The 72,089-nt window shown below is 39.5% G+C and overlaps 1 protein-coding gene and 2 pseudogenes across 1 annotated transcript; all 3 read left to right on the top strand.

The window, feature by feature from the left end:
• The first annotated feature begins 6,728 nt into the window (after window positions 1-6,728).
• Window positions 6,729-38,902, top strand: LOC122654521 (ruvB-like protein 1). The gene is made up of 12 exons (XM_043848644.1): window positions 6,729-6,942; window positions 7,684-7,872; window positions 8,142-8,273; window positions 8,392-8,541; window positions 8,915-9,070; window positions 11,981-12,115; window positions 12,227-12,292; window positions 12,367-12,473; window positions 27,088-27,187; window positions 27,296-27,387; window positions 38,187-38,256; window positions 38,358-38,902. The coding sequence occupies exons 1-12, from the start codon at window positions 6,862-6,864 to the stop codon at window positions 38,445-38,447; spliced, it is 1,368 nt and encodes a 455-aa protein (XP_043704579.1). The 5' UTR covers window positions 6,729-6,861; the 3' UTR covers window positions 38,448-38,902.
• Window positions 38,903-39,555: 653 nt separating this feature from the next.
• Window positions 39,556-43,559, top strand: LOC122655151 (annotated as a pseudogene).
• A 981-nt stretch (window positions 43,560-44,540) lies between these two features.
• LOC122654522 lies at window positions 44,541-54,075 on the top strand (annotated as a pseudogene).
• Window positions 54,076-72,089: the final 18,014 nt, after the last annotated feature.

Here is a 72,089-nt window from a genome sequence, read left to right on the forward strand (position 1 = left end):
ACTGTATGCACTAGTGCTTTCCTATTTGTGACGACAGTTGGTCTTGTCTATCCTCACTCTATATATTATCAATATTGTCCCATTAAATATACGATGGAGAAACCCTAAAGCTTCGGAAATGAGAAGAGAGTAGATGCCCCATTAAATATACGATGAAGAAACTCTAAAGTTTCAGAAATGAAAAGAGGGTGGACAATACCTCTGTTAGTTAAAATGTGTTTAAAACTTAAATAAAATGGTTGAACCGTTTTTGTTCGTTTAAAACACGTTCAGTTGACTTGTTCCCAAAGCGACGGAAAAAAATGAGTTTGGCTATAATAAATGTTTAGAATATATTTAAAATCCGTGCACGTTTTTTCAAGTGAAAAAAATGATTTAAAAAATTTATATACAATAATTTATATGAGGAGCAAACAACCCATGAAGCCATAAGCCATTGCAGTGTATTACAGGCAGGCAACCCAGCTTTGGCATATTGTTTTGAAACATACAACAGTAGCTCTCTTTTATAGTATTTTTTCCTTTATTACTTAGAATTCTCTCCCCAGTGTGGGACTAAACACAAAGGCTAACAACTTCGTTAAGCATTTTATTGTTGCTTCTCAAGAATGGGATGTTTGAACAGTCAACTCACATTGCCACACCGACTGTGGCTTGTTAGAACATTCAAGGGTTTTTTCAAACCCGAATCCGTCCCCATACAGATCCCTAGAACACGATTGAATCAAAATAAATAGGGAAAGCAAAGTGTACCTGGCACCCACATATGTTGATGAAGAACACATAAGAACACCTCCATTCATAGCAGCATCGATCTGTCAAAGAATGAACGTAATCCGCGATGGGGATCTTCTGCCGTCTTCTAAACTCTTCCATAGCTCCCTTTCTTATGGAGAAAAGAGAAAAGAGAATAGTCACTGCAGGGACCCCTCATCAGTTGTATTTATAATACTCCCCAAAATCCTAACCCACTTCCACAATGGGCCAGGCCGGGCCGATCCATCTCAATAAAATAGTAGCAGCCACGTTAGCCCTTGTATTTCTTGATCCCCATCAATGATCGACCCGATAATTAATTAAGCCCACACTCGTCGTAATTTGGGGAAATCCTAACAATCTCCCACTTGGGCTAGATTAATTATAAAGTTATCATTATCATATGTGGCCATGGGATCTCAATACAACAATAATGCTACTAAACCTTGATCCAGTTAGCAAATATATCAATGTCGAGCAACAGCAAAAAATACACCTCAACATAAAATATACCTTAACATACGGCATATCACTTTCTGTCAGCTACAAACAAAGATCTACCTACTAACATGAACCGCCTTGAGATAATTTGTACAAGAAATGTTGTCCACGTCTGTGATCACATAAATATCGTCATCATTCCTTGTGGGTTCTTGAACATATCATGAGCATCGTACGACTCATGGATTACCTTTGAACATCGTCATGATTCGTTGGTAATCGAACGACTTGGTTTATCATCAATCGAACATCCTTAGCTAGAAATAGCCAAACGACTTGGCTCGTTGCCAATCGAACATCTTTGGACCAAAAGGCCCATCAACATATCAATCATATGTATGCATGCAGATGCTATTCATCACAATGAATAGAAGCATCACAATCGAAACGAAACATATATTAAGTCTTCCCACTCAACAAACATATCAACGAGATAGGAAGAACTCTCAATCCACAAACAGAACAATCATGTAAAGAAGCACTCCCACTGATCAAGAGAATCGAGCAAACTAAATCGATCAAGTTTGAAAGTCAAAATGTTCAAACCACATATCTCGGTACAAAGTAATAAAAAATCGTCAAACTATTCGAACCGATTACTTCTTTCATTCTCAAGATTTTTTCTTCTTTCTTTCTTTCTTGTTCACAATTAGGTATTAATTCCTTCAAGGGTATACTCATAATTTATTAGGTACATCAACTTCCTCAACATATTCTTTATGATTTTTAATTTACTCATCCATTCCTTTATTATTCCTTGTTTTATTTCAGTGTTTGGCTTTATGTTTTCATATTATTGATGCATTTTCAATTCATGCCACCGAAGTAGCTTCCGTCAAATGGCTCAAGGCCTGTTATACCCTATAGGTTTCAAATTGTTAATCTTTCATCACTATAATTCTTATTGATGGATTATTCGTTCATGGTTCATTATGCTCGTTGGTTAACCATCAGCTACCATAGTTATTCACTTATTATTTCATCTATCAGAATAAGTTATTATCCGTCATTCATCAACAGCATAATTTCCATCAGCATATATAGAAACAACACATTATAATATTAAAGGTTTCTATATCGCACAAATCAACATGTTCTTTAACCATCGCATGTCCATTCATCATTCAAACATGTATCAACATATTATCACAAAATCAGTGGTTCTAAACATTTATCATCAACACATCAGACACATAGTTATATGCAATCAAGATGATAAATATCAAACAACAATACTTCTTTACAACAACATTGCATTCTTGTCCTTTCGGGTCAAATGTACATGTCTTTATCGTACCGATACACGTCTTTATCCTGCCGTAAATATCGCGAGATAGCAACAACTTTCAAAAATTTCCCTCCACCTTTGGGTGATAGAGAAACCCCTAGGTTATGTACCTCAATAACAATTTATCGCACTACATTACCGCGAGATGTCGATGACTTTTGAAAATTTTCCTTCGCCTTTGAGCGGTAAGAAAACTCCTAGGCCACGCATCCCAAATTTTTGAGTACACTATTTTTGGATGAACGCAGTGCCTTTCCGTGAAGAGATCAATAATTTTCAGAAATCCTAGCACCTTTAGGCAACTAGAACCCTTAGACCACTATCCTTCCAATCCATATGCATATCAGCTTGTCAAACTTTGGTAACATCGCCTTTGGGCTAATGTCACTTATTCTGCTGCCTTGACAGAACCATAAAAGGATTCAATGGGCCATTTTGGTGGATCACCATTTCACCTTTTCATAATTCCTCAACCAAATATGCAACAATATATGTGGAAATAAATACATTGATCGACCATAATGTGTTGTGACATGCATATTTATCGTCAAAGCGGCAATGGTCAACCCAATATAGTCCAAATATGCTCAAAATAGCATAATCGTCCAAAATAGATCCTTAGGATTATTAAACGTCCCAAAACCAGGTACCAGTGGATAGGTCTTGTAATTACGAACGAAACAAGACCAACCAGAGCCCAATCGGATGCTCCACTAGCTCATATGTCACTTGAAGGTGACACAATCGTCATTAACAGGTCCCATAAAATTCGACAAAATATTTAAACGGGACACCCAAAATGTCGATCTTGAAAATACAAGCAAAATGGGGCATCGCAGAACAGAATCTAATCAAAACGACGTTCCAAAACAGGAAAAACAGCTTCTGGAACAATTAAAAAAGTTCTAAAACAGTCGATTCTGTTCCCAAAACAACTGAAAAATATAAAAACCGTCAAAACCACAATATCTGTTCATACAAATTATGCCGAATTGCATATCAAATCGAAGAGCACGAAAAAATAGACACACCAGAAAAAACCGTGTCTCAAAATTCATCCAAACGAACCCACACGGTCCATTTAAAGTTTTCTGATTATTTTCCCCTTTTTTTTGTTTTAAATCCAAATCGAACCAGCCCATATAAAACCGAACCAAAGAAACCAAACCGGTCAAAACCCGATTCGCCTGAACCGGATCGTCGGTTCACCCATCCAGGTCAAAATTCTTGGTCAAAAAATGGGTCACTAATCAGGTCTCGGGTCGGGTCAACCTTGACCGGGTTTCAGACATCTTTGACCCGGGTCGGGTTAGCTTTGACCGAGTCAAAGTTGACCCGTAAGGAACAGGGTTGACGTCATGCTGACGTCAGCATCGCTATGGAGATTTTTTTTTTAAACCGGTCGTCGGCGTGTGGATCTCACTCGTGCCTTCGGGCGGCGATGATCCACCCACCGCCGTGATCGTCTCGGCGATCACTTCACACCCATACAAAAATATTCGACTTTCGCTAGTGAAAAATTTTGACAGCGGCAAAAACGTGCGATTTCGCTAAAATCTGGCCAAAATCCCTATTTCCATCGTCAAAACTCGATCCAGGTTCTTAATCAATCGATCCTAGGTCCGTATGGTCGGCTCTGATGCCACTTGTTAGAACATTCAAGGGTTTTGTCAAACCCGAATCCGTCCCCATACAGATCCCTAGAATACGATTGAATCAAAATAAACAGGGAAAGCAAAGTGTACCTGGCACCCACGTATGTTGATGAAGAACACATAAGAACGCCTCCATTCATAGCAGCATCGATCTGTCAAAGAATGAACGCAATCCGCGATGGGGATCTTCTGCCTTCTCATAAACTCTTCCACAACTCCCTTTCTTGCGGAGAAAAGAGAAAAGAGAATGAACGCAATCAGTTGTATTTATAATACTCCCCAAAATCCTTACCCACTTCCACAATGGGCCAGGCCAGGCCGGTCCATCTCAATAAAATAGTAGCAGCCACTTCAGCCCTTGTATTTCTTGATCCCCATCAATGATCGACCCGATAATTAATTAAGCCCACACTCGTCGCAATTTGGGGAAATCCTAACAAAAGTCACCAAACCCAAAGGCTAGCAACTGCCTTGGGTTGCTTCTCAAGAATGGGATTGCCCAAGGTGTTGATGATGATTGAGAACAGTGAAATTCTAGATTTAACTCTCCACGTATACCATTTTTCATTGTTTAATTTGATATATTGCCCCCCCTTTTTTTGTTGTCCCGTATTGTTTAAATTTAAACGTTAAAAACAAGTACTGCCCCTTTTTTGTTTTTTCCCTATCCTTTTAAGTATTTTACTGTATTTTTGATCGTCCTGTTCCGTTTTGAACCATTTAAAACATGCCCGTATCCAACACCATTTTTTTGCCGCTCCCGTTTTAACTAACTATGGACAAGACCAACGACCGTCATAGATAGAAGAACACTCATGCATACAATCTTCTTCTACCATGGATTCAGGTATGCTTAAACACTGATCTCCATATAGATATACATGCTCATATGATCTCCATGTTGTTATATTGAATATATGTTTTCTATCACATATAGGAAATAGTCTATATTGGATATATGTTTTCTATCACATATAGGAAATAGTCTATATTGAACATGTTTTTCACATTTAAATTCCAAGTGTATATCTCCTCCCATGTGTTGGCACCCATGGATCTTTATCCTCTCAAGTCTGGTGCACCAGACGGTGCATCTATACACTTGGGAGGATAAAAATCAAAAGCACTTTATTATAGGTGCACCGTCCGATGCACCATGTGGATGCACTGGGCGGTGCATTGGACTTGAGATGATAAAACTTCGACACCCACCTATCTACAATGTTTTTGTATTTTTCACTATTTGGTCAATTTCATTTGGGTTGAAAACTTGTATTTGAACAGGCATGGGTGTACCGTATACTTGTTCAAAAAATTAGAGTCCCATGTAATCTACCATGGGTTAGTATTTGTGCACAATTTATAATACCTTCTACCATGGTTTAAAGAATTGGATCAAAATTGAATGTGTCAATTTAGAGTCGAAATTAAAACCAGCCGTTAAAAATCAAATATAATTTGAGTTGAAAAAATATGTTCGATTTCAATTTTGGAAATTGAACTTTTATTTAATTTGATTTTAAGCTATAGAAAGTCGATTTGAAAAAAACCGAACCAAATGAAATATAATATTAAAAGGCCAAGCACACAAGTTCTAAGATTTTAGTTTTCACTATGTTACTTCCACATTTGTTTTTACCATTGACTCTCTTCATTTGTTTTTATGTAATTTTGTACTTATGCTCATTTCCTTTTTCGTGCCTTACTTATTCAAGTTTAGCATGAGTCATTTCCCAAGTTTTGTATGAATTAAAGTAATGAAATAAACGTGTCAAAGTTCAACCCATACTCATTTGGACTGACCGAAACTACCGACTCAGCTCATATCGAATAGAACCAAACCTTTATTGATTTGGTTTGGTTTGGGGTTTTATGGAACCAATAAAAAACGAAAATTAAAGTGGGATCGAAATAAAAAACAGAACTAAACTCGATAAAAAACGAGACTGAATTTATAGTAATCCGATTAAAAAAGAAAAGAATTTTCATATTGATTTCGTTATGTATACATGTAAACCGAAGTTGGATTAGAACGAACTAATAGTAATCCGATTACAAACCAATAACAAAAAACTGCTAAGAAACCAACCGAAACCTCCTTAACGATTTGGTTTTGTTCGGTTTCGTATTGGCATAGTAACTGATTGGAAGATTTAGTCCAATAGACAGTGGACCAAAATGACCGATTGACAACCATAGTGAACTGAACAAAAGTGAACTACCAAGATCATATGCGAACCGAATGGAACCGAATAAGAACCTAACAGGACCAAACCGAATCGGTTCGGTTCAAATTTGAGGTTATGAATATATATATTTTTGATTTCATACATATTATTTCATTGGATCGAACCGAAATCGAATCAAAACCAAAACTGAAAATCCAGACCACCATCTCTGGTGATTAGTGAAACGTCACGCTTCGGCTCAGAGCCTCAGCCCTCTTTTCCATAAGCCCGTGCCATTCGCCGCCTCTATACGCTCTCGCTTTCGCTTGCTCTGGTATGGTCTCTCTGCAGTCTGCACAGAGGGAACCCTGTGTGAAACCCAAAACTTCCCGCTTCCTCTGTTCGTCGACGAAGTAAAAGCGCGAGGAAGGAGGCCAGGAGGTTGAGTGTGGATCTCTACCTGTGAGAGAAAGAGAAACAGAAAGGGGGCGTGATGAAGATAGAAGAAGTGCAGTCCGCCACTAAGAAGCAGCGAATAGCTACTCATACACATATCAAAGGCCTTGGTCTCGAGGTAATTCTGTCTCTTCCTTCCATGCACCACTTACACGCACGGGAAAGAGATTTTTTTTTCTCTTTTTAAGTCTTGGGTAGTTGTGTCTCTGAACTCAGTAGGGTTCGTTGAAGTTCGCTGTTTTCTTTTGCGTGCAAAGGCAGTGGGGTTCTGGTATTAGGTTTTAGTTTATGTGGTGTTCGCTTTTTGGTTTCATCGATTATTCGATTTTATGTGTCCGACTATTTGTTTTTTTTCCCTTCTCTCGACCTACCTGCATTTTGGTTTGTTCTCTGCTAATGGCGTAAACCAAAACCAGATTGTTTGTTTTTTTTAGGGTTTAAGCTAATTTCTAACGTGTCAGATAATTTCAGAGTTCCGTTTCAATGTTGTTTGTTCTGTTTCTTTGCTACTCTTTTTCATATGGTGTTTTGCGAATGAGGGGAAGCGAGGGTAAGAACACTTTTATGGAACGTGCCTCCCATAATCAGAACTTGGAATATTTTCCGCTGGCTGCAGTTTTGGTCGGAAGGAAGTGAGTTTCAGTTTCTAAGCTCTTTCTGGTTTTTACTCGGATTTTGCGATTTTCACTTGGTTGGTCTTTTGAGTTTTATGCACTGCCTTCAGAGTTTGACTCTGAAACAACAATCCTTTGCTTACTGGTCTTCTTATTCGCATAATTCTCTATGCTTAGAATTATATTATTTATTAGTTTATTTACTGGTAAGGTCTTTTGGTTTTGCGACTACATATCTATTCCAGGGCAATGGAAGGGCGATACCTATGGCCGCTGGGTTTGTGGGTCAGGTGGGGGCTAGGGAAGCTGCAGGTCTTGTCGTTGACATGATACGGCAAAAAAAGATGGCTGGCCGGGCACTCTTGCTCGCTGGGCCTCCTGGCACTGGGAAGACTGCATTAGCCCTTGGAATATCGCAGGAACTCGGAAGCAAGGTATCTTCATTCTCGTAATTGTTCCCCCCTCCTCCCAAGGTCTTTTGTTTCTTAGTCAAAGTTGTTCCTTTTCCCCCTTATGTCTAAGCCTTGGGCTTAACATTGGCATCTGTAGCTGGAAATTTAGTAGCTTGCATCTTCATTGTATGTTGAAGGGGAAACACTACACAGAGATTATTCAGCAGCAGCTAGAACCAAACTCTAGTTGGTTTATGAGGTCTTTTTGCAATGGCTATATAAAGGTTATTTGGTTTCTATCTAAAATGTAGGTACCATTTTGTCCAATGGTTGGATCAGAAGTGTATTCATCGGAAGTCAAGAAAACTGAGGTTCTAATGGAAAACTTTAGAAGGGCTATAGGTCTTCGTATTAAGGAGAATAAGGAGGTCTACGAAGGAGAGGCAAGTTATTTTATTTATTTCTCTTCATTTTATATGTCCAATTTTTCAATGTGGATATTTTTGCTATTTTCATCTTGTGTTTTTGTGCAATTTTGATTTGTGGGATACCTTGTTTTAGGTTACTGAACTCTCTCCAGAAGAAAGTGAGAGCACAACAGGTGGCTATGGTAAAAGCATTAGTCATGTAATCATTGGGCTGAAAACTGTCAAAGGAACAAAGCAACTGAAGTTGGACCCAACTATTTATGATGCTTTGATTAAGGAAAAGGTGAGGCCTTTTCCATTTCTTTTTGTGGGTAAATTAGACATGAACTTTCTACTGCAATGTTTTAACCAATTTAGCTGTTGGATCTTACCAAAAGTATCTCTCTCAACTTGATTTCTTTCTCAGTCTACCATTGTGGTGATATATCAATGGGTTTAGTTGCTGATTATTTTTACTGCTTGTGGTTGTTCTCTGATCTTAAATTTTCAAAGAATTCTTTTTTTGAGCTTCCATTATCAAATGCATGGGATACTAAGTACTATCATATGGTCTAGTTTACATTTGAGCATTTGATATATCCAGATTTGCCGCTTTTAACACTGATATGCTTACATATGTTCATTTCCAACTTATATATCTGTAATATAAACTGCAGGTTGCTGTTGGTGATGTTATATATATTGAGGCAAATAGTGGAGCAGTTAAAAGGGTTGGTAGGAGTGATGCTTTTGCTACTGAATTTGATCTTGAGGCTGAAGAGTATGTTCCACTCCCGAAGGGAGAGGTTCACAAGAAGAAGGAGATAGTCCAGGTCTGATTTATTTCCATTACATGCTAGAACCTCAGTTTCTATTTGATGATTGATAATTGTAATGGTAAATGTGGTTTTAATTTTACAAAACATCCAACTTTTTTTGGTTTTTTGAAAGCTTTCACATGCTGAAATTTGAAGCATTTCAGTGAATTGTTACACAAAATTATGAAATTTGAATAACTGTGGAGGAGCTTCAAGGAAATTTCAAAGCCTGAGGATTTAATTTTGGTCTTTTTGTCAGGATTGAAGCTGATTAGGAGACTATAATATGAAGTCAACTTGTGGAAGGAAATGATGCATTTGATTAACTAACTGAATGCACCATATGTAGATAATTAATGCACATTTGATAATGTAGTCCTAGGTGGCAAGGTGACGAGCTAGGAGCCAAGCAACAGGATCTGCCATGAACAGGCAGTCCGATTGGGCAGAAAAGGGGATTTTAATCCAAATTAGGGTTAGGTTTAGGGTTAGGTTAGGATTTGAATGGTTGGTTTTGATAGGCAGATGTAGGGGAAGCTATCAGTGAAGGTCCAGTGATAGATTAATGAATGGAAGTGTGATAATTCAAGTTACAACAATTTACGGTTTCGGGTTTTTGAAAAGATGAGAGTGATGGGATCTAGTGTTTAGAGATGGATTTAGGGCATGGGGTTAAAGTTGAGTTCTGCAGGGGCTGGGAGAGTTACTCGGCCAGGGTATGATGGGTTAATGATGGCTGGATGTGGCTGGGCAGGATTTTAGGGTTTTGGGTTTAATGAGGGTTAAGAAAAATTAGGGTTTTTAATGGTGGGATGGGGCAGAGGTTAAGATTGAGTGGAAGCGTCCTTGTAATGGTGCTGTGGTTAGAATTTGGAAGAATTCTAATGGAGGATTAAGGCTGTGAGAGAATAAGGTGTAGGAAAATTAGAAAAATAAAAGGGGAAGGTTAGGGTGGGGCTGTAGAAGGTCTAGGAGCAGAAAATGGGGGATGGGAGAATATTTCATACTTGTAATGGCAGAATGTCATCGGCAGCAGCTTGTTGATGAAGGAACTTGAATAAAAATCGAATCTTGGACAAAAAACTTGAAGGAGAACTTGAAGAGAACCACTCGGGCTTCACACCGCAGAGTGTTGATTGGATTAGACTCCAATTCCACCAACGAACCATCCGGGCTTCACACCGTAGGGTGTCGATTGGATCACACACCAATCCCACCTTGCTTTGATCACACACAAAACATATATTCAGGAGAAGAGAAGTTGCAGCAGCTTGCAAGAGAGTAATTTCATAAACAGTGAGGTTAAGAGGAGCCCCACGGTTTGCTTTTATTTATAATGGCCAAAGGCCTAAATTCCTATGCAGCCTAGGAATAATAAATCCCAAACTGAGTCTAAATACAAAACACTCCCTCTAAAATTCGTGTAGAGGTGTGGACCCTAAAATATGACTTAAGTTAAAAAGATTCTATCCCAAGAGAATATTTTAAAATCATTTAAATTGGATCAGTGGTTCAACCGGTTCAATTTAAAACACTAAAACATGAAAATAAACTAAGTATAGGGCTAATCCCGTATGCAACCTATGTACCCATATTTTAGGCCCATTAAAGTGGCCTATTATATAGAAAACCCATGGGGATCAAAGGCCCAACATGTCCATAACCCAACCCTAGACTTATTTCTAGGGAAAGAAGCCCTATTTGGTGATAAACCTGCATCATTTGATGTATTATTCTGTACTTGCATTTGTTTCTTTACCAGCCTAATTTTTTTGGGGGGTTGATAGAAAAGCAACCTAGGTCTCAAAATTTATATGGTTTCGTTAAATTGATGAATCTTATGTGCCTATTCATGCTTAGAATAAAACTATTTGTATTCGCCACAAATTCTAAGAGAGAACTATAATTTCCTTCCATAATAATTACATGATTCCTAGATTTTAGTGATTCAATTTAAGTTTGATTAGGACCAAAATAAACCTAAATTTCAAAATTTAATTCCCATCTGGAATGGGCCAACACAAATCGAAAGCTTCAAGTGTATTAGAATAATCCTTACAGTAGAATAGTGGGAAAAGATGCTCTGCTGTCTTTCGTTACTTACAATGGAGCATGTTCTAGAGGCACTGAGGAAGTTCTCCCCCTCTCATTTGAAATTGATCTAATCAACTAGCGCCACTGTGAGGAGGAAGAGGAGGGAGGAATGTGTAGGTTCGCCAACTTCCTCGTTTTGTTGCTCAGATTGTTATTCTGTATAGAATAGGGAGAGGGAGCAATCATACAAGCAAGGTGAAGGTAGGATTCTCTCCAAGACTGGGCAGCAACAGGCCAAGGTCCTACAGGCTGAGAGAGCTGGAATCTTTGGTACTGGAAGGTTACATTGATTGATATACGTCATTTCCAAACAATTTCATCAAAGTCCACCTCTTTTTTTCCCCTCTTATTTTGGGTGGAGGTTTGGAAGGAGGTACTTGAAAACGGGCCTTCATGGTGAAATTCCATTACCCACTTTCGTTATATCTTGATATCCATTTATCTCCACCATTATTAGGGTAGTTTTACCGTTATGTTCAAGAATGCCAACAGCTCAACAGCAGAAAAAAAGGCCCAGTTGTTGAGTGGCTGCCGAAATGGACTGCCAGACAACACTTCCATAAGACCCTGTCTTTTAGTCTGCCACTGACATGTCCTATACTCTTGTTGCTGGTTGTCCTGAAAATATTATGAAAGATATGCTTAACAGGTTGTTTACAGCACCAAATGCATCTTTAAGCAGTGGAGTGCATAGTTGTCAAGGAGGCAAATTTAATTTCATATTTATGATTGCATTTTAATCGGTGCATGCACTGTTATAGAGAGGTATTTGCCTTTCTGATTTTTTTGTTCTCCCCCCTGCCCCTGGGAGTCTTCTCTCACATGTTCCAGGATGTAACACTGCATGATCTGGATGCTGCAAATGCCCGACCACAAGGTGGCCAAGATATATTATCATTAATGGGCCAGATGATGAAACCAAGGAAGACTGAAATCACTGATAAGCTACGGCAAGAGATAAACAAGGTTCTGTTCTACAACTTCACAGCAGATAATGTCCTTTTTATTGCATTTATCTCAAGATCTAAGAAATTTTCAATTGTGCAAGACTTAAACTGTAAGCTTTGTTAATAACAGGTTGTTAATCGCTATATTGACGAGGGAGTTGCAGAGCTTGTCCCTGGAGTGCTTTTTATTGATGAGGTTCCTTTTTGTTTCAGACCTTCATTCTGCTCTGGGTTTTGGTTTGCTCTGGTGAGTCTAATATTATTCTGCAGGTTCATATGCTGGACATGGAATGCTTCTCTTACCTGAACCGTGCTTTGGAGAGCTCACTATCCCCCATTGTAATATTTGCCACTAACAGAGGAATATGTAATGTAAGGTATGCATTTCCAAGTCTTCTCAAAAATAAAACCTTGAACCAATCTGTACAGTAAGGGACTCAAGTCTGTTTTGAATAGCTATGTGGAAAATACATATGCTAAAAGGTAACAAGTATGGCATCGAATAGTGTTGACTAGTGAAAGAGGATCCGTGTAGCTGACCCCATTTAGTTGGGATAAGGCTGGGTTGAGTTGAGTATGGAAAACACATAATCTGAATACCATAATATGTGGACAGATATATCTTAGTTATCTTAATCATCATCTTCATCATTGTTGCAGTCTAGTTCTTCCCGATGGTTTCATTTGACCGATCTTCATATTCCTCAACTTAGTATGTGCTTTTGTATCCTTTCCTATTTTGACCATTTCTTTTGAGGCTTCCACACACCTCTTTAAATCCTTTGTCTGGTATTAGTATACTCCTTTGATGCAGTTAAACCACCTAAATGGGCTTAGTTTATTTGAAATAAGCTTTGGGTTGGGTTATGTATGTCTTGGGCCTTTGATCCAATGTGTTTTTATTGTAATGGGCCACTTTTGTGGGCCTATAATATGGGTAGAGGCTAGGCATACGAGATTAGTTAAGTAAGTGTCTCTATTTCTTTATTTTAATTATTATTAAGTGTTTTAGTTAGGCTGGATCAGGATTTTATAAGCACAGTCCTGTTTTGAGTCGGTTTCCTAGTCAGTTTAGGTTACCTTATTAGTTAAGGATTGTGTTGGGTCTTTCCTTTTCAGTGTTAGTGTGTTTTTAAGTTTTCTATACAAGTGGAAGGGGGTCCAGCACTGTAGATGATTCTTGATTAATGAAAAACTTTGTCTTTGCTGCTCTCTTCCTGCGTGAAGAAGGAATCCTTGTGTTTGATCAATGGTGGTTAGTGTTTGATCCATCTAACCACCTTGTGGTGTGAGGCCCAGGTGTTTCTTAATGCAAAAGTCGACTTCGAACCAGGGAGAAACCAGTGAGAGATCGATTGCAGCCAGGATCAACACGATAAGGATCTATTAATGGTGTGCAATAGCAGCAAACCTTGAAGATGATTGGGAATTGAATTTGGTCATCAAAGGGTTTCTTCACAATAGTTCATTGCAGTCACAGAAACATCACAGCAGTGTATGTTGAACAGGAAAAAAGGATAAAAAGAAAGGAGAAGAAGATAAAGTAGAGAAGATAGAAGAAGAAGGGGGGGGGGGGTAGGGGATGGCCTTCTCAGCCTGGGTCTCTCACCCACAACTATCCCAGCTGTTGAACAGGGGTTTTACTCCCATAATCGAGTGCAAGAATGCCTCAAAACTTCATTCAGTAATTCATTGTCTATCTATTACAATAAGGGGCTGCCTATCTAATGAAGTAGGCTAGCTTACAAAAATAGAAACTTAAATAAATAGTAACTAATTAAATCATTAACAAAATCATCCTTCTCTTGCTATCTGCAGTGGGGCCCACAGAATCTCAAATATTTGTTTGGATTTCCTTCTCCATTCAAGGATTATGGACCCACGACACTGTTCACGTGAACAGTAGTTAGGGTACTGTTCATGTGAACAGTAAATTTTTTTTTTGAAGTCTGTTTTGTCTTGTTCTTCATGCTTCTCTCTGGGCTGGGGCTGCCTTAGGTGATGCTCCATCGAACCAACAAAAGCTTGCCACATCATCAGACCAGGCTGCTTCTCACAACAGTCACATCCCCCAACCTTGCTGGGCTGGTTTTGGGGCTTGTTCCTGCGGTTACATATGGATTTGTGATCTACATCATTTCTTCTTCAATCTTATTCTTCTTCCTCAATCTTCTTCTCCATTAACCAAGTAAGTGTTCTTCTGATCAAGGTACTAAAACTCGGGTCTCGGTACCGACTCGGCCCTTGGAAATATCGAGTCAAGTCGAGATCTCGCCGAGTTGGTGCATTTTTTTTTCCGACTCGAAGCCTCAACTCGGTGGGTGTTAGATCTAGTTTGGGTCTGAAACCTGGTATTCAGCTTATTTTAGACCATTTAAACACAATGACACTATCAGATTTTGCAAAAACAAAGTCCAAATCTGAGTTTCAATTCGGACCATAGGTTGGTAGGCGATGACGTACTAAAATACCCTACTCTACACATAATTTAGTAATAGAAAGCAAGCAAAACATTCAATTAATAGCTAAACAATTTAAATAAGAATTAGAAATGTTAAAGTGATACATCAAACTGTTTAACAGTGTTACAAATATCATCACATAAAATGACTTTGAATGAAGTATTCAGTCCTGCTAGTGTTATATAGTCTTCCAATGACATAGTGTTGCTGTAATGTTGCATATAGTACTCCACAACAAGCATATAAGAGTTCTGTCGAGTTAGGTAAGTAAATAGATAGTAGATGGGTCAACCCGAGATCTCGACCCGAGATCCAAGATCTCGCCGAGATATGTCGAGTTCGATAAGTAAATACATAGTAGAAGGGTCATTTCCATGGGTCAACCCGAGATCTCGGTGAGATATTGCACTTTTATGTACTGTATGCCATCTCATCTTGGTTTATCAGAAAATCGAAAAACTCGCCGAGTTGAGACGAGTTTTAGAACTATGCTTCTGATTTTCTACAACTCTAGTTCTGATATGGATTTACCAAAAAAAAAAATTCTGATATGGAATTCATAAAGTGTTTTTTTTACATGAATTACGATTGAGGGAAACTGACCATCAGATCCTCCTCAACTTTTGAGGAATTGTTCTTCATTCTCACAGAAGCTTTTGACCAGAAACCCTAGCTGATCAGACCTGCTGATCTGGATTTATTAAAGAATTACAATTTTGCCCCTACTTTCCCAGATTTAATACCATCTATTTTAATTGCTACTCGAATCACTGTTGCTGGTAATTTAATATTGCTGATTATTATGTCATATTTCCATATTCGATTGGCCATAATATTTCTGTTATCTGAATTTCAATCTGATTTGTAAAATTACTGATATAGCCCTCTCCTAGTGCAACTAGGTTTGACCCATATTTTCAGATCCATCCATTGGATCAAACTCAAACTCAAGCTTTCAGCAACTAGTTTTAACCCTAAGAAAAAACTCAATAACCTTGTGAGTGGTCAAAACAGGAAGAATAACATAGCAAAGGTGTCACTCCTCATCACTCTCCTTGCCATTGACTTCACCTGGCCCACGCTTTGCCTCCAAATTTTGTCTCAAGATTCAATTGGTCTACTAGGACATAAGATATAAAAGAATCCTTGTCAATATAAGCTACCCAACCGGTTGGGACATTGATCACTAATATGTCCTTACCCCATGTAAAACACTGAATGACATCCTTTGGCATCACAAGAGGTTTGTCAAAATCACGGGGAGGTGGAGAATATGGTTGATTAGGTCGTGAAGATGCCCTAGATGAACCACTAGCTTGTGGTTACTTGAACTACTTTTCCTGAGGATAAGACTGCTGTTGATTAGAACTATCAAGTATCACCCCTAGTAAAAGTATTTGGGAAAGTCTTTTGAGTTTAAGGTCTCTTCATACTTTCGTCAACCTGATATGCCACATGTACTACGTCCTCCATGGTAGGAAGTCGACCGGATGCTAATGCAACACTGATCTGAGGGTGCTATCCATTATGGAACTGTGCCACCAATACCTCCTCATTCCACTCAAAATCAGATCGAGTGGCTAAATAATAAAATCTAGCCACATACTCCTCGTATGTCATGCTTTCTTGTCTCAACTGTGCAAATTTGAGGTGCATCCGCTGCTTGTAGTGGGTAGGCAAAAATCTCCAGTTCATGTCTTCACTCATCTCAACCTAAGTAGTGACTACCCAGCCCTGAGTCCGATTTTGTTGCTGGTGCGTGATCCAACAGACTCGAGTTGTGCCCTTCAGCTTGGCCTCTGCAAATGGAATCTTTCTAACCTCTATCACCTCTTACCATCTGAAAAATATTTCCGAACTCTGAACCCAGTCAAGTTACTGTTTTGAGTTGTTATCCCCATATAAATCAAGGACATCCAAATTTGCTCCTCTTTCAGCTCCATAAAGAGTATCATCATGTCGACCAACTTCCTATGGTGACGGTGGTGATGGTTAATCTGGCGGCGGTGGTGGCGGTAGTGTAACATGAGACAGCTCAGTGGGATAGAGTTGGAAGAATTCCCACACTGTATGAGACTCTTTCCTTTATCTGAGGCCACTGGTCGGTCTGTGGAAGCTTGCATAGATGCCATCATAGTCTGGATGGAACTAACAACTGCGGTGAGGGTATTGACATGTTCAGTGAAGGTGCCAATTTTTGTATGGGTTTCACCCTTATAGGAGTTGAATTGTTGAGGAACCTCATACTGTAGTCCTAGATAGGTAGGAGACCTATTAGGAGCTAGATAACAGGATCAATAGCAAAAGGGGTTGCTGGTTCGAATGGACAGCATAGGTATCAAGGCAGCAAGGCGACCATGGCGTTTGAGGGCCTTCCTAAGCGCCTTGGCGATAGGGCGGCCGTAAGGCGTCGCCTTGGCAAACAAGACGTTTTAGTGTTCTTTTTTTATATAACCATTTTATTAGGCATAAATAGTATATTAATTTTTATATAATTCTACTTATATACTAAATAAATATGAAAGAATTGAAGTATATAATCAAGGAATTGCAAAATAGCATAATCATAGAATTACAAAATCAGTGAATCACATAATTACAAAATCAATGAATCATATAATTACTCACTCACATGATGTTAGAATTATAAACTCACATAATCACAAAATAAATAGTTACATAACCACAGATTGCATAACTTACAATAACAGATGCATTTCATAAATTATACTAAGGAATGCACAATTTACATTGAATCACAGAAATTACAGCAACAGCCACTCCGGCAGCAGCCAAAGCCACCGGCCATCACTAGTAGAAGCCAGCCATAGAAGAATAAGGTATAGGAGAATAAGAAAAATAAAAAAAAATAGAAGATGGTCAGACACGGAACAAAGAAGAGGAAGAAGCTAGAAGAATAAAAGGAAAAAATGCAGCTGCCAAAGCCACCAGCCAGTGGCCTGAAGAAGTGAAGAAGTGCTGCTGGCCGGAAGAAGAGAAAACTGAAACCGAAAAAAAAGGACACTTGCTGCTGGCCGGAAGATGATGCCGGAATGCCGGAGTAAAGGAAGACAGCAGTGCCAGAAGATGTAAAAGGTCACCGCTGCAATAGGAAGAAACACAGAGAAGGTTAGAAGAAGGGTTTAGACTTTAGAAGAAGGAAAAAAAAAGGCACAACACTTCCCGTGGAAGCTGGAGATGTCGCCGGTGGGGGTGGAGGCTAGAGATGGTTAGAGAAAGGGTTTAGACTTTAGAAGATAGAGGTTTAGAAGTAAAAAGAAAAAATAAAGCACAATACTTACCTTCAAGGCTGGAGATGTCGCCGGATGCCGGTGGGGGTTGAGGCTGGAGATGGAGATGTTGGTGGAGCGTGGAGAGTGGAGAGTGGAGAGTGGAGAGTGAAGAGGTTAGAAGGGGTTCAGATTTTTGAAGGAAAAAAGAAAAAAAAAGAAGCACAATACTTACAAGGCTGGAGATGTCATTGCCTCGCCGGACGCCGGTCAAGGATGGGGACTGAGAGGGACTGAGGAGTGAGGTCTGAGGGAGTCGCGACAGTCGCCCTCACCGCTGCTTCTTTGTCTCCTTTTCTCTTTCGCAGGTTTTCTTTCTTCTCTTTTGGTTATGGGTGAGACGGTGAGGAGTGAGGACTTTCGTTTTTTTTTTTTCGTTTTTGTTTGGCTTAGGTGATTCCATGTAACACAATATACAGAAATAATGTATACAAGCCTATGAAAATATAAGAAATAGAATAAAACTCTACATATTTTAATTTTGTTTTGTTTTTAAATGATTTGGTGTATCGCAGTATAAGAAAATCATATACACAAAACCAATAAAAATATAAAAAATAGAATAAAATGCAAAAAATATAATAAAATAATGAAGTAACGCCTTTCCACGCCTTGACTCTTCAAAACCGCCAGGACGCAAGGCGACGCCTTAATAACTATGATGGATAGCACTAGGTTTTAGGTTAATTCTAGGGTTTAGGATGGGAATTTGAGAATGGGTCTTATAAAGGGTTAATATGCAGGTCTAGGGGGTTATTATGGGATAAAAATAATTGGATTTGGTTAAGTTTGAAAATCTGCAGAATTAGGGTTTCGGGTTTTAGGTTTAAGGATCTAGGCTGAAAACTAGGGTTTAGATGGTCAGATGGGACTCAAATTGGGATCGAGTGTAGGAGGGAGAGGGAGGGATGTTTGCTGGAAGTTTGGCACAGATCTGATGGTTGGAAGGTGAATGCTTGGGGATCAAGCTAAAATTCGAAGGAATAGTTGCAGGTTTAATGGAGGGGATGGAAGGCTGGCTGTAGTGATCTGATTGATTCGATGGGAAAGGATGGATTAGGTTAGAGGATGAAGAGGGGAAGGATATGCAGGAAACTAAAATTACTTACTGGTTTGATCTCCTTCAAAGGCAGCAGCAACAGCAGCTTGAAGAAGCTCGATTGAAGAAGAAGAAGAACCTCCCGGTACTGGACAGACGCAAGGAGTCGTGAGAGTCCACTCACCCTAGCACCTTGAGATCCACAAGGCAACACTCACACAAGGGAGCAATAGCAGCAAGAAAGGCAGCAAGCATAAAGCTGAGTTTTTATTAATCAAAATTCGTATTCAATGCTGGCCTCCCTTACAAACTTATATAGAAGACTCAAAAATAGACTTAGACACTAAAAAGGAAAGGCCTAATCCTATCCCTAACCTGTTAGGTAACTTAAACTGACTAGGAAACTAGAATACTAAAGGAAATAGACTCAAAACATGGCTGGACTTATAGAGTCCTAATCCAGCCCAACTTACATCACATGAGTACATGACTACTTAAGTTGTCACATGACCACTTAACCAAGTCACATGATCACTTAAATTGAACCAATTGGATGCAACCAATTTGAACCGGTTCAATTAAAAAACATAAAAATAAACTAAGTATTGGGCTAATCCCGTATGCAACCTATATACCCCTAGTTTAGGCTCATTAAAGTGGCCTATTACATAGAAAACCCTTGGGATCAAAGGCCTAACATATATATATCCCAACCCTAGACTTATTCTTAATAAAAAAATAAGCCCATTTGGGTGATGAATTTGCATCACCTCACTATTGGCCACCATGGTTAGGATATGGATATAATCTCCAAATTGATGGCGATCTCAGGGTTCAAAACCCTATTCGGAATCACTATCGGCCAACAATAGCAATGGACTAATCAAATCAATAGTCTAGTGGCAAATCGGTTAATAATGGAAGTTATAAGAGAATGGAAGAATTGTAATTGAAAGGAATCTTAAAGTTATTCTAAAGAAAGGATGGGTAATAAGAATTAAAGACTAGGGAGCAACTTGGAACAAAATAAAAATAAAGTGCAAAGCAGAATTAGACTAGAAGAGGGGTAATTGAGAAAACTAAAGTATACAAGGAGATCAAAGAGCAACCGAGAGGTTATTGAGAAAACTAAAGTACACAAGGAGATCAAAGAGCAACAGGGAGGTTATCTTCAACCTCATGTCGGGCAGAATGGCAGAGAATAGATTTGGGTTGCAGACGAGATTTCTCCTACACCACTGATCTATTCCTCATAAGATTTCACGCGAAGGATACTACTCCAAAACCCTCCCGAATGCAAGCCCTAATAGTTCCAATGATTTGCAACCGAGGGAGAAATCACTCTCTGAAATCAGGCCTGGCACTAAGAACCAGGTCAGTTCGTAGTTTTTGGTTAGGGTCCCATTATAGGGGATTGTTTGGGGGGGGGGGGTAGGGATCTAGGGTTTAAGTTGCCCTATGAAGGAGATTTAACCCCTAGAATTCGGGGTCGATCTGAGTTACGACATTAGAATTCCAGTGAACTCTTTTTAGGTTTTTAGTCCGGTAATGAGAAGAAACAGCAATATGGGGTAGGATAAGAAACAGGGAAAAGGTAAGTAAAAAAGGAAAGGAAAGAGGAGGAGCAAGGAACAAGGAGATGAAGGGATATGGAACTGCAGGGGAAGAAGTTGGATAACATACCTCGAGGAAGGAAGAGAGATTGGTGGGGAGGAAGATGGGCTCTTTCGGCTCTAATACCAAATTGGTGGGGAGCCCCAGAAGAGCCAGAGGGATACCTAAGATGATACTCAGATTTTCAGGGAACAAATCAGCACTGCACGACCACTGTCGCACACTCGCACCATTGTGCACTCAAACCCAAATTTCTCATTCTGTTCTATTGAAGGGACGGTGGTTACAAGTGTATAAAGAGAAAAACAAACAAGATTCTTAACTGGAATGTAAAACTGAACTAATGAAACTAACTTGCATCCAAACTCTCTCTCTATGATGCAGGAGAATCTTGGACTGGGCTGACCCAATTGGTGCACTACCTGGGACCGACCCAAACCCAGTTGAACCGGGTCCAATTTGAATTCTTGGATCTAGTAGGATTTTAGGAATTTATCTTATTTGGGAAAATAATGTGTTTTAGTTTATTTTATTCTCTTTATTTTAGAAGTTACAGTTAATTACGTAGGATTAGAGGGTGAGTTTTATTTTTTGGAGGCTTTTATTTTCTTTATATATATGATGTAATCCCCCATCTTTCAGTATTAGAAAAGAATGAATTGATTTTATGAGTTGTGTGTGTGCACTCTTCTCACCCCCCTCCTCCTAATTCTTCTTCTTCACGGTTTCTTCTCTTCTCCCCACCTGCAATTCTGATTTCTTTCTATCTTTGCCTCTTCTCCTATTCTGTCCCCCATTATCTAATGTAGTCCTAGGTAGGTAGGAGACCTACTAGGAGCCAAACAACAGGATTAAATAACAAAAGGGGTTGCTGGTTCGAATGGACAGCACTAGAATTTAGGTCAATTCCTAGGGTTTGGGTTGGATATTGGGAAAGGGATTTATAGGGTATTAATGGCCAGGTCTAGGGGGTCAATATGGTATAAAAAGGTTAGGGTTTGGATGAGTTTTGAAATTCTGCAATTTAGGGCAGAATTGGATTTAGGGTTTTGGGTTTGGGTTTTAATGGCGTGGAGGAATGGAGGGAATAGAGTTGGAGTTATGAGCTGGATTTTGGATCGAGTGTAGGGAGAGGTGTGGGGGATATAGGCTAGAAGTTTGGTTTGGAATTGATGGACAAATTCAAAATTATGGAGGTTTCCTAGTAGAAGTAGGAGAGGGGTAAAACTGTAATTTTAGACAATCGGCTTGGTGGATGGGGCTGAAATTTGAATCGAGTCTCTCTTAGGGTTTGAGGAAGACTTGATCAAATTTTTAGCAGGTTCTAATGGTTAGATTTGGCTGGGCAGAATTCTCACGAAAATCACCTTGTATGTGACCTTCTAGAAGGAAGAAGAATAGTTGTAGAATTTCTTACTTGTTGCAGGTCTTCAATGGCAACAGCTTTGAAGAACTAGAAGAAGTACCTCCCGATCTACAAGATGCAAGGAGTCGATCGGAGTCCACCAATCCCTCACCTTGATATTACTCACAAGGCAACCTTGATATTACTCACAAGGCACACTCACGATGGAGCAAAGGCAGCAACAAAGGCAACAAGCATAAAGCTGAGTTTTTATTAATCAAATTCGTGTTCAATACATGGCCCCCTTAGAACCTTATATAAAAGACTCAAAATTAGACTTAGACACTAAAAAGGAATGGCCTAACCCAATCCTTAACCTATTAGCTAACTTAAACTGACTAGGAAACTGAAATAGACTCAAAATAGAGTCCTAATGACTTAAAAACAACTTAAACTACTTAAAATAAAAGAAGATTCCCTACTAGCCAATAGGATATAAGAACCCCTTAGGTAATAGGATCACTTAACTTAAATTAGACCAATTGAACCAATTGGATGCAACCAATTTAAATCGGTTCAATTAAAAACACAAAAATAAGACTAAGCATTGGGCTAATCCCGTATACAACCTATATACCCCTAGTTTAGGCTCATTAAAGTGGCCTATTACATAGAAAACCCTTGGGATCAAAGGCTCAACATGTATGTAACCCAACCCTAGACTTATTCCCAATGAAACAAGCCCTATTTGATGATGAATCTGCATCAACTCTCCCCAACTTGAAAAAATTCGTCCTCGAATTTTATAGTGATGAGGGGGAATCAACATGTGATCAGCAGCTTTGACCATCCCCAAACAGAATTTTGGTGAAGCAAGAACATTAGGAAGATAGTCTTCAAGGCGTGGAGCTTTCTCTTCGAAGAACCATGGTGGCATAACAAACTATATGTGCTCTACCTCTGAATTAGCACCAACTATGAATGCCCTATCCATAGAGTCTTTAGTGTTAGCAACCTTCTCATCTAATACTTGAGATACAAGCTTCACCTCTTCAAGAATAACATCTTGAATATCATTGATCTCTTGTGGAATATTCTCAGCCATGATCTCAACTACTGGTGCAGCTTGGTCTACTTGAATTTCTTTAGCTATAGGTTCTTGAATCTCTTCAACACAAACTGCGTTAGTAAAATCTTCTGTTGGTACATCCGCCATTGGTGAAGCTTCATACACAGTTGATGCCACTTGCGTTTGAGTGGACATGTTCGGCAGTCCCTGTGGTTGTACAGTCGATGTGGTCACCTTTGGTTGTAACCCTTTTAGAGTAAACAAATGGTATAGACGCTGTCGATCAGGTAGGACACACGAGTTGTTTTCAGGTTCAATCCAACCTTGTCGCTCGTCCAACCAATTGCAACCTACTACAATAAAGCTCCTTGGAGATGGTACCGGCTTACACCAAGCACCATCATGGTATGAAGAACATCCAAATTCAACACAGACTTTACTTGTAGGCTCGATGCAAATCTCTCCTGATTGGGACAACATATCCACCATGGATTGTGAAATAATATTATTACGTCTCCTCTCATCAATAACTAAGATGGTTGTGCTCCCATTGGGTGGACGAACTTGGGTCTTGAAAACGAAGGGAGATGGGTCTTTCGAGACTTGGTTGGAGCTTCTCTCCACCATAGCTCTGATACCAATTTAATGTAGTCCTAGGTAGGTAGGAGACCTACTAGGAGCCAAGCAATAGGATTAAATAACAAAAGGGGTTGCTGGTTCGAATGGATAGCACTAGAATTTAGGTCAATTCCTAGGGTTTGGGTTGGATATTGGGAAAGGGATTTATAGGGTATTAATGGCCAGGTCTAGGGGGTCAATATGGTATAAAAAGGTTAGGGTTTGGATGAGTTTTGAAATTCTGCAATTTAGGGCAGAATTGGATTTAGGGTTTTGGGTTTGGGTTTTAATGGCGTGGAGGAATGGAGGGAATAGAGTGGGAGTTATGAGCTGGATTTTTGATCGAGTGTAGGGAGAGGTGTGGGGGATATAGGCTAGAAGTTTGGTTTGGAATTGATGGACAGATTCAAAATTATGGAGGTTTCCTAGTAGAAGTATGAGAGGGGTAAAACTGTAATTTCAGACAATCGGCTTGGTGGATGGGGCTGAAATTTGAATAGAGTTTCTCTTAGGGTTTGAGGAAGACTTGATCAAATTTTTAGCAGGTTCTAATGGTTAGATTTGGCTGGGCAGAATTCTCACGAAAATCACCTTGTATGTGACCTTCTAGAAGGAAGAAGAATAGTTGTAGAATTTCTTACTTGTTGCAGGTCTTCAATGGCAACAGATTTGAAGAACTAGAAGAAGTACCTCCCGATCTACAAGATGCAAGGAGTCGATCGGAGTCCACCAATCCCTCACCTTGATATTACTCACAAGGCAACCTTGATATTACTCACAAGGCAACCTTGATATTACTCACAAGGCATACTCACGATGGAGCAATGGCAGCAACAAAGGCAGCAAGCATAAAGCTGAGTTTTTATTAATCAAATTCGTGTTCAATATATGAACCCCTTAGAACCTTATATAAAAGACTCAAAATTAGACTTAAACACTAAAAAGGAATGGCCTAACCCAATCCTTAACCTATTAGCTAACTTAAACTGACTAGGAAACTGAAATAGACTCAAAATAGAGTCCTAATGACTTAAAAACAACTTAAACTACTTAAAATAAAAGAAGATTCCCTACTAGCCAATAGGATATAAGAACCTCTTAGCCAATAGGATCACTTCACTTAAATTAGACCAATTGAACCAATTGGATGCAACCAATTTAAACCGGTTCAATTAAAAACACAAAATAAGACTAAGTATTGGGCTAATCCCGTATGCAACTTATATACCCATAGTTTAGGCTCATGAAAGTGGCCTATTACATAGAAAACCCTTGGAATCAAAGGCCCAACATGTATGTAACCCAACCCTAGACTTATTCCTAATGAAACAAGCCCTATTTGATGGTGAATCTGCATCATTATCTGGTATCAGTGACGAAGGATCCCATCTTCTTCCTTCCCTTGTGATCTCTTTTCCCCATTCTATTCTTCTTCCTTCCTTTTCTTCCCTATTCTCACTTTCCTGTTACAGGTCTACGGTACAACGGAAAAATAAAAAATCAATCCTGCTGTTACCACAGCACCCTTCCCCTCACTTCCGACTCCCACAGCAACCTGCGTTTTTACCATCCCACCGCCTCCATTGATTTCCACCCGAAAAAAAAAGAGTCTCGACTCTGTTGAAACAGAAATCGAACCAAAACCCTAACCCCATCTCATTCCTTCCCCACAACAACTTCCGCTGAATCCCCAACCCATCCTCTTGTTTCCCAGTTTCCCAACCCTTGTTTCACAGAACCACCCTCACCGACTTCCCTTTCCCTTGAGAGGATTCAGCCACAACGACCCAAAAAAAAAAAAAAAAAAAATAAATAGACGGGAAGAGAGAGAGAGACGAGAGAGCAGAAATTTCAGAAAAGAGGGATCGAGCAGCAGTATCTGGTTCGAGACTCTCACCTGACGACATCACCGCCATCTTCGAAGTGGTAGTTCCTGATCAATGTCGAAGTTGAACTCTCACCACTGGCTGTGCTGATGTTCTACATTTTCTCCGATATTTCTGCCATCCTTCTTCCATTATCTGCTGGTTGACTGTTGGTAGAAGATACAGTTATGTATTCTGCGGCTATGCCCTTTTTTCCCCCGCCCTTTTCTCGTCTCCCTTTCCATTGTAACTTTTATTTTCTGTTTTCTTTCAATAGTGACCGTGCCCCACTATATCTCACTTAAAACTCTTATTCTCATCTTCTTCCAAGTATACCCCTCCCTCTCACGGTTCTTTATGTTTCCTATTTTTTTTTTTGTTGTTCCCCATAATAATCCCATCTTTCTCTCATTTCCTTTTCTCCTTTAATTTTATTAGTTTCCAAGTCTACCACTCCCCACCCATCATTACACCACACTTCTTTTTCTCTTTACCTCCACTACCCAAATGAATCCTGAAGACTTGGACAGAATACTTCAACAAGGTGACAAAGCCTTAAGAGCCCTTCAAGCAGCCCATGATTTGATTTTGAAATTAAAGCCCCATGATCAGATTTCGACCCAGGCAGTTGAAGATCACAATGAAATCAACGATCCGATCGATGAATTGAAATTCCATGATCAGATTTCAACCCAAGAAGTTGAAGATCACAATGAAATCAACGGTCCGATCGAAGAATTGAAATTCCATGATCAAATTCCATTCCAGGTAATGTCGTTGGCCGATGAACATCAAGCAATCGTTATGGATCAGACTTCAATCCAGGCGATGTCGTTGGTTGATGAACGTCAAGAAATCGTGGCAGTTGATTGCGTAGTTGATCCATTTGCTTAAGTGCTTTCCCAGGGTTACTTCAATCAAGAATTGCAGCTCGTGGATTTTATACAAGTTGAATATGGACTGATAGTTGACGTTGATCATGCGATTTTGATTCTCTCCTTATACAAAACTCGTCCACGAGTTTTTCTGAACTCCGTGAGAATTGATCCAGGAGAATCTTGGACCTGGCCGATCCAATTGGTTCACTACCTGGGACCCACCCAAACCTAGTTGAACCGGGTCCAATTCGAATTCTTGGATCTAGTAGGATTTTAGGAATTTATCTTATTTGGGAAAATAATGTGTTTTAGTTTATTTAATTCTCTTATTTTAGAAGTTATAGTTAGTTACGTAGGATTAGAGAGTGAGTTTTATTTTTTGGAGTCATTTATTTTCTTTATATATGATGTAATCTCCCAACTCTCAGTATTAGAAAAGAATGAATTGAGTTTATGAGTTGTGCGTGTGCACTCTTCTCAGCCCCCCCACCTCCTAATTCTTCTTCTTCTCACGGTTTCTTCTCTGCCCCCCACCTGCAATTCTGATTTCTTTCTATCTTTTCCTCTTCTCCTATTCTGTCCTCCATTACTCTATTTCCTATTCCTACATAACCCATTTAAAACTTAACACCCGGGTTGGCTTGGTTCAGTTTGGGTTTGGGTTTTCATTGCCGGTCAAGCTGGTCCAACCAGTTGAGTGATACTGCATCATTTCCTTCCATCTGGATTGGGTCCATTTTGAGTTAGATATGTGCTTGCATGGTTTAACCGTTCATCAAATTTTTGGTCAATAACTCTATGTGCTTTGCAGAGGAACAGATATCAGTAGCCCTCATGGTATACCCGTTGATTTGTTAGATCGTCTGGTGATTATTCGGACAGAAACATATGGACCTGCTGAAGTGATACAGGTTCACATTATATTCTTCATCTGTATTTGTATAATCTCTTTGCAACTTTTGAGCCATTCACCATCATATTCTTGTTTTTTAATTTTCTGTTGAATGGTACTTGTCCAGATTTTGGCTATCCGTGCACAAGTTGAGGAACTGGTAGTTGATGAAGAAAGTCTGGCTTACCTTGGAGAGATTGGGCAGCAAGCATCTTTAAGGTCTGAGTTCCTTGTATAATGATTACACTTTGTCCTCATGAATTTCTGGCTTGCTAAAGTAAATGGATTTATGGTTTTCTGCTAATTTTGGTTTTATTGCTTTGGCAGTTGCTGCCCTTACGCTGTCCTTCTTAGTCTAACCTATATGCATGCAATGAGGCAATTTGATGCCATATTAGACATTGAATATGTACAAAAATGATGTGCGTTAAAAGTGGGACTTTTAATCGTATGATGTTTTTCATATTAGGCATGTAATGTAACTGGGGTTGGTCTCGTCTGTGCTAAGAAGTAGTTGAGTTGATTACAAAATTAAAGTCTTCATATATGCTCTAATTGTACCACAACTATGGGCTTATAAACCAGGCCCAATACAAAGATGCCCATTAAAATAAAAGTCAGCTTATGTAATAACCATCCTGGCACTTATTTAGGTCTAACAAACTCCCTTTTAGTTCTAGGCTTCCAAATTGAGTTCAAATCAATGGGAGCCATTGGAAAGCCACTGTATCAGTTGCACATCTGGTTGTGGAAAAGAAACTAATGAAAAAATTCCTAATGTCCAATTCTGCTTTCAATACAGTGAACTAATTTTTTATAATAAATTCTAACTGAATAAGACTCTTCTGATAAACTGTTGTACGCATGAAATGAACTAAAGTAACAGAAGTTTACAGAAACCTGCACACAAACACATGAAGATTGCTGGCTGCTAGTGTTTGTCAGGATTGTGGGTCTGTGTTATTCTAGCAGGTTTGATGCAGCTAAGTCACCTAAATGGCTTATTTTATTAGAAATAAGCTTTGGGTTGGGTTATGTATGTGTTGGGCCTTTGATCCCACATGTTTTCATTGTAATGGGCCACTTTAATGGGCCTAAAATATGGTAGAAGGTAGGCATACGGGATTAGGCTTCATTTGTTTAGTTAGTCTTTATTTTAAGTTGTTTAGTAGGCTTTGAATTCCTTCACCTTTTGTGAGTAGGTTTCCTTCTGTTATTATGTTTCTTATATATGTTGCTTAGCAAGAGGATTTTACTTTCTTATGCATATTGGGAATATGATTTAATTTTTATAAATAGCTTGTAATGAGCCAAGGCTTCATATGATTTAAGATGATTGAAGTTTTCTTCAATGGAAACTGTGTGATTCAGTTGGGGGTGAGATATCCTTGGAGACAGTGAGATTCTGTACCTTGTTGGATAGTGGGATTCTGGTCCAGTTGGTGGGAAGCCATTGTTATCTTATTTCTCTCCTATACTCTTAATTTTTTTGTTTTTTTTTCTGTTAACAAGGTACTCAGGTACTGGCTGAATCCAATCTATCTTCTATCGATTCTGCTGTGCTGTGTTTGATGTCTGAGTTGAGTTATATTAATCCTCTGCAGTCTATTAATAGTCTTCTCAAATTGTTCTTTCTGTTTAATCCCATTGAGCCCTGATAATCTATAAAACCTATGGTATTGATGCAGGGAAGGAGTATCTAACATACTCCAGCTGGAGGCCTAGCTCTCGGCTAGGTGTTTTCCAGCATTGTCTTAGTCCTGCCCATCTGTAGGCTCATTAATTAGTTATGTAAGTCGTATTTTAAGTAGTTAAGTTTTCCTAGTTGAACTATGTTCCCTTTTAAGTGATGTTTGTAATTAGCAATGGGGATATGTCATAGTTAGAGTAGGATCTGATTTCCTAGTCAGATTAGGAATAGACTTATTTCTTTTTATACTTTGTGAGCCGAGGGTAGAGTCGAGGGCTCCTCATGATTTATTGAATTTGAGTTTGAAGTTTTGCAATACTGCTGTGAGAATCAGTCAGCCATGGCGTGAAGCTAGGACAGTGCGAATTTGATCCTATGGGTGGGAAACCTGTGCTATTTCTTTATCTTTCTGATGCAGGTGCACTGCCTTGGACTGACCCAAACCCATTTGGGTATCCATGTGAAGATGAACCGGGTCCAACTGGGTCTTTGGGTTCAGTAGGGTATTTAATTTATTTATTTAACAGGGTTTTTATTAGTGAGTTTATCATGTAATTTTCTGTTTTAGTTTTAATAGGTTATTTAGTGGTAGAGTCTATCTAGGATTTTTAAAGTTATGAGTCCCTTAGAGTTTAGGTTAATTTCAGTTTCAGAGTTTAATTAGGAGTCTTTATTTTATCTTTAAATACTCTTGTAATCACGTTTTATTTTTAGATTTGTATGAAAAAGTTGTGTTTTGTTACCAGATTGGTACAAATCATGGTCGTGTGACCATCTCTTCCCCCCTCCTTTGTGCGATCTCTCTTTCTCTCTCTTTCCCTGTTTATTTCCTGCAACTTTATCACTTTGTTCCTATTAATGGTAAACCAGAACTGACAGAGGAGTCCATCGATTTGAAACCCACATTGGTTTGATTTCAAACCTAGGATGTGAGAAGCTTTTCCCTGGGCATAGATCATAGGTTTCCCTGCCACATTCGACTTCCCTATCATGAGCACTAACCAGAAATCAGGTCTGGTCTGAACCTTTCCGCCTGGAATTACTTATCGAGTTTGGGTTGTCTTTCTTTCTCTCCGATTGGACTGTTGAAGGTTAGCATTGAAGGGATCATCATCACCAACATCTTCCTTTAGTTTCTGGTCCATCAAAGCCTTCCCGAGAGAGCTCTCCCGCCATCACTCCTCTTTCCCTTGCTGTTATTCTTCCAGAGGTAGGAGACGACCTCTCCAGCCCCTTTCCCACGATTACTTTGAGTCCTTTTTTTATTTTCTTAGTTTCCTTTAATAACCTTACCCTTTATTCCTTATTCCCTCATATCTTTTTATTTTGTTTTGTTACTTCCAATCTGTCCCCATATAAGCAAATATAATTACCTTTATGTCCTAACCCTCAACTACTTTCCTAAGCTACCCTTGAAAATTCTGGTTAATTACAATTATGCCATTGCCTCTTATATTTGAGTTATATATTATTCGAGTGGGCCCATAAGCGATCCGATTCAGCTTTTTGAACTCCGGATCTGCATTACTTTCTTCTTACTCTGTTTTAGTCCAACCAGGTACTGTTTTATCTTCTATCGATTAGTATTTCTGTTCTGGGATTCATACTATGATTTGCTTTAGTTTTCATCCTCAGATTTGAGTACTAATACTGGTGATCAATCCCTAATATAACTAACCTCATTCACCACTGGTTTCATTACTTGCGAGCTACGGCATCCCTGTTTTAACCCCATTCTCTGTCAGTTTTATTTTCTCACCTGAGTTGGTTTAGGGATCAGATTAAGTTGACACTTGGTGACAATCAAGGGTTTACTATCATTGAACTTCGACCAGAGTTCCATCCTGCTCTGAGCACTTGGTTTGAAGTAATTGAAAATCTCCCTTTTCTGTAACTGTTCTATTTCAGGTCTGAAGAATTCAAATTACTATCTTTCGAACCATTCCGATTTTTATTTTGGGCATTATTTAAGCATACTAAGACTGAGACTCGGTTGGAGTTTTACCCTGATCTGATCTTTTGATTTGATTTAATTTAAGAATCTCTATCTACTGGAATTTCTTCTAAGATTTCATAATTCTTAAATTAATTTTAATCTGATTGTTGGATCACTCAGATCTTTTGAAGGACATCCCTACTTGTTTGCGATTGAATCCTAAAGTTTGACATTCATCTGAGAAAATTGACTTTTGGGTTGACTTTCTGATTTGGGTTTGCTTGGGATCTTGTCCGGGAGGTGTTTAGTCTGAACCTAGGGTATATCCTATCTACCCCTCATCAGGTAGCACTGTTTTGGTTTATTTTTGTCAGATTTGTCTGATCACGTGAGACAGATTATTTATTAGATTCAGGTGAAACTTGGGGGCATTCAAGGTCTTCCTCCTACAAGCCTTTGACCAGGATTTCTTCCTGATCTGCCCTTTTGTTTTGAAGTTATAAAAAATCTTCTGTTTTCAGCCTAGGACCAATTTCAGAATTGACTTTTCCAAATTACTTAAATCAAACCTTTAGAATTAATTTATATTTTGGGAGTTGATTAAAACCTCCTAGAGTGAAACTCAACTTGATGTTCACACTGATCGGAGGTCCTGATTTCGTTTAATTTGGAACTTGGGGTTCATTCTACCTACCCCCCATCAAGGTCACAACATTTATTGATCGTGTATTCTCAATGTAGACCAATCATGGGATTAAAGCACAGACAAAAGAATGATACAGTTCAAAAGAACAAGAAGGCCAGCAGCAAACCCTGCCATCCAATTGGACCAAGAATCGACTAATATGTTTAATTTTGAGTGTTCAATGAGTTATATGGGCCATGGGCTTAATATTTTTGGGTTTACTATTGTAATGGGCCATTGGCCAATTCTATAAGAATCCCAAATATTAGGGATTTAAGGCCTATTCGGGATTAGTGCTAGTTTCTATTTGAATAGGTTGTATTCTTTATTTTAGTAGTGTTTGTAGAAAGGTTGAATAGATATATGCTATTATACTACCATCTAACTGTAGTTTCTATTTTGAAGAGAGACTTAGGTTGTAAGGGAGTCCTATCATGGATAGGGGTTTCCTAGTAATTTTTATGGAGTTATAAATAAAGGAGAAGGGCCTGGACCCTCCAACGATTTTTGACAAAAACTATTGCTCTTTGTTGTGATGTTCTGTGAGATGTAGTTTGCTGTTGTGAGATGTAATGGAAACCTTGGTAGGATGCTAAGATAGTTTGGGGGGGAAGCCAAGTAGACTGGTGAGATGCATGGAAAGAAAACTCGGTCTAAACCTGTCGAAACCGGTTTCGCAGGTTTCCGAGAGACGAGATGGAGGGGTATTTTAAAAACTACATGTTTCGACTTGGTATCGACAGTTTCGACCATGTTTCGGTCGAAACATGGTTGAACCACCTTGAACCAGGCCTATATAATACCTCATCTCGACCGAGAAAGGCATCTCTTGACTTGGTTTCGACAGAAACCCCTCCAACCAAGGTTTCCCCATGAATGGGAAAAAGTACCAGGTTTCGATTTGGTTTCTGTTGGTTTCGACCAAATCTTGGTTTCAGTCAGGTTGAAACCTGGTCGAAACCCGAGTTCTTGATCCTTGGTGAGATGATGGGAGAGGAGAACAAGCAAATACAGGTATTAACAAAGAATGCCAAAAGCAGGGTAGCAATGATGTGGTTAGTAAAGATCACATGATTAGAGATATGATTAGTGGAGATCAGATGGCACATATGAGCCCTAAATAGAGGTCACAGATAAAACTGCAGCATATGTCGTTGCGAACGACTAGTAAAAGAGCAGTATAGGTTACTACGAAACAGGTAACAACTTAAGGTTGATACGGACTACTGATAAAATGCAACATAGGTTGTTACGAACCATAAGTAGCAGCATAAGGTTGTTGGGAACCACAAAACCACAAGTAGGAATCTTGTTGCTGAATACCACAAATAACTATCTTCATAAGATAAAATTGTTGTTGAGGACACGAGCAGGTGTTAATAATCTTTAAATAAGTAGATGCCACTATGCTAATGAGCAGATAACACAAGTAGATAATAGTCTGCAGATAATAATATTCTCCAATCTCCTCCTCATGTGTAGCAATACACGTGGACAAATAATGCTGAGGATACAATAAAGAATAATCCACCATCATATGGAACCAATAACCAACACGAAGGATGAGCATCACTTAAATCCCATACCAGAAAAACTGCAGTAGCAAATGAAATCCCAGATAGACCAGATTTAAACAAATCTGAGCAGATTTTCTTCAATAATTAATAGCAACAAACATCACTACAAGAAAGTACCAATCTTCAATAAATTGCAACCCCAAAGTCCCAAACTGATGTGATCTAGGGCCCACCAAAGCAATTAAATTGCAAATATACAAGACCAATGGCGATTCAAGAGGAGTGGCAGAACCGTAATTAACCAGAGTGTTCAAGGTGCTACTAGGTAGATCAATGGAGAAAAAGGACACATGGTGTATTAGGATTAGAATTATTGTTTGGGGACAGACTTGGAAATAACACAAAATAAGGATGAAGGCTAAATTAGGCATAAAGACAAGGGTATTTATGGAAAGTGGGAAATCAGATTTAATGAATTAAAGGGAATAATGGTATCTTTATAAACAAATATAAAGACACCATCATATAAAGACTCACGACATATAATATACAGATAAAGACATGGGTGGAGGGGTAATATACGGGATGAGAAAATAAATAAAGCAAAATATCGTGACTGTCGGTCACCTCTTGACAGTCACACAACCAGTAGGAAACATTGACTTATGAAAAGCTTGCAACCGAGAAACCAGGGAAAGAAAGGGCGGGGGGGGGGGGGGCGTTAACCACGGTGGAGTCTTGTCGAGGTGAAAAGTTAACTAGCAAATTGACACTAGCAAATCGAGAAGAAGAAGACACCAGCAACCGAGAAACAAGGGAGAGGGGGGGTTAGTAACCACGAGCTTCAGCAAAGGTCTTCCAATCTTCTCCGATAACAGCAGGGTAGCAATCTTCATCAAAACAAGAATGACAGCAATATATACCATCTTCACAATCGATATCATCAGAAATCTTCCGGTGGTGCAGATCGGCACCATGTTCAAATTGACAGTAGCAGTAAATTGACAATAGGAAATAAAGCCATCAGCAATGGGAACTAGCGACCATCAGCAAATGATAGCAGCAAATTACTCTATCAACAAGTTGACAGTAGCGGCAAATTGAAAAATCGACAAAAGCCATCAGCAAATGCCCAGCAAACGCCATCAACAACAACAATAAAACATCAAACGGCCAGCAAAGGGAATGAATCGATTCATCAGTAGCATCTGGGTAGGGAAAAATCTTCAGGTATGATCTACATACAAATAAATTATTGTCAGTATACAAATCCTAGTTCTTCTATCAACTAGAGTTTCACAAAGAGGAACGGACAGCATAGTTGGTTGTACACCAAAAACCAGAAAACCCTAGCACGACTCTCAAAACAAATATCATGTAGATAGCATATACTTGGTTACAGCTCTGATAGTGACTGATACCATGTAGCAAAATCAGAATCTGAAACCAGTACTCACAATATGCCATGACAGGATTATGTAATTCCTACCGCGGTCTTCCTCCTTTATTTATAAACCAGCGCATAGAATCTTTGTAGGAAACCTACTAAGACCACATCTATTACAAGGAAACAATTTTCATCATTAAAAAAAAAAAACAAGAAGAAGAAGAAGAGGGAAACAATAAATAATAAAACTACTCCTAGTACTAAGACTCAACATAGACAAATTTAAATTCTACAACTCAACATGACTCACGATAGGGACATTCTCCCTGTCTTGGGGAATCTTTAACAATATCCTTTATCTTCTATCTTATCTTTTCTTCTTCTTCTCTTTTCCCCATCGATTCCTATCATTGATAGCAGTATTCTGCCATAGTTTGAACCTTGTGGAAGCACCCTTCTTTGCCTTGTTTTTAGTGATCGTTTTAATTACTAATTTACACCACACTTGCTATTATGGCTGCACTATTTTCTAATTCCTTTCTCTAGTTTCTATTTTGGTTCTAGTTGCTAACCTGTGAGTTATTTACTGCTGTTCTCTAGTTTCTAATTTTGTTTTAGTAGTTTCTATTTTCTATATTCACTTTCCATGTTGGTTCTCTAGTTACTAAATCCTGTCACTCACTTTCTATTGTGGTTTCTGTTGCTATTCTACCTTCTAGTTGCTGTTGCAGTGATGTTTCGAAATCTGATTTTTAGTAATCTTCTAATATGCTCAAATTCGACCATTGGTTCTGGTTCAAATTTAAAATTTTTTTCCTTCCCTGTTAGCCTACTCGACCAGAATATTGGCCACATCAGACTTGTTTTTTCTCTTTTTAATTAAAATTCAGTCTCTGATTTTGGTTAATATGCTCCGTATGATTCTAGTAATGCTTGAGGTTTTCTATCACTAATCCCTTGGTGATTAGAATACCCCATTAAAGAAGGGGGGGAAATTAACATGTTATTTGGTATGGATTGAAGGCGCTATGATGCGGATTCATGGCTGAATTGGATTGACCCTTCTTGCAATCTAGACCGAGATGAACCGGTCCATTTGGGTTTTTTGGATTCAGTAGGATATCTTAGTTTATTTATTTATTTAACTTTTTAATAGTTGGATTTATCTTGTAATTTTCTGTTTTAGTTTTAATAGACTAATTAGTGGTAGAGTCTATTTAGGAGTTTATGAGTCCGAGTTAGAGTCAAGTTTAATTTCAGTTTTAGGTTACAATTAAGAGTCTTTTATTTTTTCTTTAGATACTAGCTTGTAACCCATGCAAGATTCAGATTTGAATGGTCAAAAATTGGGTTGTGGTTATGTTGCCAAAGCGGTACATAACAGTATTACAGGTCATGTGACCCCTCTTCTCTCTCTCTTGTTTCAGGTACAATTTCTTCCATTGAACTACTCCTTTTCTTGACCCGTATTCTCCTTTCTATCTTCGTGTTGGTCTCTTGTTCTTCAAGCTTTTCCTTTTAATGCTAATGCCCTGTTCTGGGGCTAATTCTGGGTAGAGTAAGAGAGACATCGATCCCTCTCAGTTCTTCCCCTATCTGTGGAACTTGAGCCCTAATCTGGTTGGTTGATAAACTATAAAATCCTTTCAGATTAGGTTTCTCCTTCCACCATTCTCAGTTTCAGACGTGAACTAGCCAATATTTGTTAGTCAGTTTGGGCCCTTGTCGTCTGGGATCAAGAGATTCATGAGTTGCTATCCCCCGCTTAAAGTCCTAGGTTGAATCGTGATCGCTTGGAGGGCTCCATCTATTTGTTGTAGAACTTGTTTATCGCTAAGTTCTGAATCAGTTCCAAGGTTGAAGATGTAGTGTTTTTTATTTGCAATTAACCCATGTGCCATAATTACATCAATACCCCTTCTTATGGTTGTCCCTATTAATCCTTTCTTATATTAATTTCCAGCATTATCCTTCCTTCTTCAACTTAATTACCCATTTGTCTTCAACCTTTTCTCTTCCAAAAGAGTCTTGAATTAAATAGTGAAATTACAGAACTGCCACTGAACCTTTAATTTGAGTTCTATTAATCTGTTGGGATCATAGCGAACCCCCAAATAGGGTTTCCAAACCCCGGGATCGAATCACGCTATATGCCTAGGAGAATGCAGAAGTCAGTCGTGGTACAAATAATCAGCATTGGATCTCATACCTTACTCCAAATGGTGTTGATGAAGCGTAGTTGACTTGCTGTATAAGTGTTATCCATGATAAATAGCAAGTCAAATTGTTGCATATAGAATTAGCACCCAAACAAAACTTGTATAATTCAATCTTTGAACTGAACAATAATCATAAATATGTGAGTAGTTCCCATGGAAATTATTTAGCTTTAGGGTAACTAAAAACTAGAGGAAAGATTGTCCTCACTGAACTATCTGGATTTCAAGCCGATTACAACAACAACTCAGCCTTATCCCAACTTAATGGGGTCACCTACACTGATCCTTTCACACACACCAATAAATAAATAAATGAATAAATAAATAAATGGGATAAGAAAAGGGAGTGATGGAAATGAAAAATGAAAGAGGAAAAAGAATAGCCCAGGAAATCAGGAAAGTCTTAGTTACATGGTGTCGATAACATGGATCCTTTCCCTCCAATAGGCTCTATCTGAGGTCATACTTGGCACAAGTCCCAGACTATGCATGTCATTCTTCACAACCTCACTTATGGTCATTTTAGGCCTGCCTCTACCTCTTTTAGCTCCTTCAATCGGCATCAAATCACTCCTCATTGGGGCATCCCTAGGCCTCCTTTGGGCATGGCCAAACCACCTCAGACAACATTCTCGGAGCTTGTCGCTGATCGGGGCAACTACCACATCAGCGAAAAACTCCAAGAATGTCGCTGATGTGGGAGTTCCGACTGAGTAATAATAAAAAATCTGTAGTTGCTCCTTAGGAACTACTTAACTTTGAGTAAACTACATGCTAAAAGAAAGATTGATGTACCTTGGTGTTGAAAGGGTTCTTCATTCTTGATTCCTGAATTCTGATCTCTTAGTTTGGGCCATTAGAGAAAGGCAGCAACCGACTAAATCAAATTATTGAGGATCCCATGTTGGTATGCATCTTACTGAATTATTGCATTTGGATCTCTTGTTTCCAGTGCTATTCATTCTTAAACATAATATAGAGGCATATCTGGAAAAGAAATCCTATGGCTGATAATGAGCCTGAATGTTGGAGAGAGCTTTCCCATGGTCATTATGTAGATGTGCAGTTCGTGCTTGCCAGTGCACCACTGCACTTCTATAGCAGTCTATAATTGCCTTCTTGGCTGAACTCCCTTATGTTTTGGAGATAATTCAGTTTGTTTACAACATTTAATTATTATTATTTCATAAAAAAACCATTTAAGTATTATTCTTTGAAAACTTCAGATATTTATAAATCCTATTATTGAACCCACTCCACTATGAGAAAACTCTTTGGCTGCAGATCCTGAAAGATTTGGGAACAAGCATGTTGGCACTTGTGCTTTCTGATATTACTATATGGTTATTCATGTGTACTGCATTACTGCATATTGTTATTGATGCATGGGTGTGGGCGTGCATTATGTGCTCAACATGCATTGAAACATCTATATAAAACACATTCTTAGTATGTACCTCCCCCCCCCCCCCCCCTCCACACACAAAAAAAAAAAAAAAATCTTAGTATTTACAAAGATATTGCTATTAATAACATGCAAACAACACATGGATGGCTTCTTATAGTTCAATATTTTTTCTTCAGGCATGCAATGCAGCTCTTGTCACCTGCTAGCATTGTAGCTAAAATGAATGGTCGAGATAACATATACAAGGTATGAACAAAATTTTGGACTAGGATCAAACTAGACCATATTTATTGAACATTCAAATTTTTTTATGATCTGATTTTCTATTTTGTTGGTGAAATTTATAGGCAGATATTGAGGAAGCGAAGGCTTTGTATTTGGATGCAAAATCTTCGGCTAGGCTTCTACAAGAGCAGCAGGAAAGATACATCTCATAGTCACTTGCACTCTTTGGTCCATCTACCTACTTTGTTCGACTGAAATAGAAGTGCATATTTAAACAACAATTGGAGAAGAGCGAGGGAAATTCCATCCTAATGACCATCACAGATGTGATATGATCGAGTATTGAACTCATGTCATGTCTACTCGGTGGGTATTGTTGGCATCGTTTTCTGTTGCTTTTGGAAGGCCATACAAGTATGGCTTGTGGGGTTTACTTTGTGATGGTTCTGCCGCGTTCTGGGGGTATCTTTTCTATTGCGTGTTTCATGTTTGCCCATCAGTGTTGGGTGATAGCCTTGTGAGTCGGGGAATTGTATCGATGTAATGGAATATCATCTGAAGTATTCGGTTTTGAAGCTTGGATGATTTTAGTGGTAGGGAAACAAATACATGTACTTCCTAAGCAACTTTATTTTTCTGTTGAATGAATTCCGACATTTGTTCATTTAAAGAATTTCATCAACTCTGAGAGTGTAAGTTTTAACATACGGAGTCTCCCTTCATCCACGGAGAAGAGAGAACCTCTTGATCCATGGGATCTGACACTTCGATTACATTCCATGGGATCTTACCTTTGATTTAGACCTTCGTTAAGTAGAGAGTGGGAGCTAATGGCTACGATCACTATTCCAAGAGTCCAATTAATGACTTAAATCACCGTGGAGTGATGTTTTTACACTAGCACTTAATCGGAATTGACGTCCTTGTCTTGATTAGAAAAAGCTCTTATAGGAACCAACCAAATAGATATTTGGGCACGTGAGGTTATAGCCTAGTGTTCTTTTCTACATTTTTTTGGGGCCTCTCTTTCTCTCGCTCACGGCTCGCTAGCCTCTTAAACATGGAGTTGTAGTTTGTCTTCATTACACCCTAGAAGTAGCAGTAGCACAAAATTATCTCTGCTGCAGGCGTGGGACTGTAGAAGGTTCAATTCAAAAATTTGCTTTAGAAACAGGTACGTAAGAAGTTAACTCATCCCAAAAACGTCCTTTAACGATTCGTATGTGTAATGAGATCTTTTCTCACAGCAGTAGCAATTGTGGCCGTACTAGCCATTCTGAGCAACATCGTGAGAGGTTGTGGTTTGCTTGAAATTGAAAATTCTTGAAACCGAAGGCCAAAAACAACAGTGTTCAATTGACACAGGAGCCCATCAAAGGCCCTCAGACAAAGGGCACTGTGGTCGGTGCAGTTGCTCTAATCATTGGAACTAGTATTGGCTCCGGGATACTAGCTCTTTCGAAGAAAACTTCCTCTGCAGTACCTCTCTCTCTATACAAGTATCTTTTTCCTACTCTCTGTCTTTCACTATGATGCATTCTTTATAGACGTTTCTTTATTCAAAATTGCAGGGATTCATTCCAAGTGTAGTGTATATGATACTCTGTTGGGGGTTTGTTCTTATTGAAGCCTTTTTGCTAGCTGAGGTAAATGTGGGTCCGTTGAGGAAGAAGAGGAAGAACCTGAAAGAAGGAGAAGAAGAACTAGAAGGAATTTCCATTAGAACCATGGCTCGGGAGACACTTGGAAAATGGGGTGGGGTGCTAGTCGCTGCTAATTATGTTTTCTTAGCTTATGCCTCCATGGTGGCCTATACTTCCAAGTCGGTTGAGATCCTCTCCCATTTGACAAACTTCCCGTCCTCTGTCTCATGCATCTTATTCACTTCATTCTTCACCATTTTCATCTCTATTGGTGGGACTCGTACCACTGACTAGGTCAACCAATGGCTTACTGCCTCCATGTCAGGTGAGAATAGTATACAGAAAGAGTTTTCCTACTCCATGAAGATTCTCCTTCACCCTTTTAGTCTAAGAAAAAATTTAATTTGTTTGACTCAGTATGAACATTACTTCGGTGATAGGAGTGATGTGCAGGTTTACTAGTAGCAATTGAGGTGCAGTCTCTTCTGTCTAGAGGATGGTCTGGCTTAGAGATGGCAGGAAACTGGGGAAAAGCTCCGGCAACAATCCCTGTGATTATATTTTCTTTGGTCTATCATGATGTAGCACTTGGTACCTTAATTTGCAAGTCATTCAAATTTAGGGGTTTATTTTTAGTGATGGTTCCATGCTTAGTGATAAGGCTCTCTTCTTGCAGTTATTTGCATGTATTTGGGTGGTGATCTCAGATGTGTAAGAGGGTTGATTATTCTTGGTAGCATTGTGCCTTTGTTGGTTTTGTTTGTTTGGAATGCAGTTGTGCTTGGCCTTCCAACTCAAGCAGACGACATTGTTGATCCTGTAGATTTGCTCATGAGGTAGTCAAATATCTAATTCAAGTTGATCAATTTGCTAGTCAGATATCTAACTCGAGTAGACAACGTTATTGGTAATCCTCACTCTGTTTCAGTGTGAGTTGGACTGGAGTTTCTGTTATGGTAGAAGCCTTCTCTCTTCTTGTAGTTGGAATATCATTGATTGGTACTCTCTTAAGCTTCTCTCAGTTTTTCATGGAGCAACTTTGTAACTTTCCGTGACATTATTCATCAAACCAAACACAAGTAACTTTCTCATCACTGTCTAAATTTGTCTAGCATTGCACCAGCTTGTTTGAATGATAATAATAATGGTTATTTCAGTGTAGAAATCTAATGGAAATCGTGAACAAAGTATTTTGAGGGATGAGAGTGTGTTCTTTGGCCTGCAGAAGTGGTGGCATGCAAATAAGCTTAGATTAATGGCAACGACAATGGCTGTCGCTCCACCTCTATTTGTATCTGTCACTATTCCAGATGCATTCTCCACAGCCACAGACATTGCGGTAAGTAAAGAGAGAATTTAAAGCACAAGCCATATATTGAGCTACCTACATATGTCACTGAAACTAATGTATGTATTCCATTCCCACCCATCCTCCCAAACATAAAGAAAGGGATAAAGGGAGATAACGAGTATGCATCTTTCTAGTTTCTATTTTTTAGTTGATTCGGTAAAGGGTTTGTAATTAGGTCATATATTTTAATCCATTGACACATTTGATTTACAACAGCAAAAAAGGAGGGGTGTGTGTGTGTGTTGTTGTTGTATGTGCGTCTTCAACCTTGTCTCTTAATTAGATTATGAAGATGACCTTCACAGAAGAAAACCACTGTGTAATATCCTTTGTGGTGATTAATATGTTAAATGATTCAATTATTCTGTAAGGAAGTTTTACATGTGACTGATCTTGTTGCATATTGGCATAATAGGTACCAGCATTTGGTAGTATTTTAGATGTGAAAACTTGGGAAGATGGAAGGTGCGGTGTGTCTTACAATAGGGGTTACTGAAGTTTTTGGAACTCATGTATCTTCTCCATGTAATTAAGATGTCATTCCTTTTGAAGCACTATATAAGTTGTGTGGAAATACTTGAACAAGATCTTGCAGAGCTTCTCACATTTGTTTACTATTTTTTCACATTTAGAGATATGTAAGGCAACACAAACATACAAAACAGGTAGTTCTCATAAGAAAAAAATTACAAAAATATTTCTTGAATGAAACTGAACTTCTTTAGCTTGTAAATACTAAACAAAGGTAGTTCTTTGTTTTTTCTGATCAATCTTCATGTGGATGTGATTGGGAAGGTTACTGCATGACAATGTTGTATGGAGTAATCATAGCAGTAATGGCAAGGGCGATGCTGATGATCATGATGACAGCAATAAGATGGAAAACCATGTCCAAAAGGTATTATTTTAACCATTGCCACATTAGTCTCTAGTCATGTGTCAAGTTTAAGTCCAAATAAATATCACCACACAAAGAAATAAACTTCAAAAGAAAGTTGAAAACGTTTGTAGCTTTGAACTATTGAAAATACAATAAATGACTCACATGGCAAAACCAAGGCACTTGGACAGGGAAAAAGATCCCCATGCCTTCTTATCCATTGACAATCTCTCTCCTCCTTGACCACGTGGATTTTCTATTGGTCAAAACTTTTTCCTGCCGTGTTTTAATTGATGTAGAGTATGGCATTCCCTACCTCCCAAAAAAAAAAAAAAACTGCATTGGAAACCCTCTCCCTTATTTTATATTTTTTGACCTAGATAAAGATTCATGTAGTGGTTCTTTTTTTTCTTCGTATCCTACCTATAGGCCCAATTAATCCCTTGACATCCTGGGGGAGAGGGGTCATATTTTGTCCAAATATACAATCAAAGAATTCGATCCCTTGACCTCCTTGGGGCAATGCACTCCATTGGTATACCACCGAACAACCGAGTTAACGGTTGTTTGTGTGGTTCTCTCATTGATATTTGTAAATGTATCATAACTTTTTTTTTCCTTCAATAATATTTGAGTTAAAAGTTAAAACATCGTGATTCTCTTCGATGATAATTAAAAGAAGGAAAAGTTGAAAATTTTTGAATAAAAAATTCAGAATTGAGCTAAGCCCCCATTATCATAATGTCCTTTACAGGAGTGTATGTTGTGCTAGCACCTCACTCATTAATTGAGCATGCGACCATCCTCCATCATAAGCATAACACGTGGCAATAATGTCCCACCAGCTGAGAAAACTCTTTGGTTGCAGATCTTGAAAGATTTGGGAACAATCATGCTGGCACTTGTGCTTTCTGATATTCCTATATGGTTATTCATGTGTATTGCATTATTGCATATTGTTATTGATGCATGGGTGTGGGCGTGCATTATGTGCTCAACATGCACTGAAACATCTATATAAAACACATTCTTAGTATATACCCCCCCTCCAAAAAAAATCTTAGTACTTACAAAGATATTGCTATTAATAACATGCACACAACACATGGATGGCTTCTTACAGTTCAAGCTTATTGTTTCTTTAGGTATGCAATGCAACTCTTGTCACCTGTCAGCATTGTAGCTAAAATGAATGGTCGAGATAACATATGCAAGGTATGAACAAAATTTTGGACTAGGAATCAAACTAGACCATATTTCTTGAACATTCAAATTTTTTTATGCTCTGAATTTCTATTTTGTTGGTGAAATTTATTGGCAGATATTGAGGAAGCGAATAATCTGTATCTATATGCAAAATCTTCAGCTAGGCTTTTACAAGAGCAGCAGGAAAGATACATCTCATAGTCACTTGCACTCTTTGGTCCATCTGCCTACTTTGTTCGGCTGAAATGTAAATGTGAATATTTAAACAACAATTGGAGAAGAGCGAGGGAAATTCCATCCTAATGACCATCACAGATGTGATATGATTGAGTATTGAACTCATGCCATGTCTACTCGGTGGGTATCGTTAGCATCATTTTCTGTTGCTTTTGAAAGGCCATACGGGTATGGCTTGTGGGGTTTACTTTGTGATGGTTCTACCGCATTCTGGGGGCATCTTTTCGATTGCGTGTTTCATGTTTGCCCATCAGTGTTGGGTGACAGCCTTGTGAGTCGAGGGATTGTATTGATGTAATGGAATATCATTTGAAGTATCCAGTTTTGATGTTTGGATGATTTTAGTGGTAGGGAAACAAATACATGAACTTCCTATGCAACTTTATTTTTCTGTTGAATGAATTCTGACATCTGATCATTTAAAGAATTTCATCAACTTTGAGAGTGTGTAAGTTTTAACAGACCGAGTCTTCCTTCATCCACGAGAAAGAGAGAACCTCTTGATCCATGAGATCTGACACTCCAATTACATTCCATGGGATCTTACCTTTAATTTAGACCTTCCTTAAGTAGAGGGTGGGAGCTAATGGCTACAATTGCTATTCCAGGAGTCCAATTATGGACTCAAATCACCGTGGAGTGAATTGACGTCCTTGTCTTGATTAGAAAAAACTCTTATGGGAACCAACCAAATAAATATTTAGGCATGTGAGGATACAACCCAACGTTCTTTCGTACATTTTTTTGGGGCCTCTTTCTCTCTCTCTCTCTCTCTCTCTCTCTCTCTCTCTCTCTCTCTTTTTATGTTTCTCTCGCTCGCGGCTCGCTAGCCTCTGAAACATGGAGTTGCAGTTTGTTTCTTCATTACACCCTAAAAGCAACAATAGCACAAAATTGACTTTGCCACGGGCGTGGGACTGTAGAAGGTTTAATTCTAAAATTTGCTTTAGAAACAAGTATGTAAGAAGTTAACTCATCCCAAAAACGTCCTTTAACAATTCGTATGTGTAATGAGATCTTTTCTCACAGCAGTAGCAATTATGGCCGCACCAGCCATTCTAGGCAACATCGGGAGAGGTTGTGGTCTGCTCGAAATTGGAAATTCTTGAAAGCGAAAGCCAAAAATAATAGTGTTCAATTGACACCGGAGCCCATCAAAGGCCCTGAGACAAAGGGCACTGTGGTTAGTGCAGTTGCTCTGATCATTGGAACTGTATTGGCTCCGGGATACTAGCTCTTCCGAAGAAAACTTCCTCTGCAATACTCTCTCTCTCTCTCTACAAGTATCTTTTTCCTACTCTCTGTCTTTCATTATGATGCATTCTTTACAGACGTTTCTTTATTCAAAATTGCAGGGATTCATTCCAAGTGTAGTGTATATAATACTCTATTGGGGGTTTGTTCTTATTGAAGCCCTTTTGCTAGCTGAGGTAAATGTGGGTCTATTGAGGAAGAAGAGGAAGAATCTGAAAAAGGAGAAGAAGAACTAGAAGGAATCCATTAGAACCATGGCTCATGAGACACTTGGAGAATGGGGTGGGGTTCTAGTCACTGCTATTTTTTCTTAGCATATGCCTCCATGGTGGCCTATACTTCCAAGTCGGCTGAGATCCTCTCCCATTTGACAAACCTCCCGCCCTCTGTCTCAGGCATCTTATTCACTTCATTCTTCACCATTCTCATCTCTATTGGTGGGACTCAGACCACTGACCAGGTCAACCAATGGCTTACTGCCTCCATGTTAGGTGAGAATAGTTACAGAAAGAGTTTTCCTACTCCATGAAGATTCTCCTTCGACCTTTAGTCTAAGAAAAAATTTAATTTGTTTAACTCAGTATGAACATTACTTCGATGATAGGAGAGAGTGATGTGCAGGTTTACTAGTAGCAATTGAGGTGCAGTCTCTTCTGTTTGGAGGGTGGTCTAGCTTAGAGATGTCAGGAAACTGGGGAAAAGCACCGGCAACAATCCCTGTGATTATAGTTTCTTTGGTCTATCATGATGTAGCACCTAATACCTTAATTTGCAAGTCATCCAAATTTAGGGGTTCACTTTTAGTGATGATTCCATACTTTATGATAAGGCTCTCTTCTTACAGTTATTTGCATGTATTTGGGTGGTGATCTCAGACGTATAAGAGTATCGATCATTCTTGGTAGCATTGTGCCTTTGCTGGTTTTGCTTTTTTAGAATGCAATTGTGCTTGGCCTTCCAACTCAAGCAGACGACATTGTTGACCCTGTAGATTTGCTCATCAGGTAGTCAGATATCTAATTCAAGTTGATCAATTTTGATGAGCACATTTATGTGTGAAATCTTAGGGCATAAAACATATATTTTACCACATTGGACAGAGTTACTCGGTGCTTTCTTGTGCTTTTCAGGTTTTAGGTGAATTCTTGTGAAAATGGAGGAGATGATGCTAAGAAAATGTTTTTAAGCTGTTTAGAGGTGTTAATGGCTTGGATACGTAGCCCATCGAGTCAGCTTCGCAATGGTTCAAAAGGCACTTGATTCCGAGTTGAACGAAGAAGTTACGGCCGTTTCCATAACGAAGTGCGAAAATGGTCTGTAAGGGTTTATTTATAATTATTGACAGTCAGACAGGGACAAAATGAAGCAAAAGTTCAGATGCTAGGGGTCTTAACGCAATAACCAGAAGTTATATTTCTTGTACCCGAAAGATTCCATTTGGAGGACTCTGGACAGTCCAACTTCAACTTGAGATATCTTGGGCTCTCGAACTCCAAATTGGATGAAATTTGGGTCTATTTTGGGTGATTTTTTGCAAGGAACACAATGGTGAGGCCTATATAAGCACCCCATGCTCCACGTTTTTTGAAGGACAGAATGGGTATTTGATTTATTCTTGAAGGAATCCTAGTCATCACCCTTACTCTCTCTCTCCTCCAACTTCTCAAGGGCACTTCTGGAATTCTACTTGAGATAGATTTATTTTGAAAGATATTCTCTCACCTATGGAAAGTTGAAAAATCAAAGATGCTTTGATTTTATTGCTTGGAGAAGATATCTACAAAGAAAAGGAAGCACTTGTTAGAATTGGAAGTTTATTTTTCTAGAAATAGAAGGTCTATGTAAACAATCTTCTCTTCTTCTTCTTTCTATTTTTTTTTTTTTTTTCTTAGGATTCAAGGCATTGTAAAAGAGGAAGGAGAAGAGAATATTCTCTTTTCTTAGGGAATATTTCTCCTACACTTCCCTCTTCTCTCTTCTCCTCTCTTCCCCTTATAAATACCCCTTGCCCTCTGGGTTGTAAGAGGTTAGTTTTTTAGTTCAGTTTTTAGTTAGTTTTTAATTCAGTTTTTTTAGTGTAATTTTTATTTCATTCACTTAGTGAAATTTTCTCTTCTTTTCCTATTTTTGGCTTAAGTTCTTAGTTTTGATTTCAAGTTCTTAGTTTTGATTTCATAAGTCTAATTTAATGGTTGTAATAGTTTTAGTTTAAAGCTTTCTAGTCTAAGTTCCTATGTTGATGACAAGACATGGAGATTTAGAAGAGGAAGCCATGGTGAGTTTATTCAAGTATTCAAGCACAAGGTATCTCATTCTCTAAACCCTTAATCTCATTCTCCCTTTCCTCTATCTCTCTCTATCTTCTTCTTCTTCTCCCGCTATTTCTTTTATTTTTTTTATATGGTTGTGGTATGTGGATGCACTTTTATTCCCTTATTTCTTTTTATGTGATTATGAAGCGTGGTTGCGTTTTTGTTATTCCTTTCAATTCGCTTTAGTTTGATAGGTTAGATGCTCATGTGTTAGGACGCCAATTTAATCCCTTAATTTTGTTAGATGCTTATGAGTTATGATGCATTAATTTTTATTAGTTTAATTAGTTTAATTTAACACTTTAATTTGGTACACTTTGCATTACTTTTTAGTTAATTAAATAGAGTGGCGTATATCTCCTCGTGTTCAACTCGTAGCTACGATTGACCCGTACGCTTGCGGTTTTATTTTAACTCAAACAAGTTTTTGGCGCCGTTGCCGGGGAGATTATTGACCACTTTATTTTTTTTGATTTTTAAGTAATTCAAAGTGCTTTAGTTTCTTCTCTTTCTTTTAAAAAAAAAAAAAAAAAATTTTGAAAACCTCTTGTTTCTTTTCTATTTCAATAGTGTGCGCCCAATCTAAAGTCCTTCATATGCCCAAACCCAACCAATCTTGGTGCCCCTTGATTCGTTGGGTGGTTTGGATTGGCATGTGACTTATCTTTGGAGGTGACCACTCTTGATAACAGAAAACGACATAGTGAGAGCGTTGGAAACATAAACGTATAGTAGTCCTCCACCCTACATCAGAATCCATTTGGAGTCGCCCGTAGGTGGCTCGTGAAGACTATACGGGTTCCCTTCTTGCAACCTATATGGCAACCTTACGACTTTGGAACCATTGTTTCGATTTCTAAGGGATAGATACACTATCTACCTTGGGCTCCCTCTTGTTTTTAGTATTTTTTTTTCTTCTAGTCTTTTATTTTTCTTTAAATTTTTTTTATGGGAGACCTCAATTTGGGATAGGTGGTTAATTTAGAATAATGGGAGATACACTTCCAAATAAGACTTTGGGGGAAAGATGGACCTATGCTAAGGCAACCATGATTTTGGAGGAAATGTTTAAACAGTTAGGGAAGCCAAAAGTAGTGAGAGAAAGAACAATTTTGCACCACCCCAAGACAATTTTGCTCCCCAACCCAACTATGGGCTTTCGGGAAATTTTGATTGGTCACTTTCCCGGACAATCCATGTTATGGAAGGATGCCCTAATCTTTATGGGGGTAGCTATGGTGATGAGAATGTGAGTCCTCAATTTCAATACAATTCTTTTGGTACTTACAATCGGGGTGGAGTGATCATCCCGATTTTTATGGGATCAATGGAATAACCAAGCTGAACCACCCAATTTCCAATATCATGGTCAGTTTGGTCCTCCAATGCCCAACCCTCCATTAAATCTCAATGTGCCATCTCTCCTTGAACCATATCACCAACCCCTTGAGTTTCAAAACATGGGTGAGGAGGCCAGATCGAATGAGCTTGAGAAATACATAGACCTTCTCATAACAAGCCAAAATGCCATGGAGAAGCAACTCTCTCAATCGATAACCATGGTGCAAGAGGAGAAAATGGGTACATTATCTAGTCGGCTGAACCTAGTCTATGCTACCGATTCTCGCTCGTAATGAACCGCCCCATCCCCAGTTTAATGATATTGAAAGTCCACCACTCCAATTTGAGGTTAATGAGAGTCACTCCCAACAAGATGCTTTTCATGACAATTTATTTGTTGAGATTGAGTCTCTTAAAGATATTAGTGAAGCGAGGTTTGATGAGCTACCGGGGAAGTTCACCTTTTGCCCGAAATTTTTGATTTTAGTGAGCCTAGTGAATTTATTGATTTAGAATCAGATTTTCATGATAACATAGAAAGCCGTGAAATTCGATCTCCCCTCTCTCTTTGGAAAACTTAGATAATTGTCATTTTGAGGATTTCATTGTCTCACATGTTGATTTGTCCAAACCTCCTAGGTTTGACGATTTTATTGAGGAGGACAATGTTAGTCATAATGCCTTTCAAGCATATTCCCATGATCCTTATTTGGCAAACCAAGTTATGCAAATAGCCGATAGTTATATTGCTAGGATTGATTTGAGTAAACCTCCAATTTTTGATGATTATTTAGATGAGGTTATTCATAATCCTTTTTATGCTTATTGTGATCCGTTCTTGGTTGATTTTTCAAAGAATGACAGTATTCTACATTGCAAATGGAAGAGAAGGGAAGGATTTATGGCCCGAGTTTTAGTGCCTTCATTTTCCACCGTCCCATGAGGACAGCTTTTTCTATTGGATATTTTCTATTGTGCTTAACTTTTATATTATTTCTCGTTTTACTAAAATTCATGGTCAGTGTTTTCCGGTCTGAAGCTATTTCTCCATTTATCGGCCATGGATTGAGATTTTTGTTGCTGCTCCTAGCACTTTTTGTAGAGCTCATCATTCTTCATGACCATTTTTTTTATTATATCCGGTAAGCCCCTTCATCTCCTCCCTTGTCCTTATTTTTTTCTTTTATGCATGCATTGAGGACACCGCATGAATTAAGTGTAGGGGGATGTTGGGCTTAATTGGTGAATTTTGATTGTGACAATAGTTTGATTTTGTGCATATGTCTCTTTGATTGCAAAGCGAGAGAAAGAGGGAATTAGGTGTCCTAGCATGCGAAATAATAAAAATCTCTTTTCAAGGACGGTAATTGGTTTGTATCCGGTGAGAGGGATTGAATTAAAAAATATGAGCGTTATTTCATTTGATGGCTAGATTCCTCTATGTGTTTTATGGACCCTTTGATCTTTTGGCTAGTAGTTGAGACAAATTTGTTTGTGGCAAGGCAAGGCATGAAAGTGGAAGTGAATGAAAAAAAGAAAAGAAAAAAACAAGGAATAGAAAAGAAAGTGGAATTCCTTGGGACTAGACAGAATCGTGCCTCATGAAGCAGGGTGACTTGATCGAAATTCCTTGGAAGGAAACTCAAAAAAAAAAAACTCTTGCATCAATGTCTCAATGTCTTATGGATATATGCAAAAAGCGAAGCTACCAAGTATTTGGGTGTCGTGTATGCTCCACCATGTCATTTCGAGAACAAGAGTGGAGTAGAAATAGAGTTTGTGGTTGAGAAAGAAAAAACTTTTGCCTTAATGCCCGAAAAAAAAAAAGTATGGTCAACAATACTCAATGCCCAAGTCTTTGGTTCCATCGATGCTATGGGGGTTTACTTGAAGGTGAGTAGTGTTCAGAAAATTTGAGGAGATCCCTTGAACTTGATGCATGCTTGTTACTTGAATTGATGTGGGGTGATAAAATTCAAGTGTGGGGGAACCTTTGGCTCCTTAATCTTTAGTTGAACACTTTTTGGGATTATGTGACCGTCCTACTTATGCCATGATTAAAATTTGCAACAGTCATTTACAATTGAATTTTGGGTGTATATTCATGCAAACACCCATGAGACAAAACTCATCCACTAGGGGTAACCTAGGGGTTTAAAGGCTTGTTGCACATGCTAAGTGCAACCGTGATTCCTACGAAAGTGAGTTAGGATTTTTGCATTCTAGGTTAGTTTTTCTTTTATTTACTTGAGGACAAGTAACGTTCAAGTATGGGGAATCGATGAGCACATTTATGTGTGAAATCTTAGGGCATAAAACATATATTTTACCACATTGGACAGAGTTACTCGGTGCTTTCTTGTGCTTTTCGGGTTTTAGGTGAATTCTTGTGAAAATGGAGGAGATGATGCTAAGAAAATGTTTTTAAGCTGTTTAGAGGTGTTAATGGCTTGGATGCGTAGCCCATCGAGTCGATTCGCAATGGTTCAAAAGGCACTTGATTCCGAGTTGAAAACGAAGAAGTAACGGCCGTTTCCATAACGAAGTGCGAAAATGGTCTGTAAGGGTTTATTTATAATTATTGACAGTCGGACAGGGACAAAATGAAGCAAAAGTTCAGATGGTAGGGGTCTTAACGCAATAACCAGAAGTTATATTTCTTGTACCCGAAAGATTCCATTTGGAGGACTCGGACAGTCCAACTTCAACTTGAGATATCTTGGGCTCCCGAACTCCAAATTGGACGAAATTTGGGTTTATTTTGGGTGATTTTTCGTAAGGAACACAATGGTGAGGCCTATATAAGCACCCCATGCTCCACGTTTTCTGAAGGACAGAATGGGTATTTTATTTATTCTTGAAGGAATCCTAGTCATCACCCTTACTCTCTCTCTCCTCCAACTTCTCAAGGGCACTTCCGGAATTCTACTTGGGATAGATTTATTTTGAAAGATATTCTCTCACCTATGGAAAGTTGAAAAATCAAAGATGCTTTGATTTTGTTGCTTGGAGAAGATATCTATAAAGAAAAGGAAGCACTTGTTAGAATTGGAAGTTTATTTTTCTAGAAATAGAAGGTCTATGTAAACAATCTTCTCTTCTTTCTTCTTTCTATTTTTTTCTTTTTCTTAGGATTCAAGGCATTGTAAAAGAGGAAGGAGAAGAGAATATTCTCTTTTCTTAGGGAATATTTCTCCTACACTTCCCTCTTCTCTCTTCTCCTCTCTTCCCCTTATAAATACCCCTTGCCCTCTGGGTTGTAAGAGGTTAGTTTTTTAGTTCAGTTTTTAGTTAGTTTTTAATTCAGTTTTTTTAGTGTAATTTTTATTTCATTCACTTAGTGAAATTTTCTCTTCTTTTCTTATTTTTGGCTTAAGTTCTTAGTTTTGATTTCAAGTTCTTAGTTTTGATTTCATAAGTCTAGTTTAATGGTTGTAATAGTTTTAGTTTAAAGCTTTCTAGTCTAAGTTCCTATGTTGATGACAAGACATGGAGATTTAGAAGAGGAAGCCATGGTGAGTTTATTCAAGTATTCAAGCACATCAAGGTATCTCATTCTCTAAACCCTTAATCTCATTCTCCCTTTCCTCTATCTCTCTCTATCTTCTTCTTCTTCTCCCGCTATTTCTTTTATTTTTTTTATATGGTTGTGGTATGTGGATGCACTTTTATTCCCTTATTTCTTTTTATGTGATTATGAAGCGTGGTTGTGTTTTTGTTATTCCTTTCAATTCGCTTTAGTTTGATAGATTAGATGCTCATGTGTTAGGACGCCAATTTAATCCCTTAATTTTGTTAGATGCTTATGAGTTATGATGCATTAATTTTTATTAGTTTAATTAGTTTAATTTAACACTTTAATTTGGTACACTTTGCATTACTTTTTAGTTAATTAAATAGAGTGGCGTATATCTCCTCGTATTCGACTCGTAGCTACGATTGACCCGTACGCTTGCGGTTTTATTTTAATTCAAACAAATTTGCAAGTCAGATATCTAACTCGAGCAGACAACGTTATTGGTAATCCTCACTCTATTTCAGGGCGAGTTGGACTGGAGTTTCGTTATGGTAGAAGCCTTCTCTCTTCTTGCAGTTGGAACATCATTGATTGGTACTCTCCTAAGCTTCTCACAGTTTTTCATGGAGCAACTTTGTAACCTTCTGTGGCATTATTCATCAAACCAAATACAAGTAACTTTCTCATCTCTGTCTAAATTTATCTAGCATTACACCACCTTGTTTGAAATGATAATAATAATGATTATTTCATTGTAGAAATCAAATGGAAATCATGAACAAAGTAATTTGAGGGATGAAAGTATGTTTTTTGGCTTGCAGAAGTGGTGGCATGCAAATAAGCTTAGATTAATAGCAACAATAGTGGCTGTCGCTCCACCTCTATTTGTATCTGTCACTATTCCAGATGCATTCTCCGCAGTCACAGACATTGCGGTAAGTAAAGAGAGAGAATTTAAAGCACAAGCCATATATTGAGCTACCTACATATGCCACTGAAACTAATGTATGTATTCCATTCCCACCCATCCTCCCAAACATAAAAAAAGGGATAAAGGGAGATAACGAGTGTGCATCTTTCTAGTTTCTATTTTTTAGCTGATTCGGTAAAGGGTTTGTAATTAGGTCATATATTTTAAATCCATTGACACATTTGATTTACAACAGCAAAAAAGGAGGGGGGGGGGTGTTGTTGTGTGTGTGTCTTCAACTTTGTCTCTTAATTAGATTATGAAGATGACCTTCACAGAAGAAAACCACTGTGTAATATCCTTTGTGGTGATTGATATGTTAAATGATTCAATTAGTCTGTAAGGAAGTTTCACATGTGACTAGTCTTGTTGCATATAGGCATCATAGGTACCAGCATTTGGTAGTATTTTAGATGTGAAAACTTGGAAAGATGGAAGGTGCGATGTGTCTTACAACAGGGGTTACTGAAGTTTTTGGAACTCATGTATCTTCTCCATGCAATTAAGATGTCATTCATTTTGAAGCACTATCCAAGTTGTGTGAAAATACTTGAGCAAGATTTTGTAGAGCTTCTCACATTTGCTTACTATTTTCCACATTTAGAGATATGTAAGGCAACATAAACATACAAAACAGGTAGTTCTCATAAGAAAAAAATTACAAAAACAGTTCTTGAATGGAACTAAATTTCTTTAGATTGTAAATACTAAAAGAATGTTAGTTCTTACTTTTTTTGATCAATTTTCATTTGGATGTGATTACGGAGGCTACTGCATGACAATGTTGTATGGAGTAATCCCACCAGCAATGGCATGGGCGATGTGTACCAGTTCATGTGATGCTAATGATCATGATGGCAGCAATAAGGTGGAAAACCATGAAAAAAAAGTATTATTTAAAGCAAAACCAGCACTTCCTGGAGTAGGTTTATTTGCATGTGGGATAGTAATAGAGCAGGTTTTACAAGATCTTTTATTATGGAATCATTGATAACATTGTCGATTGGAAAATTGTACTAAAACATAGTCATGCTTAATCACCCAAAAAATGTCTTGGTTGTACTGTCTTTTCGGTGAATTTATTTGTGCAGTATTCTTTAGCCAGTTTGATCACTAAAAACTGGTTGTGGAATATTACAAGAAAAACGGTTGCCTTGGATTTTCCATTTGTGCTATTTTATAGTTGGTGATATATGGCAAAAAGTATCCCATGCACACTCTCTTACATGAGTTTCTAAAATTATTTTCTCTCTCCTCCTTTGACCATGTAGGCCTCATGTGGATGATGCTATTCCCCGTGTTGTCATTGGTGTAGTGTGGGAGATTCTCCCCCACCCTAGCAGCATGGGAAACCCTCTCCTTATATGTATTTACTAGTTTCTATTAGAGATTTCTTTGAAAAAGGGCATAAAAAACTTAGAAGGGCAAGGGTTGGACATGCCACCAGCTCTAGATAAGCTAGCGGCTGTGCCCAATGGGGAGGGCAATGGGTCATTTCTACAGGGGTGTGGAGAGAGACAGACACAGAGTGGGCACAACGTTGGCATTCCCAGCCTTTACCTATAAGGTTTATTTTGAGGGGGAGGGTGGATGACTTTGAACAGGCCTTATTTTAAGGATGTATGGCAATTTATCTAGCATCAAAAGTTTATAGACCTACTGCCATTGTCACATTAGTCTCTAGTCATGTGTCAAGTTTAAGTCCAAATATATATCACCACACAAAGAAATAAACTTCGTAGTTTTGAACCATTGAAAATACAATGAATGAGCCACATGGCAAAAACCAAGGCACTTGGACAGGAAAAAAGATCCCCATGCCTTCTTATCCGTTGACAATCTCTCTCATCCTTGACCACATGGATTTTCTATTGGTCAAAACGTTTTCCTGCCGTGATTTGATTGATGTAGAGTAGGAAATTCCCTACCACCAAAAAAAAAAAACTGCATTGGAAACCCTCTCCCTTATTTTATATTATTGACCTATATAAAGATCCATGTATTGGTTCTTTTTTTTCTTTGTATCCTACCTATAGGCCTAATTAGTCCCTTGACATCTTGGGGGAGAGGGGTCATATTTTGCCCAAATATATAACCGAAGAAATCGATCCCTTGACCTCCTTGGGGCAATGCACTCAATTGGCATACCACTGACCAATCGAGATAACGGTTATTTGCGTGGTTTTCTCATTGATATTTGTAAAGGTATCATATCTTTTTTTTTTCTTCAATAATTTTTGAGTTAAAAGTTAAAACATCATGATTCTCTTCGATGATAATTAAAAGAAGGAAAAGTTTGAAAATTTTGAATGAAAAATTCAGAATTGAGTTCAACCCCCATGATCATATTCTCCTTTACAGGAGTGTATGCTATGCTAACACCTCATTCATTAATTGAGCATGCGGCCATGCTCCATCATAAGCATGACACGTGGCAATAATGTCCCACCATTTTGTGTAATATTCATTTTTTTAGGGCTGGTCTAAGCACATGTAGGTTCTAAGTGGGGAACATTGTGGCCATGATTTAGAGAATAAATGATTGCCTCACCCATAGGTGATTCACTCAAATCAAATTATTCTATGGTTAAGAGCGTGGTTATAATTTGGCTCTCCTCCAGCTGTGGTAGGGTCCAGCTCCAGCCCAACAAAACAAGGGTAGTTTTGGTCATTTCACAAGTGGGATCCAAGTGGGGCCCGCCCTATGAAATGACGAACCCCCCTTGTTTTTTGTTTTTGCTAGGCTGAACCTTCCAGCTCTTGCCATGGCTAGAGGAGAGTCAGATCCGCGTGGTTAGTATAAAATGATACTTTACTTTAGTTTTTTTGGTGCAATACTTTACTTTAGTTCAAGAGTTTAAATTTACATATTAAAAAAAAAGGTTTTTCTTCATAGAGAAAGAATAATTTCTTGAAATTCTATGCGATGATGTAAACCCTACACATACACCACATGCACATAAGCTGGCCGAAGAGCTTCAATAGTCAATACCCACCTTTCAAAATATTTCTATCCAAGAACCATTAAAAGACCTCTTTCCAAAATTCCACTACTGACAAAAGATTGAATTCTGATAATAGGGGTAATTACCATGGTTTTAGTGCACAATATCAGATCGGATATTGGTCACCTTCAAAACCGATATGGGTATCGGCATGGATAGGATGTATCAGATAAGTTACCCCTACTTTTCTTCTAAGTAAATGATTTTTTTTGACTATTTTTGCCCCTTATCTATACCGTTTCATTGATACAATATTGATCAGGTATAGATATCTGTCCTCTTTAAAATCGTACAGTATCGACTATAACGATCCGATACTGATACCTCCATGTTAATAAGTAATAACTAATAACTAGTGGAATGTGGAATATGAGATGGTCCCTGTGATAGTGCTGTGTGCGTTCTTAGCTAGAGATTTGAGACACAAAATGAAACATAAGAGAGTTGATCAGTACTTTTTTTTTTTTTTAAAAGCCTGAATATTATCTAGCATCCGAGAAAACCCCCTAAATTTTATTAAGAGAGTTATTGATCAGTACTCACTACATAGAAGTAGTAGTAATGGGGAATACTGTAAGAAATTACTGGCACAAAAATTCTACAATAAACTGCAAGTACCTAGCGGTGCAGCAAAACTACATTAAAGTGATTGAATATTTTGTGCAATTTCAAATCCCTTCTCAAGTAAAAAAAAAAAAAAAAGAAAGATATAAGACAGAAAGAAAGAAAAAATTCTTTACAGACTAGGGTAAAGAAGAGGAAATGGTAATGAAATAATTTACTTTACTTTTTGAAGTAGCGAGACACGATTGTCTCAGAGAAGCTCTCTCCTGGCGGTGTAACCATACTGTGAGCGGCGGACGTTATCTTGACGCTTCTTGTAAATGATACCAAATAAGCCGACGATGAAAGCACTGACAAAGACAACGGCCTTCTGTCCACCTTTCAGTCCTCCTCCGCCTGAAGAGGGTCTTTAGAATCAGCAGATTTATCGTTGGCAATGCCTTTGGAGCCGTGATTGATGTCGCTGGCATCATTCGACGGAGACGGTGACGGCGACAGTGGTAATGTGGGAGGAGAAGTAGAAGTAGGTGCTAGATCAGACAGTGGAGGCGGAGGAGGGGAGTTGAAGACGATAGAGGGTCCCGACGCTGGAGCACCGAATATGGGAGAGGGAGAGGGAGAAGGAGAGTAAGGACCTAAGCTTTCAAGGGCAGGGGTGGGTGGATCTGCAGAGACAACGAAGTGCAAATCTGGGAAAAATAGCAGCGGCATTACAAAGAGAAGAGACGAGCAGAATCTGAGAAGGCTCCCCATGGCCCAATTATAACACTTCTTCTATTCCTCTGGACAAAAAATATGAGTAAGAGAGAGAGGGGGGAGGGAGGGAGAAGGATCGTTGTTTCTCTTTCCTGAAATCGAAATCAAAAGAAAATGAGAATATTATAGAGTTTTGAATTGAAATTAACTATTTGAAAGAGAGAGATTTGCAGAGTTTTGAGAGCCAAAAAGTGGAGAGTTGAAACAATGTGGAGGGAGGGATGTGGACGGTGACTTTATGGCATCGTTAAGGGGGGGACGCGACCGGAAGAATAAAAACTGACTATTATTCGTTAAAGATCAATTAATAACTAACAACAGAACAATAGAGTAGTAGTCAGGAAGTCCTTTATTACTAGAGAAGATATGGAGATTCAAAGATCCTAAATTGATTAATTCAGTGAATGCCGGCAGTAATAAGGGAGAATTCAAAGATCCTAAATTGATTAATTTAGTGAATGACGGCAGTAATAAGGGAGAATTGTTCCCAATTGATGACCCTTTAGTGGTATCATTTTTCGTTTTTATTTTCTGACAATTCTTCATTTTTTTCATGTGTTTGGTATCATTTTTTAATCTTATTTTTATTTTAAATAAATGAAAACACCCCTAAAATCGTAATAGACTTAAGAGTCTATTATGGATTATGACAAAAAATGTTTTTCCTTCATTTTCTCTCTTTAATGAGTATGTGCTCATAAGTCACAAATATAAGGGGTAAAATAGACATTTGATTTATTTTTAGAAAGACAACCCCCCTTGTCACCTTTACCAACAAAAAAAAAAAATGAGACTCGCCGATCTGCTGTGCAACCTGCGATCTACTCCACGGAGTAGTTGCTCTTGAGTTCGCCACTCGACTGCTACAACCAGCAAGTACCTAATGAAGATGGAACCTGACTTCCAACAGAGGATAGCCTAGAAGATAGAACCTGCTCCCACGGGTTTGCTTTGTTTACGTACAGAACTGTTGAGGCTACAAATGTCACACCCCCATCCCTGAACCACGGGAAATGCAACCGGAGCATACAACTACGCTCTCCAACCACGAGAATCACCGATGCGACCCAAGACTTACTCATTCACAACGACGATAATAGGTAAAAAAAGAAAGGATTAATATTAATAACATCAGAGTTAGCAGAAGCTAGGTGATAGCATATAAAATATCATCTATTCAAGTTTACCCCTTCAAGTACAATTCGTTCTAATCAGGACTTATGTATTACCTACTATATAAATAATACATCTATCATGAAAGAAATCAAAAGAATACACCTATAATTCAAAATGAATAATCAAGTGCATCAAAAGATAGCCACCGCCATAAGTCACCGTCCCGCCAAGGAACACACATCGCAAAGAACACTCGGTCCATGCTCCACGATCTCCGGAGCCCACCAATCAACGTAACCAGCCTCAGGAGTCTCGTACTGTGCCACTCGCTCGAATGTACCGCATCAACTAAAAATATGTTTCCTCGAGGAGTGAGCTCCAATCGAGCCCAATGAGTGGCTAAGCCACACAAACATACACAATAATAATAATGAATGGGGTTGATCGCAAACCATACATGATGGACGGATACCAAGGTGTCCCATACCACCAAGGTAGACCGTACATCACATACAATTTATAATCATGCTACATGAATGAATGATGATGTATAGTTTTATTGTTATCCACCTAACACACAACTAAGTCGGTATAGTACTATAGCAACACCTTAGGTAGCATCCCGACATCGGTACCATAAACGAATGGTATACCGGCGATGACAAACCCGAGTCGCTGGAAGCCTCGCACCGGTCTCCACAAAGAGATATACGCAAACCCCGAGTCAAATCCCGTCCCGGCATTCGGCCCAAAATACGGTTGGCGCCCGAACTTCCGGGTGGGTATACCCGAATAACGGTCGGAACCCACGGATTTGACCGACACCTAACCCCTGTCGGTAAGGGTCATAGTACTTGGGTAAACATTTATCCTAGCCAGCATTCACCTATTGTATGAGTGAGGTACGCATGTGCATAGGCCGAGGCCGAGTCCATAGATACCGAAATAAGGTCGGCCGACTATCCTCTCGCCCCTCTAGCCCATACGTACGTATACAAGTACGAGATGTGAATACCGAAGGCGATCGGTCGGTCACCATCCCGTTTCCACCTAATGCAATGGACAACTCTAATGCAATTTCAAGTACGGCAATCTCAAGCCCAAGACCCACCGGCACTTGGATCCCACTTCCGAAGCCCTAGATCTACATGCCATGAGTGAGTCCATATTACGGAATCCTCAGTCCAAGACCAACCGGCACCCGAGTCCCATAACTAAATCCAACACCATTCGCACCATAGTGCAAGAAATAAATAATATCGCAAGACAAGAATGTAAAGTCCTATCAACATCTAAACATTTATATCGTCCTATATCTTACTAATAATTATATATTATAGCACACATGCATGAATGACATTCGCAAGACACGACACACAAACATTCCATAAATTAAGACGTTTACTTAACTCACTCACCTGATTCTCAGTCAATCGTTAGTACGGAGCTCTTCAAATCGGCGTTCGATGCCAAGTACACTGCCCCACGTACTAATACGCCCGAGCTGGGTCGGCCAACCTAAAGAGAGTGTATAACGTGGGGAGAGATTAGTGCCTTAGGGCTAGAAGAGTTGGGCCCCATAAGTTATCAAACAAGGCTAAAATAGGGACCGGCACATACAAGAAGGCTATATCATGTGCCTGTCCATGTGCCTGTCCCTCTCGGACTTTCCCACCGGCAGATCTAGGTTCTCGGGGACTCGGCACTTGCATGTGCCCGTCCATGTGCCTGTCCCTCTCGGACCTCCCACCGCAGATCTTTCTCTCGGCACTTGCATGTGCCTGTCCATGTGCCTGTCCCTCTCGGACCTCCCACCGTCGGATCTTTCTCGGGATCGGCACTTGCATGTGCCTCGTCCATGTGCCTGTCCCTCTCGGACTTCCCACCGCAGATCTAGTTTCTCGGGACTGGCACTTGCATGTGCCTGTCCACGTGCGTCTTGCTGCTCATGCCATTCCGAGAATGGTTTTGCAGCCCTAAAGTCTTGGGCTAAAATGGGGTATTCTTAGGGGTTTTTAGGGGTCTCTTTGGCCATGAGAACAACTCCAACCAAGGTGCCATAGCACACACCCAACATGGGTTTGTAAACCCCATGATCGATTAGGTTTTTCTCCATTAAAATACATATGGAAAGAAAACTCATGGGTTTGGGTATTGGGGTTTTGAAAGGGGCTTTAATCAATGTTATTTAACAACCCACAAACCACACCTCTATGGTCTTCCATGAGGGTTGGTGAAACCCATAAATGGAGGTGAATCCCCAACTTAGGGTTCATAAATGGAGAAAGGGTGAAAGGGGGTTCAAGGTAGGATTAGGTGTCTTTATAACTAAGCTTCAAAGATTAGCCATTAATGGCTTTTCCATTAGGGTAGATGAAGCACTCATGGCTCATAAGTCCAAACCCTAGGTCTATAAATTAGGAAGTGAGAGAGAGAGAGAGAGAGAGAATGCTCACCAATGTAGGAGAGTAAGCTTGGGTTCCACCTCTCTTCCTTCTTCTTCTTCTTCTTTCGTTCCTTCTTCCTTCTTCTTCTTCTTTCTTTCCTTCTCTCCTTTCCTCTCCACGATTTAGGTTTTCTATTGTGAGGTGAATAGTGGATTGACCCCTATTTACCTCACTTTAGTCTTAAGTCATGTTTGGTTGTCTTAGGTCTTTAGGTCCATTTTAAGTTATTGGGCCCATTATACTACTAGGCCCATAATATGATTAGAAGGAACATCAGGTCCTAAGCCCATTCTAGTATTTATACTCATGAGTTATTAGGATATTAACTTACTCCCAATCATCTATAAGTGGGACGGGTACACCGGCGAGGGCCGGCGGATCCTCGAAATAAGGAAATGCTAGGAATGCACCCTCGAAGATAAACTTTCCCCTATCTCTGTCGATGTACCTATCCTCGACGACTTCTCTAGAGTCACGGTCAACAATCTTGTGGGATGGCTTGAGTATCATGGTCCACGTTCACGAGCGTACTCCGCTCCCAGTTCTACATAAAAGGTTCAAACCAGACCGGTGGTCGACCGAGTTTTAAACCGGGTTTTGGGCACGGATTTAACATCCTCCCCACCTTATAAGAATTTTGTCCTCAAAATTAAAACGTACCTATCATGTTGAATAGATGGGGATGCGTTGCTCGAATCTCGCTCTCGCGCTCCCAAGATGCCTCCTCGTCGAATGGTTCGAAATTAAAACGCACTGTCATGTTGAATAGATGGGGATGCGTTGCTCGAATCTCGCTCTCGCGCTCCCAAGATGCCTCCTCGTTAGAATGGTTTCTCCATCGTACCTTAACATAAGAAACGACACGATTTTGAAGATTATGCTCATTCCTCTCAAGAATCTTCACAGGCTCCTCGATGTAAGTCAGGTCCTCGGAGAGTTCAGGTAATTCTTGGGTCAACACGTGGGCGGATCCGCAATGTACTTCCTCAACATAAATTTGTATAATACATCATGAACACCGACTAAAGATGGGGGCGTGCGCCTGTATGCCCATTGGTCCAATCCCTTGCCAGGATTTCATATGGTCCGATGTACCTAGGGCTCAGTTTCCCCTTCTTATCGAATCGTAGCACGCCTTTCGTTGGTGATACCTGAAGGAACACCTTATCACCTATAGTGAACTCAAGGTCCTTTCTCTTCAAGTCAACATAGCTTTTCTCGCTTGATGCGCCGCCTTGATTCGATCTCTAATCAAATCTACCTTTTCACATGTGGCTTGTATCAATTCGGGCCCCAAAATTCTTCGCTCACCAACCTCGTCCTAGTACGGTGGTGTCCTATACCTTCGCCATACTGCTGCGTACGATGCCATACCAATGGTAGCTTGGTAAGCGTTGTTGTAAGCAAATTCAATAAGTGAGATATGTTCATCCCAACTACCCTTCAAATCAATGGCACAAGCCCCGAGCATGTCTTCCAGTGTCCGTATGGTCCTCTCACGTGCCCATCGGCTCAGTGGGTGGAAGGCCGTGCTAAAGTTCAATAGTGTGCCCATAGCCTTCGGAAACCATCCCAAAATCGGATGTGAACCTCGGGATCACGATCGGAGATGATGCTTACGAACCCCATGCGGCGAACAATATTGTCCATGTACGACTTTGCTAGCTTTTCCATTGGGTAAGTTACCTTAATCGGAATGAAGTGTGAGGTCTTGGTGAGCCAATCCACAATCACCCATATGGCATCAACACCCCTAATCTGGGGGTAACCCTGTGACAAAGTCCATGGTGATGTGCTCCCACTTCCACTCGGGATGGGAAGTGACCGTAGTAATCTGTAGGGTCGATGTCTCTCGGCCTTTACCTTCCGACAGGTGAGGCATTTCGATACAAATGTTGCCACATCAGCTTTCATGCCTATCCACCAAAAGTGTAACTTCAAATCCTTGTACATCTTGGTGTCGGATGTACCGAGTATGGAGAACAATGGGCTTCACTCATAATTTCTTCCCTCAACTTCTCATCATTGGGTACATACAACCTACCCCCGAATCGAAGGATGCCATTTTCGGATAAAGTAAAATCCGATTCCTCCCGCGCTCTTTCTCGAATGCCATCCATCACTTTTTAAAATTCTCGCATCGTAGGTTGGGGTACTTTGATCTTCTCTATTAATGAGGGTTGTATTGTCGGGCGGATAACATAGTAGCATCACCAACTAACACTTCCAACTCCATTCTTCTAGCCTCCTCTATGAGCTGCCCATTGACGTTAAGGCTGCCAAGGAAGGGTTTGTGATTTCCTACTAAGTGTATCTGCCACCACATTGGCTTTGCTTAAATGGTATTGGATAGTGCCGGATAGAGGGGTTAAAACTGTGCTCAACTTCCGCTCCGGGATTGCTTAGTTATTTAGCTTAAACTAAGTTGTATTGATTTGTCCTCTAATAGTATCCACCTTACACAATGGTACAAATCAATTCCGGTTTAGTTAATATAAAGTCCAGTGTATATAAGGACCCAGTGAAAATCAAACTCTGAGCTTATACTTCTAGAAATAGAGAGACGCAACTATTTCCGTATACTTCGTCCAGTATTTGTACTCCTAAAATTTTGGGTTGAATGACACAAGGCTGTACTACTTTGCTTACCTGGCTTTTCCTATGAGGACTTTCACTTCCGATCCTCCAATACCTAACTCAGCTTTAGAATGAATTGGAATATTGATGGAATCCCTCACTTCACTCCCAATAACGGAGGGGACATTCAGGGACCCATTACTCCACTTATATCTATTGTTGAGCAAAGTTTTGTCGAATCCTTGATTCCAGTTCTTTTTTGTTCTTGATCGCACTTGGCTACACTAACACCCGATATAATACTGTTCATCAACTTAAATTGCTAGATCTATCATTCTCTTCCAACTACATGATATAATCCATACCTCCTAGCATCCGTCCTAAATTATCCTTTCTAGATATCCATCGGTTCGTGGGTGTATAGACATATCGAGATTCAACTACGTGCCTATATATATATATATATATATATATATATATTTTCACCGTCCCTTCAGAATCTAGACACAAATCTAGGGTTTTCCTCTTGGACAAGGTCCCTCGAACGTACTGTGCCCATACACCAAGCCAATCCCAAGCATTCCCGGTAGATTTACCAACAAGTCCAAAAAAATGGCTCTCCGAGAGACATGTGGGGCCATAGGCTTACCCAAGGGTACTTAGGACCAATACTCAAAATTTCTAGGTGGTTCCCAAAGAAAGCCCGGGCCAGTCATTGAGGCTACGAGAAAAATGAAAGATAATTTCCCCCTAATCATTAGCCTACGTAACAAGTCCTGCGGAGAGTCTCTCACCGATAGCTAGCTTTTTATGGTTAGGCTAATCCCAATTATCATTATATTTTACATCATTGTTCATGACTTTACCCTCATAAACCTTAGTATATATCCTTTTTTTTTTGTAACTCCTAGGGTTTAATGTGTAGTTTCTCATCTTTTCTTCATTTCTTCATTTCTAAACTGGTTTATGTTCTATGGAAGTCTCCTACCTTTATTTGTATTATCAAAGCATTGTTCTATCAGCAAAATTTATATATTCTCCCTTGTTGTACTGATTCTTGTTTGTGGTTAAGGCTTTTAATATTTAACCCTAATTTAGAGTAAATCGGGTCGTGTGAACACTGAGTTAGTCTATGAGGTAGAGCATCATGCTCTGATACCAAGCTGTCACACCCCCATCCCTGAACCACGGGAAATACAACCGGAGCATACAACTACGCTCTCCAACCACCGAATCACCGATGCGATACCCAAGACTTACTCATTCACAACGACGGATAATAGGTAAAAAAAAGAAAGGATTAATATTAATAACATCGAGTTAGCGGAAGCTAGGTGATAGCATATAAAATATCATCTATTCAAGTTTACCCCTTCAAGTACAATTCGTTCTAATCGGGACTTATGTATTACCTACTATATAAATAATACATCTATCATGAAAGAAATCAAAAGAATACACCTATAATTCAAAATGAATAATCAAGTGCATCAAAAGATGGCCACCGCCATAAGTCACTGTCCCGCCAAGGAACACACATCGTAGCAACACTCTGGTCCATGCTCCACGATCTCCGGAGCCCACCAATCAACGTAACCAGCCTCGGGAGTCTCGTATCTGTGCCACTCTCCTTGAATGTACCGCATCAACTAAAAATATGTTTCCTCGAGGAGTGAGCTCCAATCGAGCCCAATGAGTGGCTAAGCCACACAAACATACACAATAATAATAATGAATGGGGTTGATTGCAAACCATACATGATGGACGGATACCAAGGTGTCCCATACCACCAAGGTAGACCGTACATCACATACAATTTATAATCATGCTACATGAATGAATGATGATGTATAGTTTTATTGTTATCCACCTAACACACAACTAAGTCGGTATAGTACTATAGCAACACCTTAGGTAGCATCCCCGACATCGGTACCATAAACGGATGGTATACCGGCGATGACAAACCCGAGTCGTACCGGAAGCCTCTTTGTCCGGTCTCCACCAAGAGATATACGCAAACCCCGAGTCAAATCCCGTCCGGCATTCGGCCCAAAATACGGTTGGCCCGAACTTCCCGGTGGGTATACCCGAATAACGGTCGGAACCCACGGATTTGACCGACACCTAACCCCGTCGGTAAGGGTCATAGTTCGGGTAAACATTTATCCTAGCCAGCATTCACCTATTGTATGAGTGAGGTACGCATGTGCATAGGCCGAGGCCGAGTCCATAGATACCGAAATACGGTCGGCCGGCTATCCTCTCGCCCCTCTAGCCCATACGCCGTATACAAGTACGAGATGTGAATACGAAGGCGGTCGGTCGGTCACCATCCCGTTTCCACCTAATGCAATGGACAACTCTAATGCAATTTCAAGTCACGGCAATCTCAAGCCCAGACCCACCGGCACTTGGATCCCGCTCGAAGCCCTAGATCTACATGCCATGAGTGAGTCCATATTACGGAATCCTCGGTCCAGCACCAACCGCACCGAGTCCCATAACTAAATCCAACACCATTCGCACCATAGTGCGATAAAATAAATAATATCGCAAGACAAGAATGTAAAGTCCTATCAACATCTAAACATTTATATCATCCTATATCTTACTAATAATTATATATTATAGCACACATGCATGAATGACATTCGCAAGACACGACACACAAACATTCCATAAATTAAGGCGTTTACTTAACTCACTCACCGATTCTCGGTCAATCGTCGACGGAGCTCTTCAAATCGGCGTTCGATGCCAAGTACACCGTCCCACGTACTAATATGCCCCGAGCTGGGTCACCAACCTAAAGAGAGTGTATAACGTGGGGAGAGATTAGTGCCTTAGGGCTAGAAGAGTTGGGCCCCATAAGTTATCAAACAAGGCTAAAATAGGGGACCGGCACATACAGCAAGGCTATATCATGTGCCTGTCCATGTGCCTGTCCTTCTCGGACTTTCCCACCGCAGATCTAGGTTCTCGTGGGTGGCACTTGCATGTGCCTGTCCATGTGCCTGTCCCTCTCCGACCTCCCACCGCAGATCTTTCTCGGGGGCACTTGCATGTGCTCGTCCATGTGCCTGTCCCTCTCGGACCTCCCACCGCGATCTTTCTCGGGGGCACTTGCATGTGCTGTCCATGTGCTGTCCCTCTCGGACTTCCCACCGCAGATCTAGTTTCTCAGGGCTGGCACTTGCATGTGCCTGTCCACGTGCGATCTTGCTGTTCATGCCATTCCGAGAATGGTTTTGCAGCCCTAAAGTCTTGGGCTAAAATGGGGTATTCTTAGGGGTTTTTAGGGGTCTCTTTGGCCATGAGAACAACTCCAACCAAGGTGCCATAGCACACACCCAACATGGGTTTGTAAACCCCATGATCGATTAGGTTTTTCTCCATTAAAATACATATGGAAAGAAAACTCATGGGTTTGGGTATTGGGGTTTTGAAAGGGGCTTTAATCAATGTTATTTAACAACCCACAAACCACACCTCTATGGTCTTCCATGAGGGTTGGTGAAACCCATAAATGGAGGTGAATCCCCAACTTAGGGTTCATAAATGGAGAAAGGGTGAAAGGGGGTTCAAGGTAGGATTAGGTGTCTTTATAACTAAGCTTCAAAGATTAGCCATTAAAGGCCTTTCCATTAGGGTAGATGAAGCACTCATGGCTCATAAGTCCAAACCCTAGGTCTATAAATTAGGAAGTGAGAGAGAGAGAGAGAGAGAGAGAATGCTCACCAATGTAGGAGAGTAAGCTTGGGTTCCACCTCTCTTCCTTCTTCTTCTTCTTCTTTCGTTCCTTCTTCCTTCTTCTTCTTCTTTCTTTCCTTCTCTCCTTTCCTCTCCACGATTTAGGTTTTCTATTGTGAGGTGAATAGTGGATTGACCCCTATTTACCTCACTTTAGTCTTAAGTCATGTTTGGTTGTCTTAGGTCTTTAGGTCCATTTTAAGTTATTGGGCCCATTATACTACTAGGCCCATAATATGATTAGAAGGAACATCAGGTCCTAAGCCCATTCTAGTATTTATACTCATGAGTTATTAGGATATTAACTTACTCCCAATCATCTATAAGTGGGAAGGCGGGTACAAGGCGAGGGCCGCGGATCCTCGAAATAAGGAAATGCTAGGAATGCACCCTCGAAGACAAACTTTCCCTATCTCTGCCGATGTACCTATCCTCGACGACTTCTCTAGAGTCACGGTCAACAATCTTGTGGGATGGCTTGAGTATCATGGTCCACGATTCACGAGCGTACTCCGCTCCCAGTTCTACATAAAAGGTTCAAACCAGACCGGTGGTCAGACCGAGTTTTAAACCGGGTTTTGGGCACGGATTTAACAACAAAAGCTTCGCTTGTGGGCCATCAAGAAAATTGATGGGTAACCATTAATTTGTAAATTGGCGATTGAAGGAAAGAGAGCTTCGGCGAAGCCCGGCCAAGTTGCAGTTGGTGCTGGAGGAGTTCAAGGCCACCAGAGTTCAAGCCCCTATAGGTGGCCCTGGAGAAATCGCTAGAGATGGGGCTTGGCTTGCCGCTCCTTCCATGCTGAGCACTTTTACTTCTCAGTATGGTGGTCCACCGGCTGGGCTTTCTTCCTATGGTTGTTTTTTCCGTTGTTCACCAGGGCCCACCTCCATATAGTGGCCACTACCATCACAATCTGAATTCACCCTTGCATTCATTAATTGGTGCTTCTGGGTTGTCCTCTATTGAGAGTCAGGTTCAATCTTTGTTGGGTGCCACAGGTGGCTATAGGAGTCATAAATCCCACTGTTTTTACAATTGGTGCCAACCATCTTACAAATTACTCCTCCTAGTTGAATCCTAGAGCACAAATTGATGTAGGTTTTCAGGAGAAGAATTCCATCCCTTAATGTTTAGAGTTGATTTGGGAAAAAAGATGGGTAATGGGAGAATTTCTTCACCTACCACTAAAATATGTATGGGCTTTGGCCCAATTTCTCTAAAAAAAATTTAATTTCAATGCTGAATTTCCATGACTTGGGACCATTTGGTCAAAGATGTTATAAAAATTATTTATACAAAGGTAGTTACCAAACTTATTTTTCATTCTGCAATCTATTGTGTTTAGTAGTTACCAAACTTATTTTATTTTTTGATCAAAATGATTTTTAGTATTGATTTTTTTTTAAAATAGGCCAAAAATAAAATGAAAAATGATATCAAAAAGACCCTAAGCTTCCTAGTTCTCATCTTCCCTCTCTCCCCCGTAAATTAGGTATTGATGTGCATAAAAATGTTCACCCATGAGCGTACGACACGACAAACAACCGCTAGCTTAGTTGGTTGGAGGCATTTTCGATTGAGTGCATGCCCCTCAAGAGGTCCAGGGATCAACTCTCTTGGATTGCATATTGTGTCAAAAAGGCACCCCTCTCTCCCCTCCCCCCGATAGCGTAGATTGTTGGCTAATAAGTTAGAGAGGACTTGTTAGAGACTATTCCTTGGGGGACAAGACTTCAAAGGGGATTCAAAACCCCACACAGGAAATCGACTCCCACGATAGGGTATATTCTCAGGATAAAGGGTAGCATGATCCCCACTAGGCCATGCACACGAGGACACTTGAACGAGAAAGGACCCTTAATGACCACGATCATGCAACCGTGTAGTTCCCTGTTTCGATAACGATTCCTACTATATATAGCAAAGGGAGACCTATGTACAACTCACTTCACTTTTTACTCTATAGCTTACTACTCTCTGAATTCCCCCTCTACAAATTTACTGTTGTTCAGCTCTAACTTAGGCATTGAAGACTCCACCCTTAGAGTCCGATCCTGGCCTCTTCCATCTTTTTGTCCTAACAGCAACAAATTGGAGCCGTCTATGGGAAGAATCCGGGATAGCATATACCACCCTAATATACTCAAGCATAGACGGGAGCAAAATTCCAATTGCAATTAGGGCATCCACCTGAAGGGCGCGTTTAGTGGAGGCAAAGGCATCAACGAGGTCCTCAAAGAACGTGCCCCCTCCATACTTGGTTCTTGAGACTGAGTGGAGGAGGAAGCATCAACCCTACTATTTCGTCGGGAACGAGTAACAGAGGTTGTATCTGAAGAAGACGATCCATTCGAAGACGAGTGCTTACTTCCACTCCGGGCAGGGGGCAAAATGGAAGACATCAAAGGCAAATAGAACTTATTGTCGACGAGACTGGGAGATGACCAACCATTCCAAAATTGAAGGCAGTTGACCAAATGGAACACCACCGAGTGAAACGAGAGATTTGAAAACTTTCATAATGAAGCACCCAAGGGACACCACCTCGTTTATAAGAAGTCCAAAGGCAGTAGGCGACATTTCGTCTCTTCATGGGGAATGAACTCTTGGGATTCCTAAGAATAAAAAGCTGGCGTGTCCCTAAATCTGTGAAGAAATGGCTGAGAAAGGTAGCAACATTAATAGGATGCCTCAAATACGGGGATCGCATTCCCCGATCAGTTTTGCTCAAAAATATGGAGTCAAAGCCAAGCATAAAACACCAAAATGGCACGACATCAAGGCCGAGCATTACTATCTGAGGTAAAAATAAAAGATTCACTTCCTTAGTTAACCTTTCCCTGACCACATGGGCCATAGTCGACCATTTCTCACCGAGTTGAAAGTAGAGATCATCTTCCTCGGACAACTTCGCCCGGATTATTTAGGCCCACAATCGGGCATTACGGACCAAGGAACCCCTGGTCCCCATTCAAGCATTATGGACCGGGATACCCTCCTGGTCCCCATCTGAGCATTATGGACCGGAGTACCCCGTGGTCCCCATCCAAGCATTACTGACTAGGATACCCTCCTGGTCCCCATCCGAGCATTACTGATCGGGATATCCTTCCAATCCCAACCAGGCATTCCCCACCTGGGCGAAAGGGACCAGGGTATTTAGCAAGCTCACATTCAGGAACCAGCCGGGGGGGGGGAGAGAGAGAGAGAGAGAGAGAGAGAGAGAGAGAGAGAGAGAGATGAGGGCCTTACTTACTCCCTTACACCCATCATGTGCCTAAGGGAGTGGGGGCATCTGATGTGCATAAAAATGTCTACCCATGAGTGTACGATACGTGACAGAAGGCCAATCATCGCAGGAGTTGGGAATAAGCTGGAGAGGATTGTTAGAGAATATTCTTTGGGGGACAAGACTTCACAGGGGATTCGAACCCCGTCCAGGGGACCAACTCCTACAACATGGAATATTCCCAGGATAAAGGGTAGCATGATCCCCACCACGCCATGCACACGAGGACACTGGGACAAGGAAGGGCCTTTAACAACTACAATCTTGCAATCATCTAAATCCCTACTTCGATAACCGTTCCTACTATATAGAGCAAAAGTAGACTCAGGTTTGTCTCACTTCACTTTTTACTCTATAGCTTACTACTCTCTGAGTTCCCCCTCTACAAATTTAGTGTTGCTCAGCTCTGACTTAGGCATCAAAGAGTCCCCCCTCGAAGTCCACTCCAGGACTCTTCCGCCTTATTTGTCCTTTACAAATCGTACGCATCATCAAGTCAGAATTTGACGGCAACAAGTACCTATCTGAAAAAAAGATTGGCTATATCAAAAACCTTAGAATCGACCCTTTTGTCGTCTGGCATGTGGTAACTTACTTGGTGCAAATCTCTTACCAAGCTGTCCACACCAAGTCATTGTTTAAAAAATATGATAGATGACCTATCAATATATTCATTAATCTATGTTACACGTGACTATTGGTATTCTAACAATTGGGTTGGAACTTGACATGTGAGCTGTGAGCAAGGACTTTATGTGTGTTGTTAACAAAACTTTAGTCTCATCCAACTTACTATGTTGCAAATATAAGCACGTATATCATTAGTTTGTTTCTAATAAGCAAGTCTAGGAACCCCATGCTCTAAAGTTAAAAGGTTTCATTTTGTTGTCACTAAGCAAGTGAATAAGAAGTTGTAAGTTGTAACTTTACTGTATTTTTTTCCATTGTCTTATTCCCACAAGTTATGTAATACAGGGGTGAATTTGTCATTTTCACATGAACAGTGATAGCTTTTGAAAATGAAATAATGATAAGTCACCTTTAACTTATTTTGATAACCCTTTATTATCCATAACTAAAATAACTTTAAAGAACAAGACAAGGGACAAAAAAGTAGGGTTCCAATCTTATTATAACCAACATTGGTGACAACATCTTACCAAAAAAACTTTGGTTAGAAAGATTTTCTCAACTTAAAAATGAACTTTTCATTTTTTTTCTTGCAAAATTGTTTAGAGGGTTAGCGAAAGAAAATGATCAAATAGGTCGTAGAAGGTACAACAATACTAATAAGTAGAAGCATGAAAGCATAGCCAAACAGAAAGAAGAAAAAAAAGGTACATTTTTTTGTCCTAAAATGTTAGCATTTTAACCCCTCCCAAAAAAAAAATCTTAATAAAATTCAATTTTTAGCCACATTTCACATTTTTAACGACTTTTTCAATTTTTGTTGATTGAAATAAATTCATTCATGCTATGTGTTATTCTTGAATCCATTTTTCCAATTACAGCTAATGCTTGTCCTCAATTCACAAACATAAGTACTTGAAGGAAGTGGGTTGCAATTGCAACAAAATTGGAAGAGCTTTCCCACTTAAGCACATTTCCGATAGATGTCAGATGTCAGTTGT

The sequence above is a fragment of the Telopea speciosissima genome, chromosome 3 (assembly GCF_018873765.1).
Source record: "Telopea speciosissima isolate NSW1024214 ecotype Mountain lineage chromosome 3, Tspe_v1, whole genome shotgun sequence".
Classification (NCBI taxonomy): domain Eukaryota; kingdom Viridiplantae; phylum Streptophyta; class Magnoliopsida; order Proteales; family Proteaceae; genus Telopea; species Telopea speciosissima.

Excerpts from the sequence above, each read along its gene's own strand:
- LOC122654521 (XM_043848644.1), top strand. The coding sequence starts at position 6,862 with ATGAAGATAGAAGAAGTGCAGTCCGCCACTAAGAAGCAGCGAATAGCT. Across the intron at positions 8,274-8,391 it reads AGGAGGTCTACGAAGGAGAG|GTTACTGAACTCTCTCCAGA; the intron begins GCAAGTTATTTT and ends ACCTTGTTTTAG. Across the intron at positions 8,542-8,914 it reads ATGCTTTGATTAAGGAAAAG|GTTGCTGTTGGTGATGTTAT; the intron begins GTGAGGCCTTTT and ends TATAAACTGCAG.